Below are 72,089 nucleotides of genomic sequence, written 5' to 3'. Positions count from 1 at the left end.
CCGTTGTTTCACGGGCAGCCAGTGGAGGTCATGGAGGACGGGTGTGATGTGGTCTCTGGAGCGGGTGCTGGTGAGTAGACGGGCGGCAGAATTTTGGACATGGCGAGACGGGCGATGTTGCGGAGGGGAAAAATGCAATTTTGGTTACGTTATTGACGTGGGGGAGGAATGACAAGCTGGGGTCAAAGATGACTCCTAGGTTGCGGATGTGGGTGGAGGTTTTGACTGAGGTGCCGTCGATGTTGAGTGAAAAGTCCTGGGTGGAGCGGGTGAGGGTGTCGGGGCCGATGATGATTATTTCTGATTTGTTGCAGTTGAGTTTTAGGAAGTTCTTTTGCATCCAGTTTTTAATGTCTGTGAGGCAGTTGGTGAGGGTGGAATGGGTGGCTGCGGAGATGGTTTTGGTGGAGAGGTAGAGTTGGGTATCATCAGCGTAGCAGTGAAATTGAAGGCCGTGGTGGTGGAGGATTTGTCCGAGGGGTAGTATGTAAATTGTGAAGAGCAGGGGGCCGAGCACTGAGCCTTGGGGGACACCGTGGGTGACTGGAGCAGTGGAGGAGGTGCAGTTATTGATGGATATGTATTGGTGGCGGTCGGAGAGGTAGGACTTCATCCAGGAAAGTGCTGAGCCGGATAAACCAAGGGAGGAGTGGAGGCGTGATATGAGGATGGAATGGTGGATGGTGTCAAAAGCTGCACTGAGATCGAGGAGGATGAGGATGGAGAGGTGACCAGTGTCTGCGGAGCGGAGGATGTCGTTGGTGACCTTGAGTAGTGCTGTTTCTGTACTGTGGTGTGAACGGAAGCCGGATTGGAAGGTTTCGTAGAGGTTGTTGGTGTCTAGGTGGGCTTTTATTTGTGAGGCGACTGTGCGTTCCAGTATTTTTGAAAGGAAGGGAAGGTTGGAGATGGGGCGGTAGTTGTTGGGGGTGTTGGGGTCAAGGCCGGGTTTCTTGAGGATGGGGGTGATGGCAGCCAGTTTGAGAGCAGGGGGGACATATCCAGTGGACAGGGAGGAGTTAATTATATTGGTTATCAATGGTGTGAGTGAGGGGAGGCATGCAATGACGAGGGAGGACGGGATGGGATCAAGGGTGCAGGTGGAAGGTTTCATTCCGGAGGTTATGGAGGATAGGTCGGATGTGGTGATCTCAGCAAAGGCAGTGAGTGGGTGGTTGCTAAGTAGAGGGGGGTCCTGTTCGGGGGGAGGGGGGGTGGTAGGAGAGGAGGTGGCCAGTTCAGCGTGGATGGTGTCGATTTTAGATTGGAAAAATGAGAGAAATGATTCGCATTTGCTGGTGGTGAATGAGGTGGTGGTGTTTTCCATGGGTTTGAGAAGTTTGTTTATTGTAGTGAAGAGTGTCTTGGGATTATTGCTGCCGGATTGTATGACAGAGGAGTAGTGGGCGGTGCGTGCATTGCTGAGTGCATCTCTGTATAGCTGTTGGTGAGATTTGTGGATGTCCGAGTGAATGGTGAGTCCGGTTCTCTTTGCTAGCCGTTCAAGCTGCCGGCCCTTGGCTTTAAGTTGGCGGAGATGGTCAGTGTACCAGGGGGCAGAGTGAGTATAGGAGACGGATTTGGTTATTGTGGGGGCGAGCTGATTAAGGCAGGAGGAGAGTGTGCAGTTGTAGCTGTTTACCAGGTCTGTGGGGGAGAGGTTTTTCAGTAAGGTGGAGAGAGAGGAGGGGTGGATGGATTTAATATTCCGAAACGTTATGGAGCGCTGTTGCTTGATGAGGGGGGAGGGGATATCGATGTCCAGAGTGAGGGCCAGGTGGTCGGAGATGTCATTGAGTTTGATGCTGGTGAGATTGCTGATGGTGATGCCGGTGGTGCAAATTAAGTCCAGGGTATGTCCTTTTTTATGGGTAGGGAAATCTATGTGTTGAGTGATGTTGAATGATGTCAGAATGTCCAGGAAGTCTATGGCAGTTTTGCAGGAAGGGGAGTCCACGTGAATATTAAAGTCTCCCAGCAGTAGTACAGATGGTGATATGGCACAGAGTTGAGTGAGAAATACAGAGAGGTCGGAAAGGAATGCAGGGTTGGGTTTGGGGGGGCGGTAAATAACTGCAGTAAGGGGTTTGGGGCCAGATAGTTTAAATGACTGGTGCTCGAATGAGGAGGGGGTTGGAATGGTGACAGGAATGGTTTGAGGTGTTGTCTGTATATTGTGGTTATACCACCAGCATGGCCAGCACGTGGTTTGTCCATGTAGGTGTATCCGGGGGTGTAGCTTTATTGAGGAGAATGAATTCTTGGGGTTTTTGCCAGGTTTCAGTAATACAGAAAAAGTCAATGTTATTTTCCGTTATAAATTCACTGAGTGTTGCAGTTTTTTTGTTAAGTGATCGAGTGTTGAACAGAGCAAATTTGAGAGATGGTTGGAATTGGATGGGAGGGGGGGCTTTTGTGAGTGGACGCAGATAGGCAGAGCGCACGTGTGGTTTATTGTTGTGATGACGTGTTTATTGTTGTGATGACGAGCCTGCGTGCGTACGCGCGTGTTGTTGTTGATGTTAGCTTTAGCTTAAGCCGCTAGCTGCTTAGCTAACCTAGCTAGCTATCTATGCTGCCTGGACCGAGCCAGCTGCGGGGGTGGCGATCCCAGTCAACGAGGACTAATCGGGACAGTTGATGGACTGTCCGGGAGATACCTCACACACAGAGGCAACGAGGTGAAGCAGAAGCACCGGTCGGATAGATCCTGGTGTTGTGGTCCTATGGACGGCACTGCTGAGGCAGGTTGCCAGCTAGCCCTAAGGCCGCCAGCTAACTAGCCCAGTGTGCCGTGATGGCACTGCCAGCAAGGGACTGTGGATGGTTGCCAGCTAGCTCTGAAGCCGCCAGCTAACCACCACAAAGAGCCAAACGGGATGGTCCGGGTGTTGTGGCCCCTGCTAGCAGTCTGGTAGCCGGCCAGCCCTGAGGCCGCCAGTCAACCAGAGATGGTCTTCGCCAGGAGGGCTAACCGCGCCAGGACAGATGGAAGGGTTCCAGGTAGATCCGACCGGTGGAGGGTTGACAGTCCGGAGGAGGAAGGCTCACAGCGGCAGTGGGGTAGCCGGGTGGATCAGTGGAGCCAGAGGGTGAGTGAAACAAACTTCTTCAACTTGCGGGGTAGTTAGATGAAGACGGTAGAAAAAAAAAAGCTGACTCGGAAAACTAGAACAATAAAAGACTAAAACTGATCAATACAAAAGTTGCTAAATCACCTAGAAAAACTGAAAACTAGACTAAAAACTAAGCTAAATCTTCGGAAGGAGAAGCGGCGAACAGACGTGACGCCAGCGTCCTCTCACAACCTCTCACAACCTCTCACAACCCTTGACTTGACTTCACAGTCTATAAAGTATATAGACTATACTATAGTTGGCACATCTGCTGTGGTATTGCACTATTACACTATTAAACTTATTGCGCTATTACACTATAACACTTATTATACTATTAAATATATTGCACCATTACACTGTAACACTTATTACACTTTTACACTTATTGCACCATTACACCATTACACTATTACACTATTATACTATTACTTGTAGGGCTATTACACTGTTAAACATATTGCACTATTACACTTAATATATTATTACACTTATTGTGCTATTCCACTATTCCACTATTACACTTTTACACTTATTATGCTATTACAGCTATTGCAGCTATTACACTATTACACCTATTATGCTATTACACTATTACACTTATTGCGCTATTACACTTTTACACTATTACATTCATTGTGCTATTACACTTATTAGTGGCCAAGGCCACGAAGTGGCAAAAGGCCACTCATTGTTATTGGACTTCATCATTACTATTATTATTAGTGGCCAAGGCCACGAAGTGGCAAAAGGCCACTCATTGTTATTGGACTTCATCATTACTATTATTATTATTATTATTATTATTCCGCCACTTTTGCTCTAGCGGCTAGACCGTGCAGTCGCTTTTTACAAAACTCGGCAGTATGGCAGAGGACTATGCCAAACGGCTAAAATGCGAAGCTCGCAACAATCGGCCAAAGGGTGGCGCTGTAGGAAGCCTTTGAAAAATGCCAACTTTGAACTGGTGTAGCTCATGCCCTGTTTCAGGTACAGCAATGAAACCTGTATACACTTATGCGTCTCCTCATGCCGAACAACTTTTACACTCTGACTTTTGACCTCTGACCTTTACTTCTCCCACAATTTTGAATTATATGAAAAACAGTCAAAATCTATCTCCTCCTGGGATTTTCGCGTAACGTGCGCGAAACTTTTTTTACATGAACTTTGGACCAATGCGGTCAGATCTGTCTCGGCAGATTTCTTTTAAAGCGAAACATAATTTTTTAATAATTCACTCAATGTTGCAGTTTTATGCAAATTATTCTTCTGCCTCTAAATCATACATGCAAAGTGACACGTTCATGGCATTTGGCAAATATGTAGAGGGTTAGTCCAAATATCACTGAAAGCAATCTTACTCCAATTGGCCAAAGGGGGGCACTATACGAAGCGTTTGAAAACTCAAACTTTAAAGGGGCATAAGTCATGCCTCGTTTCGTTTGAAGACATGCAACTTGCTTACACGCGTGCCTTGACTCAAGCGGAAGACATCTGTGTCTTTGTTAAGTAAGCTCCGCCCTTAGATTTTCCGCAATGTTGAGCAGTTTGTAAAACACTTAAACCCGCTTTTATTCCGGAACTTTCGCGTCACGTGCACGGAACTTTTTTTACATGAACCTTGGACCAATATCTAAAGATATGTCAGATCGGATTTTTATAAAATTGAAACATGCTTTTTTAATAATTCAATTCATATTGCGGTTTTATGCAAATTATTCTTCTGCCTCTAAAACAAACATTCAAAGTAATATTTTCTCACTGTGCAGAGCTGTGCATAGTTCACATGGTAAGGCCTTTGTCTATCATTCCAGAAGTCTCCTGTTCAAGCCTTACCTAAAATACATTTTACAACATTTTGCCGTGAAAACCCTGGTATTGCAACTAAACATGGCAACCCGACCAAACATGGCAACCTTCTTAAGCAAGAGTATAAATAGTGGTTGAGTTGAAGCCACTCCCCCCCTCTCAGATTGTTTGGAAGCTGCATGGTGCTGCTGGTTGCTGCTACTCACTGCTACATTATGCAGCAGCTGCAGGTCTGTACACTGTTCATTATTCCAACAACTATTCCAATTTCTAACAGTTTTATTCATTATACTTACCCATACTATAATTTGGCTTTTAGATTTACCTCACCTGACCATACCTACCCGATCCACTCGATACACTGGCTGTGTGTGATGGAGGAACAATGTGACTTGGTAAGCTAACCATGTGCTCTGAAATGTTATGTTGTTTTTGGTTTTGGGATCTAAATGTTAAACGATTTCTTTTGGAATGTAATGCTTGTATGTTAGCTGCAACGTTGATTATTGAATTGATGTATTTTGAGTTTAATGCCAATGCCTAGTTGGGCAGATTAATGGAATTATTTTGTTTCAAGCCTGTAGTGCAGCAGATTATTTGAATTTTTGTTTTTCTATTCATTTGGCCTTTTTCTTTGATCCAGGCCAGGTTTATTGCCTAGAACTGAATCTGAAAGATGGCGAGCCTGCAGAAAGACTGACACAATCCTGTCTGACCTATGGTTATGGGTAGGAAAAAGCAGCCGCAGTGACACTTATTCCTAGTTTCATTTTATTTTTAAATGGAATGTTTTCTTCATTTCCACATGCAATGTTTTGGTCCCGGTCAGGGGCGTCACACCAAATTCTGGGCCCTGGGTACAAGGATTCACAGCGGGCCCCCCATGAATGTTAACTATTGAAAAATAGCAGATATACAAGCTCACAGCGCGGCACCGAGTGCCACGCTGCGAGCTTGTAGATCTGCTATTTTTGAAAAAAATGTGAAAATGTGTGCAAGAAACATATGTTTCCATGTCAGTGAAGCTCAAACTTTTTCATGTGAAGGACCCCCAAAATTATATGTATTTAGCCACGGACCCCCATCTCAAAATATTTAGTTCCAGGGACACCCCAGAAGCAAAATTTGAGTTACAAATGTTCGCTTAAAAAAACACATATATTCAAAGATTTGCACACATTTTCACGACTTTTCAAAAATAGCAGATCTACAAGCTCGCAGCGCGGCACCGACGCGCTGTTAGCTTGTATATCTGCTATTTTTCAATAGCTAAAGTTACTAGGGCCCCTCCAACTTGGGCCCTAGTAAACCAGTCCCACTTTCCTACCCCTTGTGACGCCCCTGGTCCCGGTCCCCAAGTCACAATCAGTCACACAGCTGCGCAGCAATTGACAATCATCACCACACCCAGTATAAAACCGTCAGTCTGCAGTTTGCTCAGTGAGGTGCACATCACTGGAGCTGCTGCAGATCTGTACTTTTCATTATTTCAACAACTATTCCTATTTCTAACAGTTTTAATTCATTCATTCAGTTTAATTCATTCACCTCAGCTCACCTCACCTGGCTGGAAGATAAATTGGTAAGTGAACATGTGGCTCAGAAATGTTTGTTTCTGGTTTTGGGATTGGAATGTAAAAAGATTCATTTCGGGAATGTAATTATTGCTTGTAGATAAGCTGCTAAGTTGATTATTGATGTGTTTTGAGTTCAATGGCAAGCTTGTAGATCAGCAGATTTGTCGACTTTATTTTGTTTTAAGCTTGTAGATCGGCTGATTAGTTTTTTTTTATTAGTTTATATTGTCAGGAGTGTTTAGTTGTGGATGATTGCCTGTGTCCACTATTGTTTGGGGTGTGGCCTCATCTCTTTCTTTAATGTAAGCATTTAACTAAAGAGATGTGAGTATTATTGCGACTGTTGGGTCGCAGTTACTATCGAAACCTCCACCGGCTGTCACTCTGTCCGTGTGACATCATACTTTTGCCCTATTCATATCTCCGCTACCATTGCCCCTATCCATGCCAAACTTTGCACACCCTCCTTGGCTGCCTGATTTCTCATATGGCCCTCCAGCGCCACCATGAGGCCGATTCTTGCAAAACATTTTTCAACACTGCTCCTACAGATTTTGGCCTAAAATCACGCAAATTGGATGGCAAATCACAACCTCCAAATCAGCAGATCTGTTGACTTTATTTTGTTTTAACCTTGTAGATCGGCTGATTAGTTGATATCTTTTTTTTATCCAGGCCCTGTTTTTTGCATGTGAACTGAATCTAACTGATGGCTTTGTTTGGTTTTCAGAAAAACTACATTTCCCAGAATGCAGCAGCTAAGATGGCTGCTTGTTGCAATCAGTTTGATTTGTCAGCACCTGGCCGCAACACAGCTTCTCCGAGTCAGGCAATCCAAATGTTTTTGCTCTTAACCACCGAGCTCTGCTTCACTGTGTAGCTGGCTCTCGAAGGGACTCTTCCAGCGAGCAGTAAGCAAAACTCCACTATGTTCATTTGCTCTGTATTTTGCCACATTGCTAATGGTGGTTCTATCTGTTCCCATTGTAGGCAAATTAGGAGCTGCATCTGAATCTTGGAAGAGAAATGGCATGTGTTAATGGAAGCAACGGCATACTGTGAAACATGTGTTTCGAATGTAACCCCTGTTTGTTAAGTTCTGGAAAGAAGCATATTTTGAGTTAAAAGCCCCGGTTTTGGGAAGAACTTTATTTCATGTTTTAGGGGAACGCCCCATTGAATAAAACAACGCTTATTGCGTTTTCACCTTGAGAACTGTTTCCGTGTGCTGGTTTGGGTTCAGACTTCACAATACTTAATGTTTAAAAACTTTATTTGAAGACGTGTTAAAAGCCCCGGTTTTGGGAAGAACTTTATTTCATGTTTTAGGGGAACGCCCCATTGAATAAAACAACGCTTATTGCGTTTTCACCTTGAGAACTGTTTCCGTGTGCTGGTTTGGGTTCAGACTTCACAATACTTAATGTTTAAAAACTTTATTTGAAGACGTTTACTACTTGAATTATTTGAAAACATTGTGATTTAAAAGACATGCCTGAAAATGGCTAGGTTGTTAACCCTCTGTTTTGAAGGTTTACAACCTGATGACCAACTCTTCAACAAAGACAACTAATGAAAAAGTTGGAAAATAAAGATATTGAGTTAAAACCTTGAGTTCTTTGGAACTATTTTATGTCTGTTGCATATAGTCTTTTGCATACATGTTGTGTAGAGGTCAATTTGTGCTTTCACCAATAACTATGCCGATTAGTGTAAAATCGGCAGAGTCTGTCATTTATAGCGCCACCAGAAGGCCGAAAACGCATTCTTCGATATTACTCCTTCAGATTTTATCCGATAATCACACAAATCGGCACACAGTATCTCTACAGTGATGTAATCATGATGGATTTGTCCAATATCATATTCTATCTAATTGGCTAACATTGAATTCCAAGGTTTGCAGGATTGCTCCTTTTTGAACAAAATGTCTCAAACGCAGCCTGCTATTTGTGTGAGATTTTGCACGCACATTCCCACTAGGCCAAGGAACAGATGCCACCCTTCTCACATTGGCCTGTTATAGCGCCACCAGCGGGTCAATTTTTGCAAAACCCATTTTTGGAACAAAATGCCTCAAATCCCGCATGCAGCGTCCGATTGCCGTGAAAGGCCAAAGAACACGTGGTACCCTTTTGACTTTGGCCTATTATAGTCACCACTAGGCCAAAAAAAAACACCTGACCTGCCGGAGACCTGTTCGGAAGAACACTGCTTCCAGTTTTTCTTTGATTTCTTCTTTGCTTTCCCTTGATGCTTTTTTGCTTTCCTACTTTTTCTACCTTGGCCACTTTATCGCTGCTTGCAGCTATATTTATTATTATTATTATTCCGCCACTTTCAGTGATGTTAATAGGTTTTTAATGTAATGAGTCCCGGGACCCAAGGAGGGTCTTTCGGATGAGTCCCAGGGATATTTTATGGGTCCCACAAAAATTCAACGCGTCATGTCATTTTTGACAAAGTGCAGCATTTAACCCTTAAGTTCTGTTCGGGTCATTTTGACCCGTTTTACATTTTCATTTGAAAAAAAAAGGTAGAAGTTTAAAATTTTTCCACCTGAAACTCACTGGCCTTAAAGATTCCTCTGAGATGAATGTGTAAAAAAAATATTTTTGCACTACACCCATGCTACACCCCCCTCATATTTTTTGAACCTTAAGTGCTGTTCGGGTCATTTTGACCCGGAAGCACATAATTATGCACAGAAATAGACAGCATTGTGCCAAAACACAGACACACAGCCCCCCCCCCCTTCTAACACCCCCTTCCGAAGCCCCCCTGTCTGATTTTCATTTTTTCCTATAAGCATGAGCAATATTGCCCAGTATTAAATAAAGTTGTTTTTTTACATGAATTCCAGCTAAATCAGTAAAAACGCCTAGCTCGTTCAGTGTTTAATGTGATATAGCAAAGCAGAAATGCAAACATTTACCATATATATCATATGAATTGTTTGGTATTGAGTCAAAGTCAATGTATCATGATGATTTGTTAAGTTAAAATTGATATTAGTGTTGTTTTTTTTAAACCAAATATCCCCCGGGTCAAAATGACCCGAACAGAACGAAGGTGTAGTGAATCTGAACAGAACTTAAGGGTTAACTTGAATTGGTTATTATATGGTTATTTACATTGTTTATCTTACAAAATACATACAAAAACGAATGAAACAATTAAACTATAATAGTACCTTGAGATGAAGAAGCACTAGGGATGGAGCTCGTTAATTTTTATTGATAATGAGCACCTTATCGATGTTGCTTATCGAGCCGGGCTTTTATCGAGCCCACTATTGAGCTTTTTTCTGTTATTTTGTGGAAAGACATGATGAGACACTAATATATATATATGTTACAGTATGTTTGGGTAACTCAGGACGTTCATTGTAAGAGCGCTTGTTTCGTTCACCACACACTAATCACCACCAGATGGCGACGACAGCCCATAGACAGCCATTCACTAGTGCAGGCGCTGACGTCACTCGTTTGCGACTCCCTTTCTTTATTTACTAGCCTAGCTGGGCGGTGTTTAGCCATTAGCTTAGCCATTAGCTTAGCCATTAGCTTACTATGAGCGTTTATCTTGGGCTTGCCCAGGCCTTACGGCCTGGGCATAAATATAACGATTGCATTCACCACGGCTTCGTAACTCGCGCGGCGCTCCGCCGGCCGCGCGGCCCTGGCCCGCTCTTCGCGGCCACTCGCGCCTGCGGCGCTCGGGGGCGAAGAGCAGGACCAAGGTCCGCTGGCCTTCGCGCCGCTTGCAATGTCGTGGACAATCGATGGGCTCCGCCTGGAGGACGTTGTTGTGGGCGACCGCTTGTTCCGCCCCGTGCGGCACCGCGAGTGCTCCGTTTCTCGGCCGTCCTGTTTCTCTAACATCCGGTGACATATATAATTACAGTACTATTCATGAATTAATAATAATAGCCTACTGTAAAACTATACTATAAACTATAGGCTAACATTTCCATGTCTCTCCTTTTTTTGTTTTTTCTTTTTTTTTTTTTACAGTAAATGCATATCTATTTTTTCCATTAAATACATTTGACCAGGGCCTTCAAATACAGTACTTTAACAGACAGAAGGCAAGTCAACCTTTTTATTTTTGGAAAATATTTGAAGAAACTAAATGTGTACCGTCTCTTTAACAGTGTAATTTATAATGCATAGTACGACGGTGTCACGCAACAAAAAAATACCCAATCAACAAGCTCAAACCGTGTCTGCTCGCACCGCGTTGTGATCTTGTACATCTGCTATTTTCGGTAGACTCAGAAGTCGCGCTGGCAACGCTACGGATTCATTCGCACGGAGCGATACATTATAACTCTATGGCAGTGATTTTGAGTGTCCCAAACGGATTATTATCGATGGAATCATTCATATTTTCAAGCACCACATACTGTGGGTGGAAGAGAACGGGTGTCGCGCTGCTTCAACAGCCCGCGTTGGAGTTGTTTCAACTCGTCTCAGACACTAACGCTATGGACCAGAGCTAGTCGCAGACGTGCAAAGTTATTGATTGCACTTGGGTCTTATGTGATGCACTATGGACAAGTGCTTGGCTCCGTCTGCATTGTCGAAGTGTTCCCTCCCGAGCATGATGTAACAACCGTGCTGCATATAGCCCATTGTATTTAGCTCTCCCCTTGTCTTTTCCAAAAGGTAACCAAACTTTTTAGTGTTTCACGCGTTCCACCGTTGTTCCGCGGCACGCATGCACTTCCAAAGCACACAACTATCGATGACACATTGTACCTCCCGGCCCCCGGCCGCTATAGCAGCCCATGACGTGACGCTTACCCGATAACAGGCTCGACAAGCCAAACCCACGTTCGGTGGGGGAACCCTTCTTGGTGTATCACCTAACACGCTGTGCCACTATGGTCAGAGAGCAGCCCGGTGCTACGCTAAAACTAAGGCACCCATTGAATTCTGTGACCATGCATGGAGCACACAATAGCGTCGGTGTATTCCAAACACACACTGACGTTAGTTCTATCGTCTGTTTTAAGACTTTCTACGCGGATTTCATTTGTGTTAACGTAGGGTACAGTAGCATGCCTTCACCCATGAACAATGGTGGCGTCTGTGGACTTTTTAAAATATATTTTTTTTCGCGACGTGGTAAATTATTTTCATGTGGACTCCAATGGAGGCGATGCGTCCGTGGGACCCCAGAACACTGACGTGAATGCGTCTCTAGGCAACGTGAATGCGTCAGAGACGCGGGATGCGCACGTAATGACGTCACTGCACTTTTGCTCTAGCGGCTAGACCGTGCAGTCGCTTTTTACGAAACTCGGCAGTATGGCAGAGGACTATGCCAAACGGCTAAAATGCGAAGCTCGCAACAATCGGCCAAAGGGTGGCGCTGTAGGAAGCCTTTGAAAAATGCCAACTTTGAACTGGTGTAGCTCATGCCCTGTTGCAGGTACAGCAATGAAACCTGTATACACTTATGCGTCTCCTCATGCCGAACAACTTTTACGCTCTGACTTTTGACCTCTGACCTTTACTTCTCCCACAATTTTGAATTATATGAAAAACAGTCAAAATCTATCTCCTCCTGGGATTTTCGCGTAACGTGCGCGAAACTTTTTTTACATGAACTTTGGACCAATGCGGTCAGATCTGTCTCGGCAGATTTCTTTTAAAGCGAAACATTATTTTTTAATAATTCACTCAATGTTGCAGTTTTATGCAAATTATTCTTCTGCCTCTAAATCATACATGCAAAGTGACACGTTCATGGCATTTGGCAAATATGTAGAGGGTTAGTCCAAATATCACTGAAAGCAATCTTACTCCAATTGGCCAAAGGGGGGCGCTATACGAAGCGTTTGAAAACTCAAACTTTAAAGGGGCATAAGTCATGCCTCGTTTCGTTTGAAGACATGCAACTTGCTTACACGCGTGCCTTGACTCAAGCGGAAGACATCTGTGTCTTTGTTAAGTAAGCTCCGCCCTTAGATTTTCCGCAATGTTGAGCAGTTTGTAAAACACTTAAACCCGCTTTTATTCCGGAACTTTCGCGTCACGTGCACGGATCTTTTTTTACATGAACCTTGGACCAATATCTAAAGATAGTCAGATCGGATTTTTTAAATTTGAAACATGCTTTTTTAATAATTCAATTCATATTGCGGTTTTATGCAAATTATTCTTCTGCCTCTAAAACAAACATTCAAAGTAATATTTTCTCACTGTGCAGAGCTGTGCATAGTTCACATGGTAAGGCCTTTGTCTATCATTCCAGAAGTCTCCTGTTCAAGCCTTACCTCATGCATTTAAAATACATTTTACAACATTTTGCCGTGAAAACCCTGGTATTGCAACTAAACATGGCAACCCGACCAAACATGGCAACCTTCTTAAGCAAGAGTATAAATAGTGGTTGAGTTGAAGCCACTCCCCCCCTCTCAGATTGTTTGGAAGCTGCATGGTGCTGCTGGTTGCTGCTACTCACTGCTACATTATGCAGCAGGTCTGTACACTGTTCATTATTCCAACAACTATTACAATTTCTAACAGTTTTATTCATTATACTTACCCATACTATAATTTGGCTTTTAGATTTACCTCACCTGACCATACCTACCCGATCCACTCGATACACTGGCTGTGTGTGATGGAGGAACAATGTGACTTGGTAAGCTAACCATGTGCTCTGAAATGTTATGTTGTTTTTGGTTTTGGGATCTAAATGTTAAACGATTTCTTTTGGAATGTAATGCTTGTATGTTAGCTGCAACGTTGATTATTGAATTGATGTATTTTGAGTTTAATGCCAATGCCTAGTTGGGCAGATTAATGGAATTATTTTGTTTCAAGCCTGTAGTGCAGCAGATTATTTGAATTTTTGTTTTTCTATTCATTTGGCCTTTTTCTTTGATCCAGGCCAGGTTTATTGCCTAGAACTGAATCTGAAAGATGGCGAGCCTGCAGAAAGACTGACACAATCCTGTCTGACCTATGGTTATGGGTAGGAAAAAGCAGCCGCAGTGACACTTATTCCTAGTTTCATTTTATTTTTAAATGGAATGTTTTCTTCATTTCCACATGCAATGTTTTGGTCCCGGTCAGGGGCGTCACACCAAATTCTGGGCCCTGGGTACAAGGATTCACAGCGGGCCCCCCATGAATGTTAACTATTGAAAAATAGCAGATATACAAGCTCACAGCGCGGCACCGAGTGCCACGCTGCGAGCTTGTAGATCTGCTATTTTTGAAAAAAATGTGAAAATGTGTGCAAGAAACATATGTTTCCATGTCAGTGATGCTCAAACTTTTTCATGTGAAGGACCCCCAAAATTATATGTATTTAGCCACGGACCCCCATCTCAAAATATTTAGTTCCGGGGACACCCCAGAAGCAAAATTTGAGTTACAAATGTTCGCTTAAAAAAACACATATATTCAAAGATTTGCACACATTTTCACGACTTTTCAAAAATAGCAGATCTACAAGCTCGCAGCGCGGCACCGACGCGCTGTTAGCTTGTATATCTGCTATTTTTCAATAGCTAAAGTTACTAGGGCCCCTCCAACTTGGGCCCTAGTAACTCAGTCCCACTTTCCTACCCCTTGTGACGCCCCTGGTCCCGGTCCCCAAGTCACAATCAGTCACACAGCTGCGCAGCAATTGACAATCATCACCACACCCAGTATAAAACCGTCAGTCTGCAGTTTGCTCAGTGAGGTCCACATCACTGGAGCTGCTGCAGATCTGTACTGTTCATTATTTCAACAACTATTCCTATTTCTAACAGTTTTAATTCATTCATTCAGTTTAATTCATTCACCTCAGCTCACCTCACCTGGCTGGAAGATAAATTGGTAAGTGAACATGTGGCTCAGAAATGTTTGTTTCTGGTTTTGGGATTGGAATGTAAAAAGATTCATTTCGGGAATGTAATTATTGCTTGTAGATAAGCTGCTAAGTTGATTATTGATGTGTTTTGAGTTCAATGGCAAGCTTGTAGATCAGCAGATTTGTCGACTTTATTTTGTTTTAAGCTTGTAGATCGGCTGATTAGTTTTTTTTTTATTAGTTTATATTGTCAGGAGTGTTTAGTTGTGGATGATTGCCTGTGTCCACTATTGTTTGGGGTGTGGCCTCATCTCTTTCTTTAATGTAAGCATTTAACTAAAGAGATGTGAGTATTATTGCGACTGTTAGGTCGCAGTTACTATCGAAACCTCCACCGGCTGTCACTCTGTCCGTGTGACATCATACTTTTGCCCTATTCATATCTCCGCTACCATTGCCCCTATCCATGCCAAACTTTGCACACACTCCTTGGCTGCCTGATTTCTCATATGGCCCTCCAGCGCCACCATGAGGCCGATTCTTGCAAAACATTTTTCAACACTGCTCCTACAGATTTTGGACTAAAATCACGCAAATTGGATGGCAAATCACAACCTCCAAATCAGCAGATCTGTTGACTTTATTTTGTTTTAACCTTGTAGATCGGCTGATTAGTTGATATCTTTTTTTTATCCAGGCCCTGTTTTTTGCATGTGAACTGAATCTAACTGATGGCTTTGTTTGGTTTTCAGAAAAACTACATTTCCCAGAATGCAGCAGCTAAGATGGCTGCTTGTTGCAATCAGTTTGATTTGTCAGCACCTGGCCGCAACACAGCTTCTCCGAGTCAGGCAATCCAAATGTTTTTGCTCTTAACCACCGAGCTCTGCTTCACTGTGTAGCTGGCTCTCGAAGGGACTCTTCCAGCGAGCAGTAAGCAAAACTCCACTCCATGTTCATTTGCTCTGTATTTTGCCACATTGCTAATGGTGGTTCTATCTGTTCCCATTGTAGGCAAATTAGGAGCTGCATCTGAATCTTGGAAGAGAAATGGCATGTGTTAATGGAAGCAACGGCATACTGTGAAACATGTGTTTCGAATGTAACCCCTGTTTGTTAAGTTCTGGAAAGAAGCATATTTTGAGTTAAAAGCCCCGGTTTTGGGAAGAACTTTATTTCATGTTTTAGGGGAACGCCCCATTGAATAAAACAACGCTTATTGCGTTTTCACCTTGAGAACTGTTTCCGTGTGCTGGTTTGGGTTCAGACTTCACAATACTTAATGTTTAAAAACTTTATTTGAAGACATGTTAAAAGCCCCGGTTTTGGGAAGAACTTTATTTCATGTTTTAGGGGAACGCCCCATTGAATAAAACAACGCTTATTGCGTTTTCACCTTGAGAACTGTTTCCGTGTGCTGGTTTGGGTTCAGACTTCACAATACTTAATGTTTAAAAACTTTATTTGAAGACGTTTACTACTTGAATTATTTGAAAACATTGTGATTTAAAAGACATGCCTGAAAATGGCTAGGTTGTTAACCCTCTGTTTTGAAGGTTTACAACCTGATGACCAACTCTTCAACAAAGACAACTAATGAAAAAGTTGGAAAATAAAGATATTGAGTTAAAACCTTGAGTTCTTTGGAACTATTTTATGTCTGTTGCATATAGTCTTTTGCATACATGTGTAGAGGTCAATTTGTGCTTTCACCAATAACTATGCCGATTAGTGTAAAATCGGCAGAGTCTGTCATTTATAGCGCCACCAGAAGGCCGAAAACGCATTCTTCGATATTACTCCTTCAGATTTTATCCGATAATCACACAAATGGGCACACAGTATCTCTACAGTGATGTAATCATGATGGATTTGTCCAATATCATATTCTATCTAATTGGCTAACATTGAATTCCAAGGTTTGCAGGATTGCTCCTTTTTGAACAAAATGTCTCAAACGCAGCCTGCTATTTGTGTGAGATTTTGCACGCACATTCCCACTAGGCCAAGGAACAGATGCCACCCTTCTCACATTGGCCTGTTATAGCGCCACCAGCGGGTCAATTTTTGCAAAACCCATTTTTGGAACAAAGTGCCTCAAATCCCGCATGCAGCGTCCGATTGCCGTGAAAGGCCAAAGAACACGTGGTACCCTTTTGACTTTGGGCTATTATAGTCACCACTAGGCCAAAAAAAAACACCTGACCTGCCGGAGACCTGTTCGGAAGAACACTGCTTCCAGTTTTTCTTTGATTTCTTCTTTGCTTTCCCTTGATGCTTTTTTGCTTTCCTACTTTTTCTACCTTGGCCACTTTATCGCTGCTTGCAGCTATATTTACACTTATTATACTATAACACCTATTACACTATTGCACCTATTACAAACCATTGAACAGATATAGCAAACAGGAACTATCAAATATCAAGCAATCAGAGGAGGGGACGGGGCTTAGTTACACCAATGAAGGATAAAGACTCAGCCAAGTCCAATGACACCTCCCACTAGTGACAAGCAGTGGAAAAGATATAGCAAATAAAAGGAACTATCAACTATCGACCAATCATAAGAGGGGCGGGGCTAAGCTAAATCAATTAAAGACAAGCACTCTAAACCAAATCAAATGACACCAACTACAAGTTTGTACGACAAACCGTTGATGAGTTATAAGAGAAAATAGGAACAATCAAGTATCGACCAATCAGAAGAGGGGGCGGGGCTAAGTTACACCAATTAAGGACAAGGACTCTGAAATAAGCCAAATGACAGCTCCCACAAGTTACTACAACAAACGATTTATGAGTTATAGCCAAAAAATGGAACAATCAAGTATCGACCAATCAGAAGAGGGGGCACTTTCTGTTTGGCGATCAAAGTTTGACGCTTCGCCACGGTTATGCCGTTTAATGACTTGAAAAGTTAACTCAAAATAGGAAAAAAATAGCTGAGGTCGCTACTCAACCTCAGGGACTGTGTAGTGAGCAAGACACCCAATCCCTAATTGCTTACCCCTCCTCTATTTTTTTCTGGAATCCTTTTGAAAAAATGAAAAACAAAAATTTAAAAAACAAAACATAAAGGAGCAATGCATTTACTCACAACCCCTAGAAATTGGTCCACGACCCGAATAATATGGGTCCCGACCCAGGGACCTCAAACTGCAGATCCCTCTGCACAGCCCTGGTCAGGCTCCAACTCTATGGTCAGGCTGTGCGCACTACAAAACTACAAAGCATGTTCATGTAAGATGAATCCTCTCATTTGACTACTTGACGATCTTGTCAGCATCATAGCCTAGTGTAAGTAAATGATATTTGCTCTGGTCAAACCACGTTCAGAAATAAATTAATTCTGCAGCAGTTTACTTTTAGTGGCCTTGTAAAATGCAGCAAGCAGAATAAATAATGCTACATTCTGTCTTACTGTTAGTAGTTGAGTTGCTGCTAATAATTCCATACATTAATTGCATACATAGCAACACAACCACAGAAAATGTTTTCATATCGTCTGCCTGTTTTTATAGTGTGTGCCACTATGCACGTTCCATGTGTGTTGTGCACACACACGTGAGCGCATGCACGTAGCGTCCCCCCACTTCTAAAAGTACCACTACTTATACTGTGTGTGTGTGTGTGTAACCACTTTCTCAGTTTGACTGCACAGGAAGTGAGAGCCGTTGCAAACAGGAAGTGGGAGTGTGGGAGAGTTTGCTCCACTACAAATCTCTCTCTCTCTCTTTGCCTCTTTGCCTTTAACATAAAAGGTCGAAGTGCCTGTCAGCAGCTCTGTGTGTGTGTGTGTGTGTGTGTGTGTGTGTGTGTGTGTGTGTGTGTGTGTGTGTGTGTGTGTGTGTGTGTGTGTGTGTGTGTGTGCGACGTGCGTGTGTGTAACCACTTTCTCAGGTTGACTGCACAGGAAGTGAGAGCCGTTGCAAACAGTAAGAGTGTGGGAGAGTTTGCTCCACTACACTTCTCTCTCTCTGAACACATGTTTAATAACTGTTTAATTAATTAAACATATTCTCAAACAACACCATAACTCTGAAGGGGACCACATACTGGACGCAGGCAGCGGCGCATTGCGGTATCGACGCGCGTGAAGTGCTGCATGGTAACCCCAACTGGATGCGGCACACTGCCACACAGCACATCCATTTCCCCCGGTGGGGAGAACCATGGGAGAACATGTTCACCGCGTGGCAACGCTGGAAAAATAGAACAGCAGTATATTGGCACGGCAGGCGAGGTGGCTGACGCCGCCGGTGTGGGTTAGTTCATTGAAAATAATGGGGCTGTATGTTTTGACGCGCCACTTCCGTGCCGCCTCCGCGCCGCCTCCGCGTCCGGTGTGTGTTCCCCTTGAGAGTGTATAAATGGAATCAAACGGTTACATGTCAATCACTTCATTACTGATTTAATAGGGTAATAATAATAATAATAATAAGGGTAATAATAATAATAATAATAATATAGAAAACTAATAAAATGCTGTTACTTGTATCATTTATTTTTGCACATGCCCCCAGCCCCCCCTTCTGTCACAGATTTATGGGTTGCGACCCAAAAAATAAAGTGCTGTGACTTGTATTTAAAATATATAAACATAATTAACTAAACATAGTAAGAAAATGCATGCATGCATTTAAGGCAGTGTAAAGAAGGTGATTATTAAGGCAACTGGCCACTTGCTGTGAGCCAGTTATGTATGGGTTGAGGCCATGGCTACACGGAGCTGGATATTTCATATATCCTGGTTTTTCAGATATCCACATAGAAAAATATCTAGGTCTACACGGAGCTGGATATTTCAAATATCCCGGTTTTTCAGATATCCACATAGAAAAATATCTAGGTCCACACGACAAAGATATCTAGGTCTAACAAGCACACACACAGTAAAGTCTTCAGAAATATCCGGGTATCATGACTACACGGATCCAGTGAAGCGGATATTTTTCAGTGTCTCCACTTATTTATCCGGATTGAAAAATATCCAGATTCACTGCCAAAATATCCAGCTTTGTGTGGCTACAAGCCCCAACAGCACCAAAAAATGTATAGATTCACAAATATCCAGCTCCGTGTAGCCTTGGCCTGAGACTTGGGAGTGGTGGGACTGAGACCCACAGTTTTTAAACCTTTGCCTTAGATCAGCTGGCAGTGCATCAATTCACTGGTCTCTGCAACCTTGTCTATAATGCCATCGATGTCAAGGTCCCAGAGTGTCTCCTTTTCGGTTGACATCAACAAAAATGCCTCTAGGCGGATTCAGGCTCACGGAGCTTCTCGGTCTGTTCTTCACACATTTCTGTGAAAAAGGACCATTCACAGGCCACTTGGGTAACAGACAGGGTCAGCAAATACTTTTGTCCTTGACCATTGATATTGTATGTATTGCTTAGCCGTTTATAGTGGGACAGGATCACATAGCAGCTTAATATGGGGCAGTTTTTACATGAGGCACAGTTGGTCTCCAACTCCAGGCCTTCCTCAGGTTCAGAACCCTCAGTGTGCCCAGTCTCCTCTAATTCAGCAGTGCTTTTATCCTCCTCATCCAGCTCTTTCCTGATTCTATAGCCTCTCAAAGGGTGGATCTTCAGTCTCTCCCACTGGTTTGCAAGGTACTTTAATTCAAGGTTGCAACAGTAGCATGCTCATTCAATTTCAGTAAGCATCCACTGAACTCCTCCAGTGCTGTTTTCTGCAGACCTTTCCTTATTGCAGGGAAGTTCTTTGGATCCAAGCATGCAAAATCTGAACAGAGCTCTGCATTCACTGCAAATCGGTGGTGGATGCTCTCTTTGATCGTGTCAAGGATCATAATATGGACCTTGATTTTAAAGTCTGTCTCAGCATCTGGAAGAGGCTCATCTTGCTCATATTATGCCAGTTCAACTGGCATGGCTTTCTTTTTTCGAATCCGTTCTCTGGGAGGGCAGACTGAACCTCAAGACCTCTCTCATCATCATGTTCTTCTAGAAGTGGAAGCCTTTCTCAGTTTGTCTTCAGTTGTCGCCACAAAGCCCTGAGCAGTTAGTATGTCCATACCACTGGTCTGCAGGTACTTGTTAAGAGGAGTTGTCTCCTGAAATATTCTGAGAAAGGTCTGAGCTGTGAGTATATAGTGAGTATATAATGAATATATAATGAATGGTAGGTTCCGAGGTGACTCGTACGGTAGATTTACACACAGCTCCTCTAAAGGTAACAGTACAGCAGATTACTTCATCACTGACGTGAAAAACATATGCCACTGATAAAATCTCATTCTGCATCTTGCTCTTTTGAATGCAGTCACTGACGTGTTCTTGAAGGCAGACATCATACTTGCTTATCAGCAATACCATATCCAAGAAATGTCTATGGTCCAAGGCCATGTTCTCAAGACTATATGCGGCTTCATGCTTATCACCTCTGTAGCTGAGGTCACGTTTACCAATGACCCTGATGACATTGATCACCTGTCTTTTTTTTTCTCACTTGCCCTCGGTGGATTGACACTTGTTTCTCGGTCAGTAGGCTGACATCAGCGCTACTGGCCTTGAGGAAATAGGCATCTGCACTTTTTCGATGGGTCTCACTTCTTCTTTCATGTTCCTCAATTCTTTGGTGACAATGCTTCCATGCCTGCATGCCTCCTTTTCTCACAAAAGCATTCTCATCAGTAGGCTTGGCAAAGATGAAACCACATTCTCTTTGTGTTTGTCCCTTCCCTCGTGTAGAAAACATTGGGAATGGTTTTCTTGGGACTTTGTTGTGAGTAGGGATGGGTATCGTTCACCTTTTAATCGATACAATACCTTTTTCGATACCTGGGAACCGATTTCGATACTTTTTATTTATTATTATTATTATAATTATTATTTGCCTTTTTCTATGGGCTATTTTATAGACGTTGGATCATTATCATAATAATAAACATTATAGGCTATTCTCGGCTATTTTCACAGTAACGAGTGTAGCCTACTAAAGCAGTCATTAAACTCTCAGTAGCCCAAATGTTACAGATGCGACCGGCAAGGGGTGCATTCAAAAGTATCGAAACAAGGTATCGTTCATTTTTACGTGAACCGATACCGATAGTATCGACGTCATTGAATCGATACCATTAAAAGTATCGCCGACGATACCCAAACCTAGTTGTGAGTGGTAGCGGGGGAAAAAATAAAAAAAATGCTTGTTCTTAATAAGAACAAGCAAAATCATTGCATTATTTATTATTAATTTATCAACACCTACACATGATAAAGAAGCATAACTTGTTTTGTCATCAAATTGCTTATGTTGTTGTTCAGCTGTGTCATACTCATAGCCTAATCTATAACATGTCACATATCATAATACCAATAACTTGTTTTCCTACGTTGCATTGGTTCATATGTACCTGTGGCTGTCATTTCCTCTGGCCCTGAGCTATCACTGAGTAGCAGAGTGGCCTCTGCCTGCATCTCTCCCCCAGAATCATCACGACTTGCTGGTAGTGTTATGGGACTCCTATTCAGTTAGGAAGACATTGTAAACCATTTGAAATATTATGATTTCAAATAATATTATTGTCATCAAAGGTTTGTATTCAATTGTTTCATGTATAGCCTATTGCAAATCTCACACATACAATACTCAAGCTTATACAATTCAATGACTTGTCCTACTGTAGTCTCTAACCATAACCCTAACCCTCCTCTGAGCTAGCACTGGGCTGTCCCACTGAAGCCCCAGCACTGGTATTATGTCCACCTTTGCATAGGAAACATGGCCAAAAACGTATTCCATTGTACAATGTCTACAGGGATGGCCACACACACACACACACACACACACACACACACACACACACACACACACACACACACACACACACACACACACACACACACACACACACACACACAGGGGGAGAAAAAAACAACTACAAAGACAACAGCACTGCAATATACACACATATATATATATATAGTGTGTGTGTGTTATTGGAAAGCAGTGGTGCAATGTAGAAAAAACTGTTACTTCGTCTGTATTTCAAAATGTAGAGTGTACTGATAGTAAAATATGTTATTGTAGACAGGGTAGCAGAATAACATCTACTTTGTCCCAATTTAATTGTTAGGTAGTTATAAATATTTGCCAATGCAACGATATAGTTGTCTTGCCTGTTTTCAGAGTTGTATTCAGACGGAGATTCCAATGTCCTACTTTTTCAAAACTCCTCCTCCACGAGCTCGTATGGGCTCAGAGCAACATCACGTGATCCCATTGAAAGGAATGGGAAACATGCCTTGGGAATTACAGTATTTTACACTCTTTCTAATAAAGTGAACTCATAACTTTCTTAATTGACATGCACAACAACGTGAATGCTATACACTTGCAATTTTTAATAAAGAATCAATAAGCCGTTTTTTCCGTATCCATTATATAGTGCATGCACCTATTTACTAGCCTGGGGGCGTGTCTCTTCGCGACCCGGTTCTCTTGCAAGGCACTGTGAAACAGCAAGCCCACATGAGCGCTCGTTTCAGCCAAATGCTGGAGTTGCCTCTGTGTTTGACTGTGGATGTTTTTTTTTTGTTTTGTTTTGTTTTTTTCTCTCTCCTCCCGTTTTTCCTCCTGCCTCTCCATTCATGTGTTCTCTACATCTGGACCAAACAATGACACGACATTGGATTAACTCACCCAAAAGAAGGTAGACAAATGTATTCCACTGGAATTAGTTATTAAGGTCCTTCACAAACGCGAGTGACGGGGCAGTGGGCAGTGCGAGCCGCAATGGACTGGAAAAGATACTCATATTTTACTCAAGTAAAAGTACTCATATCATTCTCGCACGCGCATGCAGTCGTCTAGGACGCGACACGCAGTGTGGCCAATGCAGATCGGCTAGTTTCAAACAGCCAAGGTATAAAATAGGGCTAAAGTAGTTATTATAAGGTCCTTCACAAACGCGAGTGACGGGGCCGTCCGAGCTCGCAATGGTGGAAAAGATACTCATATGTTACTTAAGTAAAAGCACTCTCATATCATTCTTGCATGGACAGGACGCGCAGCGGCCAATCTACAAGCTCACAATTGTGAGCTTGCAGATCGGCTACTTTCAAACAGCCACGGTATAAAATACGTAGTTAATGTATGTTTTATAATATTATAATGTATTTATGTAGTAACTAAAGCTTTCAAATTATTTTAATGGTGTAACTACAGTATTTGCCTCAGAGATAGATGTAGTGTAGTAGAAGTGAAAGTATTGGAACTATCCAAGTACAAATACCTCAACATTGTACTTGAGTACAGTACTTGAGTAAATATACTTATAGTTACTTTACACATCATCATGCAGTGATGCGGAGCGGACATGTCCGGGCATGCGGCGAGCCGCGAGCACAAACAGTCACGCAATCAATCAGTCTGCAATGTGTCTCTGCTACTACTGAAGTAGGCTAAAGTACACACAATCAGAACATTAAACAATTATTTCACTAATCGTTCACTCTCAGTGCAGACTGGAGAGAGTCCTGCAGAAACAGGCAGAAGGGAGGGGGGTGACTGTCTGTCTGTCTGCCTGTCTCACTGACTGAAACGAGCCGAGGCACTGTAGTAGCTGTGACGGAACGTCACGTCACGGAAGAGGCGTGGTCCCGAAGTCGAAGGAAGTACAGGGTGTAGAGGGAGACACTGATTATAACTTCAAATGTGCCTATGTCTTTTGTGTATTTATTTATTTTAAATTTATTTGGACATCCTTAGGGGATCTTTGAGAGATATGCATCATTATTTAGATAAAGAAAGATTCCTGCTCCCCTCCTTTAAAGTATCAAAAGTAAAAGTACAAAATGTTTGAAAATAGCATATCTACAAGCTCACCCACAACACCCCCAAAATTGTACTTAAGTACTGTACTTGAGTAAATCTACTTAGTTACTTTACACCACTGTTGGAAAGGTCTAACTCTGAGAGGGTACAACATGGAACAAAGTGTTCTACTGTGGTCATCAATCCACATCATGTATGTAGAGCTGTGCTACTCAACCCGCGGCCCGCGGGCCGCAGGCCTTTCTGCATGTCTGTGCGGCCCGTCATGATCGTACAAATAAAAATAAGATTTTTCTAAGCCTGTCAAAGTTTACGTGCGATTAACGCGGTGATGTTTGAGCCTCGGTGCACTCTGTAGGTTAGGGATACGAGTCATGATGCGAATGCAGTCAGTCAACAGCAGTACGAGATGCGGCTACACTAGAGCTAGTATGATGAGACAGTCAGACAGACAAATCTGTGGAGATTTTGCAGCAGACAACCACTGACAGTCGGGCTCACTGGAGACTGGACGCATGACGGTCGTGCGATATCATGTTTCAGGTTAATGAAGACGTAGGCACGTAGCCCTTGTCTGTGCTTGTCTCTGCTCGCAGCAGCCAGGGAATTATGCTTATTTGTACCACAAATCTCCTCCAACGAGCTGTTGTGCTTTACAAGGCTCAAAGCATCAAACTGTTACAGTGCAACTGAGGCAGAGTTGAACTGTGCTTTAGTTATTTTTCCATACAACTCTCGTCACCAAAAATAGCCGATCTACAAGCTCACAACGCATCTTGTGGTGCGCATCTTGTGGTGAGCTTGTAGATCGGCTATTTTTGGTTAATGTCCCCCAAGAATAGGGATGCTGGGGTTTGAGTAATAGAATAATTGTATAAACGTCTATTTACAGGTCTGGATCAATGTCAGGCCATGGCTACAGCTTAGATGAATTTAGATGATGTAATTTTCTCTCCAAAACCCCTACGAGACTTTTTGTCTTGTTTTAAAACCAGATTTTGTATTTTATTTTATAATTTATTTTATTTGTTACAAAGAAGAAAGATTTAATTTCATTTCTAGGATATCATTTGAGTCATTGATCTGAATTGTTGCACTCTGACTGTTCAAATCAATTCAAAGGAGCGTTATTGGCATGAGAAAACATACATTTACATTGCCAAAGTTCACTAGCCTTGCATACCCAGACACTGTTGTGGATATTAGTCTGGCCCTTCTCAGTGTTATTTATTTCCAAGGGGCGGTTACAAAAAGAATGAACCAGATCTGTTCATTTTACTTCACATTATGTGAATAAGGCCTAATTTGATCAAATTTGATCATTTCATCATTCCATCCATGACAATCTTTTGGTTCAATGCGGTTTGGCCTGGCTTATATAGAGGGAAATGTGGCTGTTTTCTGTGCGTTTCCTTAATTATTAGACTTGTCATGAAGTGTTACAAAATCATTGTAAACGTCCAAAATAGGACCGTAATTTTCTGCTTGCAGCCCTTTGACTTTTGGTATTTTGCTGAGTGGCCCCTGAGCCATCTTAAGTTGAGTAGCCCTGTAGAGAAACTCGAGTTGAGAACCAGCAGTGTTTATAAACAACAACTTACTTGTTGTTTCTGCGGTAGCATCGTCATTATTCTTAGAAGACACAGTGGGGGCATTGAACATGTCGGTCAGTTTATGACATTTCGACCCTTCCTCCTCAAGGGCCTTTTTTTTCTTTATCTCTCCCTTGCAGCTCCACCCTTTCTCTTTCTCTTTGTGGGTATTTGTTGGTCTATGATAACGTTTAGTAGCTAGCTTGGGGGAGTAGCTGTTACTACATTTCATCTTTTCGACACCGACTCTAACCCTCACCCTAACCTTAACCTCCGTGGAGTGAGTCGCTAACCCTCCAGTCGAAATGATGGGCGTTCGCAAAAGTGAGATTTCCCCGCTAGCTTGTATTTATCTTCTCTCGAGTCAATAGTTACATCCATCCATCTCTCTCCTCCACTCACTGGCCAAAAAGAAACCATCTCTTGCACTCTAGCTCAGACTCTAGAAAGATTTTTCCAACCAAAAATACCCCCAAAATACCCTAAAACACTCTACTTTTGAACTGTGATTGTGGAAAAAACGCGTTGCTAGGCAAAAGTATGCCAGAGTAATGTGGCGCCAAAGTCTCCTTTTTTTCTGCCTTCCCCCATTCAAAGTCAATGGGGTTTTTGGGCGTAGTTTTTTGCGAATTACATCGCAATGGTAACATGGATCGGAAAGAAAAGTAATAGCACCCCATTCCCGGCCGAGCCGCACGTTTTGATGTATATTGCAGGGGTGGCGTAAATTGTACAGCAGTTATTACGTGCCGAAATTTGCGGGAAGAAGATTTAAGTATGGCGGATTGCGGATTACAAGTGTTTTGCCATTGCATGGCAGGCACACTTAAATGAAAATCCTCAAGTTAAGTAAAGGTAGGCCTACCTAAAGTACCATTATCTTACCCATTCATTTTATGCAGATGCATACCCTCTATTATGGTATTGATAATTGTACTATTATATAAAAAGCAGGCAGAGAACAGCTGAGTGAGTGAGAGTCATTTCTGTCTGCCTTTACCATAAAAGGTCGAAGCGCCTATCAGCAGCTGTGTGTGTGTGTGTGTGTGTGTGTGTGTGTGTGTGTGTGTGTGTGTGTGTGTGTGTGTGTGTGTGTGTGTAACCATTTTCTCAGGTTGACTGCACAGGAAGTGAGAGCCGTTGCAAACAGTACGTGGGAGTGTGGGAGAGTTTGCTCCACTACACCTCTCTCTCTCTCTCTCTCTCTCTCTCTCTCTCTCTCTCTCTCTCTCTGTCTGAACACATGTTTAATAACTGTTTAATTAATTAAACATATTCTCAAACAACACCATAACTCTGAGAGTGTACAAATGGAACCAAATGGTTACATGTCAATCACTTGATTACTGATTGAATAGCAATATCATATCATTGGATCAACAAAAGTTAATTTAACAGTTTAAATAGCATTAGTATCCCCCTCTCTCCCTGTCTCGCTCTCTCACTAAAGAGAGAGAGGGGTAGAGCGAGGGGAAGAGATGTCACTGGCACGCGCGCGTGTGTGTGTGTACAACAATATGCTCTCTAGTATGTGGTCTTCAGCAGTGTTTCTCAAACTTTCACATTTCAACGTCTCCCCTTAACTCTGACAGTGTACAAATGGAACAAAATGGACCCTTAGGGTTAATTTGGTTCCATTTGTACACTGTCAGAGTTACAGACTTGGATCAGTCCATTTAGAACCTTCGGACTAATGAACCTTCGGACCAATCCCATGGCACCAGAGTCCCTGGAATCCACTATGAGAACCAATGGTCTACAGTATAGTATACAGGCTGACTTGATTTTATTACATTTGTAAAATTATGTAGTATATTGTCAGATCAGTGCTTACTTTTATTATGGTCTACAGAGTTAGTCTTTGAAAAGAAACAAAAGTCCAGATTTTATTACATTTGTATGTAGTATATTGTCAGATCAGTGCTTACCTTTATTATGGTCTACGGAGTTAGTCTTTGAAAAGAAACAAAAGTCTAGACTCTATTAACTAACCACACTGCTGCTCTAAAGAAAAACGTAAGAAACGAACTGCACTGCTGCTCTGAAGAAGAACGTCAGAATGCTTGGTGTATGAAAGTGAAAAGTGAGTCTAGAGCCAGCCTTCTTCCTCCCTCCCACCCTAGTCTGACTGCAAATGACCAACAAGTGTGGAGAGAAGCTGAGTTGGAAAAGTGGCATTTGACATGTGCCAGACATGTGCTGTTCCGAAATAGCATATGCCATTCGAAAACTGCCATTTTTCTTGTGCCATGTCATGTGCCGTTCCGAAATGGCATAAGCCGTTTCCAAAACGACATATGCCGTTTCGAAAAGTGGCATCAAAAAATGACATTTGGCATGTGCCAGGAATGTGCCGTTCCGAAATGGCATATCGATGGCCAAAACTCAAAACCTCCTATCTGAAAATGTCATGATTTTTGGATTTCACTTGAAATGAGGACAACAGGCTATGCTGCACATGGTCAGTCTGTCTGCAAGATCATTCTGCCCCTCATTTTGCCAAACATGTCATGTAACTAGAACATGACATTTGACAGGTTTGCAAAAGTGGCAAAATGATGACTGTTAGATTTTGGTTCATCTTTGTCTCCTTGTTTCTGGTTGGTTACAGAGCCGTTTATTTGCTGACAGGCTGCTAAGGGGACCTGTTCATTACTCAGCATTTGGCAGTAGAGGTCGTTGTGGCTCCCCTTCATGTGTTTAAGGAGGAAGGTGAAGGCACGGGCATATGGACAGTCAGAAAAGGAGACCCTTCTTGTCTCTATCTTTGTCTCAATCAGGAAATTCCCTTAGGAAAAATGTCTAGCACTGGGATGAAGTGAGTCTAAATAAAAAATTCACACCTTACGTAGGCTGACCAGGAGCTGAGGTCTGACATCACATCACACCTTACACGTTGCAGTGCAAGCCTAGAATTGCAGATTTGGGCAGACCTGCCATCCATTTTTGAACGATTTGGCGACACTATGACATCATAAATATGACATAATCAATATGCCATCATCACCATGACGGCAGAGATCCACATGGAAGCCATGCGGTTGCATCTGTCTGTCCATCTCTGAACAGACAATTGGACTGATCGGCGTGAAACCTTGCACACACACTTCCATTAGTCCAAGGAAGAACCTCTGTCCCAATTACATTTTGGCGGTGCTTCCCCAGCAAACATTTTAAGGTATATTATACGTCTAATATACGTCTAAACTTATACTAGACGTCTAAGTTTATACGTATAAAAATGGTCTACCAGAGGTATAGATATGCAAGTTTTTTAGACGTCTAAACTTAGACTAGACGTCTAATAGACGTCTAAGTTTATACCTGGGTCTAAATTTAAACTTCTAATAGACGTCCGGCCGTTAAGGTCTAAATATAGACGTCTATTAGACGTCTAAATTTAGACCCAGGTATAAACTTAGACGTCTATTAGACGTATATTAGACGTCTAGTCTAAGTTTAGACGTCTAAAAAACTTGCATATCTATACCTCTGGTAGACCATTTTTTATACGTATAAACTTAGACAGACTTCTAGTTCAAATTGTTTAGTGGGTCTGGAAGGAGCTAAGCTCCAACGTCTGGCTTTGTCCGGTTACCAAAAAACCTATGGTGCCCAAAACATGTCCAGGCTCTGAGGTGTGGCCTACATCTGGCCTAGATATGGCCTAGATCTTGGCACAAATGTCTCAAAGTTTGTTGTATGTCCAGGTTCCCATTGGCAAAGCTTTGCAGGGCGTTTGGCCAGCGGGACAATTAATGAAATTAACTAATAAATAGCACTGCTCACTTCACACTAGTGTGATTTTTTAACCAAACCTGGGGGTCTATTAGAGTAATGTTAACTCCACAGACAAAACAGAGAAAGTAAAATACTATGAAACCTCCTCTTTAAATCAGACCCAGCGCTCCATACTGTTTTTCCAAACCCTCCTAGAGTGATGAAGAGGACTTATTAGCCTTCAATGACAAAACAAAACAAAAGGCAAAGCGATAACATCAGCATTTGCAGTACAAGTACTGGCAGGAAGAATAAGTGGCCGATGATGAGTCGGACCTGTTGAGTACAGCGGTTGCCAGATTTGGAGAGGGGAACTGGGCCAAAATCTTGTCATGCTACAACTTTCAGGATAGAACAAATGTCCACCTCAAGGACATATGGAGGAGCATGAAGAAGCTCAAACTTGATTTTCAAGAGACTCCTTTGCGCATTCTGATCTCCCTCCTCCAGTTAACTCAGTTAGCGCCGGGCGACTTTACGAGCGACTAGTTCACTATGGCGTTTGGTGCCGAGCGACTCGGAGCGACTTTTATATAAAAGCATTGTTTAAGCTTTTAATATGTGTTTATAGACGGAGCGAAATGGTTAGCTTACCTCAGCTAATGTCCACACGTAAACCGTGAAAAAAAAGGATACGATTATGACGTCACCTTTAAACCAGGGCTTCCTGTTGACAACAGGCCTCTGCTAGCGTTAGCCTCAATGCAACCATCCGACCCTCACGTAGCTTCACTAGGTCGGATTTTGATTCTGAAACTTTCTGTGTGGCATCTATATACGTCCCGATGCCCATACCAATGGTGGTTTGAGACGATCAAGCACGAATTGAACAGTATTGAGCTGAAATGGTGACCGGCGGCCCGTCCATGTTAAGTCAATGAGGACCAAGTCAGCGTCTCATCCTGTTATGTGGATTTAAACAGGCTTAACATGGGACCATGTCAGTGTATGGTGTATGGTGGTCTCTAGTGGTCATCTGGTGGTATGGTATGGTGAACGTGCATTCGTTAAGGTGGTCTGGTTAAGGTGGTCTGGGGGGATACAAAATAGCTATTTCCTGGCGTTATAAGCGCACATTCATATTCATATTTTGGAAATCTGGCCCTGTATGAGTTAAGAGCCTGCATCGCACCCTGAGTCAAATCCCAGAATTTTAAATGTGGCACTTGTGCGCAATTTAATGGCACCTTTAAATGCACTGCTTTCCAGAATCCCTATTCATGCAAAAGGATTCCCATTAAGGGTATTATCTCCTGCAACACAAAGGGTGTTGTTTATGTAAAGTTTTATGTGGGAAAGACCGCTCTCAAGACGTGTATATAGCGGACCACCACAGTTCCATCAGATGCAAACAAATATTTCCTGTTGCAGAGCACTCTCTTGAGGCTGATCATCCTATCGCTGCTCTCACCTACATGGGTACAAGTGCGCCTCCCTCATCTTCTCCAGCTCAATGCCCCCCACCCCCCATTCAAACCCACCCATTACTTTTACAGATTTGGAACTGTCATACAGAACCACACACATCTGTACAGTTGGCACATTGATTGAGGACAATCTGGTCAATATGTTAGAGGAAAAAAAGGTTTGTGTGATTTTTAAAGAAGGTGCCACCCGTAGCAAATGATTAGTAAAAAATCCAGCCATGATTGATGGCCTTCTACAAGCTTGCAGGGAGAGAGTGTATTTAGGTCAAAGTGATATTCAGCACCTAACCTTTTGAGTTCATGTATTACACTTTTAATTGCAATGGGAGAAACCCTTCTTGAGAAAAAGCAGCAGAACCAGGATGACCATGTCAGAATAAGCTCTTGAAAGTACTATCAATGGACATGCTTGCGGACTGCACAGTGCACATATGAAGCAAAGATAGATCATGACAATAAATCACACATTCGCTCCTTGTGTTAATGCAGTTATTCCTCGCCATTCAAAATACCCTCAAAGACGATGATGTTACACTTGACATGAGTCAGGTGAGTGATGCTTACTTGTTAATCCTGAAAAGATATCACATGGATGTGGATGAGAATACAAACCATAGCAAGTATCTTAAAAAGATCATTGGTGAACAACTTCCAGATGTCCAGTTTGTCAGATCATTGCGACGAAATGAGCCAGACAAGCTTGTCCAATCAAGTGTAGCTGTGGGAAGAAATTATGCAAGCACACAGCTGGACCTTTGATAATTTTGAGAACCCCGCTTTTCTCAATTTCTTCCTAAGCCAACTCCTCTTTGGCAGTCATGTTGACAAAGCGTCCGGAATGAAGAAGTAGACAAAACTGTTGATGTTGCATGTCAAACAAGACTTCACTCACAACTGGGCACTCATAAACCACCTTGCAACTGATGATAATAGGGTTGAAACCTCAACTGAAACTCAGTTGGCAAGCAAACAGACCCAGAACAGTGCAGAGCAGAGAAGTCATACAGAATCTTCAAAAGACAGGAATCAAGATGACTACAATTCTGTCAATCAAGGAACAAGAGCATAAAACAGGGAAATTGGCAAAGGAAGATGTGATGACAACACTGAATCTCACAGTCCTCTAACAGTTACACACATACAGTACAATCACAGGGGTGATTTCTCCACTGTTTAAGACCTCTGTCCGGCCTGCACCGACTCCTTCCAAAAATAAAAATGCCAGTACTTCAAATTCACAATTTCACATACACTTCTTAGAGGTTTTGCGCAATAATTATAGAAACCCCCCCCCCCTCCAAAAAAGCATTCTTTTGACCACATTCCCCAGAATACAACTCACCTCCACCTGACCTGCTGCCACAGTAAGTGACGTAATGTGGGGGCACTTCCTACATGATGCAGACGTGCCAGTGATCACAAGTCAGGAGAAAACAATGATTGAATATGACCAGCACGAAAAGTCGACAAGGAAAACCGTCAGTTCAGACCAGAATGGACTGATAAGTTCTGTTTCGTTTTGCCGGGTCGTGCCGGGTGTTGCTGTCTGTAAAAGCGAGAATCTAAACGACTCTTCAACCAATGCCATGGCGAGTTCGATGCCACGTGTCCTACTACAACAGCAAAAAGAAAAGAGGAAATAGAACGGCTGTTAAAATAATACAGAAAGGCTGTGTCTACTCTCAGCTAATTTACTTCTGCACAAGGGTGCAACAGCCGCATCTCTGCGTGTTTAGTAATTCAAACGTGTGCTATTGACATGGTTGACAAAGTTTTAAATAACGTTGACAAAACCAAGAAAACTGTTGTGGAGCTACAAAAACAGGCGCCATAACTAAAGAAAAGCGGAGGTTTTCCTTGTTTTTATTTGATTTTTTTAACTTTTGTGTACACATAACAAGGACATACTTTGGAAAAACGGATACACATACCAAGACATACATAGACAAAATAAACAACAAGCCAGCATCCAACATTGTTTCAGTATTTACAGTTAGGACTGGGACTCCATATCTGAAAACGTTCAGGGCCCCAAACTATACAAGTGTACCAAATGTCACGCTTTTATGAAAAAGTGAACGATTCACCTAAAATCTGGTCTCAATCCTCTATAGGCCTACAACAAATATCAATCAATTGTTCAATGTCATGCAGGTGTTCTCTGAATAGCACCAGTGATGCTGGTACTAGTACTGGGGCTGTTTCGGCTAGTAGGCCTACTAGTGATGCTGCAAATCTATTGCTGCTTTCAGCGACAGTGAACAATCTTCTTTGAAGGTACCCCCTGTTTGTTAAATCCGCCCCTGCTCCTCCCCAGTTTACAGTTTGCAGTTTAGGCATTTACCAGACACTTTTAATCCAAAGATACTTACAATAAGCAGATAAAACATCACAATAATAAACAAGATAATATGTCAGTACATCAACAGCAATATAACAAATGCAAATGAATATCTATCTAGAAAAAAACACAATATAATCAGTAAAGAAAAAAAAAGGTTTCTAAAAAAAATAAAAAATATCAATAAAAACAAATGCTAAATATAGCTGCAAGCAGCGATAAAGTGGCCAAGGCATAAAAAGCAGGAAAGCAAAAAGGCATCAAGGGAAAGCAAAGAAGACATCAAAGAAAAACTAGAAGCAGTGTTCTTCCAAACAGGACTCCGGCAGGTCAGGTAGGTTTTTTTTTGGCCTACTATAATAGGCCAAAGTGAAAGGGGTGCCACGTGTTCTTGGGCCTTTCACAGCAATCGGACGCTGCATGCGGGATTTGAAGCATTTTGCTAGTATGTCACTCCCAATCCAACCCTTGATGCTGAGTTTCAAGCAGGGAGGCACTGGGTCCCATTTTTTAGAATCTTTGGTATGACGCAACCCAGGTTTGAACCCGGATCTCCCAGTCTTAGGGCCGACACTCAAACCACTAGGCCACTGAGCTGGTACATGATATCATTGCAATCCTTGGAAATCACAACATAGGTGTAGACATGACAGTTTGTATTATAATGCTTGTTTCAGGATTTATGATGCATAATACATTATTTAGTAATGGCGGATATTCAAATACGCATCAAGGGGGGTTGGGGGACATTTTTAGGAAGGCTCCATATCAGACATTGTTCAAGGAACCAAATTGTAAAGTCTACCAAATGTCATGGTTTTATGCTTTTATAAACCCCAGGTGGGATTCGATCCAACGACCTTCTGCATGAAAGGAATATGCCCTGACCACTACACTTGGCAGCCACAGTATCTATTAACCATGTTTGTTTAAAAAAAAAAGTCTATGTAGGCTGAGTGCCTTGATTTTATTGATTTCTTTTTTATATTTTGGAGGCTTGGGGTGAAATCAATCTGAGTAAATGTAATCGGAGTATTTCTGACATTTTCGAGTGATCATATTTTCTTTTACTCAGAACAGAAAAAAAACGGACGGTAGAGAAGGGCTCATTTTAAACATGAACGTGATCTGGAGTTAGATCAGACGTGTCAACATTAAAGAGTTTGACATAATGCACATGCCATGGGCATCCAGGATGTTAACATCAACTCAACCCGACGGGGGGTTTGAACTGCCAACCATCCGTATACCAGGCACAGGCACTGACCACTACACTACTGCAGTCACACATAATGGCATGTCATTTTTTTTTTTAAAGAAAAGAAAAAAGAAAAAGTTCCATGTAATGTACTTGACGCCTTCTTTCAAAATGATATAACGCCCCCCTTTGGCCAATTGGGGTAAGATTGGTTTCAGTGATATTTGGACTAGCCCTCTACAGTAGTTGTGGGGCTCATTTTAAACATGAACGTTGTGGGGCTCATTTTAAACATGAACGTGATCTGGAGTTAGATCAGACGTGTCAACATTAAAGAGTTTGACATATGCACATGCCATGGGCATCCAGGATGTTAACATCAACTCAACCCGATGTGGGGTTTGAACTGACAACCATCCGTGTACCAGGCACAGGCACTGACCACTACACTACGGCAGTCACACATAATGGACCTGTCATTTAAAAAAAAAAGAAAAAAGAAAAAGTTTCATGTAATGTACTTGACGCCTTCTTTCAAAATGATATAGCGCCCCCCTTTGGCCAATTGGGGTAAGATTGGTTTCAGTGATATTTGGACTAACCCTCTACAGTAGTTCATCATGAAAATGTTACTTTGCATGTATGTTTTAGAGGCAGAAGAATAATTTGCATAAAACTTGCAATATTCATTGAATTATTAAAAAAGCATGTTTAAATTTAAAAAAAATCCGATCTGACAGATCTTTAGATATTGGTCCAAAGTTCATGTAAAAAAAGTTCTGTGCACGTGACGCGAAAGTTCCGGAATAAAAGCGGGTTTAAGTGTTTTACAAACTGCTCAAAATGGCAGAAAATCTAAGGACGGAGCGTACTTAACAAAGACACGGATTGCTTCCGCTTGAGTCAAGGCACGCGTGTAACCAAGTTGCATGTCTTTAAACGAAATGAGGCATGACTTATGCCCCTTTAAAGTTTGAGTTTTCAAACGCTTCGTATAGCGCCCCCCTTTGGCCAATTGGAGTAAGATTGCTTTCAGTGATATTTGGACTAACCCTCTACATATTTGCCAAATGCCATGAACGTGTCACTTTGCAAGTATGATTTAGAGGCAGAAGAATAATTTGCATAAAACTGCAATATAGAGTGAATTATTAAAAAATAATGTTTCGCTTTAAAAGAAATCCGGCCGCTGTGCGATGACCGCATTGGTCCAAAGTTCATGTAAAAAAAGTTTCACGCACGTTACGTGAAAATCCCAGGAGGAGATAGATTTTGACTGTTTTTCATATAATTCAAAATTGTGGGAGAAGTAAAGGTCAGAGGTCAAAAGTGAGAGCGTAAAAGTTGTTCGGCATGAGGAGACGCATAAGTGTATACAGGTTTCATTGCTCTACCTGAAACAGGGCATGAGCTACACCAGTTCAAAGTTGGCATTTTTCAAAGGCTTCCTACAGCGCCACCCTTTGGCCGATTGTTGCGAGCTTCGCGTTTTAGCCGTTTGGCATAGTCCTCTGCCATACTGCCGAGTTTCGTAAAAAGCGACTGCACAGTCTAGCCGCTAGAGCAAAAGTGGCGGAATAATAATAATAAAGATAGATTTTGACTTTTTTTCATATAATTCAAAATTGTGGGAGAAGTAAAGGTCAGAGGTCAAAAGTCAGAGCGTAAAAGTTGTTCGGCATGAGGAGACGCATAAGTGTATACAGGTTTCATTGCTGTACCTCAAACACAGAATGAGCTATATCTGTTCAAAGTTTGCACTTTCGAAGGCTTCCTACAGCGCCACCCTTTGGCCGATTGTTGCGAGCTTCGCGTTTTAGCCGTTTGGCATAGTCCTCTGCCATACTGCCGAGTTTCGTAAAAAGCGACTGCACGGTCTAGCCGCTAGAGCAAAAGTGGCGGAAGAATAATAATAATAATAGTAATGATGAAGTCCAATAACAATGAGTGGCCAAGGCATTGCCACTTCGTGGCCTTGGCCACTAACTAGCTTCATGTATGGTCATTGATTTTTTCAGTAGTGCTAAGGGTTTAGGTGGAGTCTGAAAAGGTGAGTCTTCAGTCCACGGCGAAAGCTAGCGAGTGAGTCCGTTGTTCTAAGTGCGACAGGGAGTTTATTCCACAAATTGGGGACCAGAAGGGCAAACTGTCTCGGACGAGTGGATGTTTGCCCTGGGGTCTTTAGCGAGGGTTCTGTCAGCATCCCTGTGTTGGCTGATCTAAGTGAACGGGTGGGGGTGTAGGGGTTGATCAGGTTTTGGAGGTATGGAGGAGCCATACCTTTGGCTGCTTTGAAGGTCAGCATCAGTGTTTTGTATTCAGTGCGGGCCACAACCGGGAGCCAGTGGAGGCTGCGGAGAAGGGGAGAGACATGTGAAAACGTAGGCTGGTTGAAGACCAGTCGTGCCGAAGACCAAGTCGACCAGTCGTGCTGAAGACCAATTCAAACTAGCAAGAGTAACCCCCCTGCATAAAAAAGGTAGCAAACTAGACCCTGGAAACTACCGCCCCGTTTCCATTCTTAGCTCCATATCCAAAGTCATGGAGAAAATAGTCCACGAACAGATTGCAAGATATCTCGATGAGAATAATCTGATTTACGAGTTCCAATCTGGATTCAGAAAATCTCATTCCACTGACACACGCCTTCTCTATTTGATTGACCAAATCAAATGCGAAGCGGATGACGGCAAATATAGCAGCATGGTCATGATGGACCTCCAGAAGGCATTTGACACTGTAAATCACTCTATTCTGATTGAGAAACTAATAGCCGGGGAGCCACAGGCCCAAAAGCTCAAAGAATAGGGTTTTACCTGTGACGTCATGACATACTTTTTATTTTTGTTTTTTCTATTCATTTGGTCATTAAGGTACACAGAATGAGAGGCCTGCTCTGCCGGAAACTCTGCGAAAAAAAAATGTGTATATTCACTCCATCGACTTCAATATACAGGAAAGAAACACACCAAAAAAATATGCTTTAAGTAGCATGTGAGAGGTCAAACTAGGGGTTCTTGATGATTCTGAATCCATTGCAAGCATTTGTTTTGCATGAAAAACATTCCTTGGGCTAGAAAACGGACCAAAATAACAGTGAAAAGTGATGACTCATCACTTTTCACAGGTTTGAGAGGCTGAAATCTAGCCCAAGGAATGTTTTTCATGCAAAACAAATGCTTGCAATGGATTCAGAATCATAAGAACCCTTAGTTTGACCCCTCACATGCTACTTTCTTTGGTGTGTTTTTTTTTCCAGTATAGTGAAGTCAATGGGAAACTTTTTTTTCGCTGTGTTTCCGGCAGAGCAGGCCTCTCATTCGGTGTACCTTATTGACCAAATTAATAGGAAAAACTAAAATTTGGAGTATGTCATGACATCACAGGTCTTCTCTCAATTTGGCACAGTGGCTCCCCGGCTATAAAAGTCATCGGTCTTGACAGCGCAGCAGTGAGTTGGATGCAATCTTACCTGGTGGGGAGGGAACAGGTAGTGGAGATTAACGGTACCCTGTCCCCCCCCCCCCCTCCCAGTAAGCTGTGCTCAAGGTAGCATACTGGGACCTCTGTTGTTCCTAATATACGTGAACGACATGGCATCTGCTTGCAACTGCAACCTGTTCCTGTTATCAATTCACCTGGGAAAAACTGAGTCCATCCTCTTTGGATCAGATCATAACCTCAAAAAAGTCGATAACTTCACAATCAAAGTGGATGACAAGGTCATAACACGAAAAAACGAAATCTCTTACTTAGGATGTATCCTTGAAGCTAAGTAAAGCTTCGAAAGTAAATAAAATCAACCAACGAACTATTTTCCTACAGAGGATCGCCCCAATGGTCAATTTCAACACACTGAAGACCATAGCTGGTGCAATAATCCAGCCCCTCTTTGACTACGGAGTCCACGTATGGTATCGTGACGCCCCACAAGCCCTAAAAACTAAACTCCAAACAGCCCAAAATAAACGAATTAGGGACCTGCTTAACCTTACCTATCAGACTCACCTCACCGCTACTCACCAGTTAAGAGTGGGGTGGCTCAGAGTAGATGACAGAGTACAGCAACTTGCAATGGGCCTGGTGTACAAGATACACTACACCACTATGATACCCAAGTACCTGTCTAAATACTTTATAAACGTTAAAGGTGATACACCATGCATTTAAAAAGTATTTATGTCTATTGTTTATGTCCCAAAAACGTTTTTCAAAAGGTTTGAGGCTAAATTACCACTCCTGAATAGAGAGCCTCTCATTTTTCTTTTTTTGGTTCTTTCATTTTATTTTATTTACATATCTACTGCATAGTACTGTGTTCTATTCGTCTGTCATTCAATGTTATATGAGATACTTTAATGGTTTCCTGTGGAAATAAGCTTAGTCTTTTTCTAGGATCTCCTTTTAGTAGACCTTGTACCAGTGAACTGTACCGTCATGAAACTGTACCTTTTCCTATGCAAACTTCTAATAAAGTCTTCAATCAATCAATGCCGCAGCATTTTGGATCAGTTGGAGAGGTTTAAGTGCACATGCCGGGAGACCAGTGAGGAGAGAGTTACAATAGTCAAGTTTTGATATGACAGATGTCTGGATGAGGAGCTGGGCTGCCTCCTGGTTGAGGAAAGGTCTGATTTTACGGATGTTGTAGAGTGTGAACCTCGGCCATGGCGTTGCCCTCCTGCTGGCTGATGGGCGCCAGGCTCCATTCCTTTAGTCTCTTCACCGTCTTGGCGTCTCCCCGCAGGTCCATCTTGATGCCCACCAGCAGGATGGGCACGCCGGGGCAGTGCTGGGTCACCTCTGGGTGCCACTTGTCCCGGACCCGGCGGAGGGACGAGGGGGTGACGATGCAGAAGCAGATCATGAAGACGTCGGTCATGGGGTAGGAGAGCGCGCGCAGGCGGTCGTAGTCCTCCTGGCCTGCCGTGTCCCACAGGCCGAGGGTGACCGGGTGACCGTCCACGCTCACCTGGATGCTGTGGTTGTCGAACACAGTGGGAATGTACTCCGCTGGGAATTTGTTGTTCACATAGGAGTAGATCAGGCAGGTCTTACCCACCGCACCCTCGCCCACCAACACAATCTTTATGGTCTGCATCTCGCCTTCAGCCACTATGGGCTGCAGCACCTAGGAAAACAACAAAGAACAATGGGCCTCATTCACCAACAGTTCTTACGAAGACATTTCTTCTTAGACCCTGTTAAGACGTTTTTAAGAAGATTTTGGCATACACCAATGTTTTCTTAGCTATGATTTGTTCTTATGTTAGGAAGAAATCTACGCACACTGGAGAGCACTCTTAGGTCATTGTATACTGGCGAATTAGCGCTTCGCCAGTATACAAGCGCTTTTTTCTATACACACCAACTGCGACGCGAATATGCGTATAAAATCCACCAATGCAAAGGGATAGTCCCTTGACCATGCTTGATAGTTAGCTTTCTTTAATACAGAGAGAGAGAGAGAGAGAGAGAGAGAGTTCGCCAGTGAAAGTTCGACACAAAAGCGAATAAATAAATAGACGCTTTTCCTGCTCTGTGGAGATTTGTGGTCTGTGTGGAAGCTTGCATTGACTTCATTGTGGTTTTTAAATGTGCTTTAGTCTCCCAAAGAGTTCCATCAGCCTTCTTTTCCCCCTTTCTCAGTTGTATGATGGAGTCTGTAAACACTCCAGTCCCTCAGTAGCTTGGTATAACCATTTATTGTTATTGATGATATCCTATGCAAAGTACAGTGATCTATCCGGGAACGTGTCGCTATTTCTACAAGTCATCTTTTTGACAACCAACCCTAACCCTAACCCTAACCTCCGTGGGGTGAGTAGCGATACCTGCCAATGCTCCGTTGTCGAAATGATGTGCGTTCGAAAAAGCGAGATTTCCCCATCTATCCGTCTATCTTTCAATGTTATATGAGATACATGAAGTGGTTCCTGTGTAAATACACTGAAAAGCTTACTAGGATCTCCTTTTAGTTGACCGTGTACCAGTGATTTGTACCGTTGTGAAACTGTACTTTTTCCTTCTAATAAATTCTTCAATCAATCAATCAATCAATCAATCAATCAATCAGTCTCAGGGGTGAAATGGCCCAGCTCAAAAAGGAAACACACCTCTTCTCTCTCCATCTCTCTCTGCTTCTCTTCTTCTTTCTGCCTCTCCATCTCTCTCTGCTTCTCTTCTTCTTTCTGCCTCTCCATCTCTCTCTGTCGTTCAAGCCTCCCCTCCTCTTCCGCGTTCCCTCTCTCCGGGCTGGCTTTGAAAGTATCAGCAAACAACACTGGAGTCATAGAGAAGACATCAAACACTGGTTTAACGTTGTAGACAAATAATATTCGTCGACTATCATTTTTCACTGACGAGAACTAAATAACTAAATAAAAATTAAGCCTTGATGGGTAAACTAAGACTAAATATGTGACAGTGGCTTTATTTTATTTTTTTCCTTTTTTTTATTTTTTATTAATGGACAATTTTTTTATATGGCTTTTGAGATGGAACTCAGAATAGAGATGGGGATCTCAGAATAGAGATAGGACAGTAGTTGCCCGGGTCTAATTTCCAACATTGTCTGTGCTTTAAAGAGGGAACTAACTAAGAAACCAAGGGTTATTCTATTTCTCCTCACTTCTCTGCTCCTTTCAGTACCTATTTAACAGGTGTGTCTCGTAATGAACCTGATGGTAGCAGCAATAAGGGACAAACTTTCAAGTATTTACAAAGAGGATTATTGGAAATGATCACAGACCTGGTGGCTGATTGATGTCCATCATTGATACACACCCTGTAATGTCATCTTCCAGTTGGTCCTATAGAAAGATTGAAGTGGAAATCAAAAGGAAGCACATACGATCAATCGATCGATCGATCGATCGATAGATAGATAGATAGATAGATAGATAGTCAATAGTGCATGTTCTTAAGGGAATAATCTATTATTATGGATATAAATAAGTGAACACTGTTATTCTCTATAGCAAATACATGGACATTATAATTCAACACATATGGACAAACCTGCACCTTGACATGAACACAGAGATTAAACACATTTATTGATAGACCAAGACCAGCTACATGGAATGGAAATGTAATTAACCCCCTCTTTTTCATTTTCCTTCTTAAAATTGCTAAATATAAGGCACAAATACTTAGTTTCCATACAATCAATTATTTGCATTGCAAAACGATTCGATACGATATACAAAGCCAAACGGTACGATATTTGCTTTTGCATATCGATATGGTAGATCATTGCAAATTAAAATCGATTTTTCGATTTAGTTACTATATCATTACACCCCTAATACATAATAAGGGAGGGTGTCATGATACGCCTGATCCACGATCCGATTCGACTTTCGATTTTAACCTCACAAATCAATTTGGTATTTGAATCGAATGTAAATTCTTTGAATGAGAATATTGCTGTTTTCCTCCACTGTTTTTTTCATGTTCATTGTCATTGGCTACAAGCTAGTTCTCATATGCCCCCTTACCCACAATGCACCTCAAGTAGTCTATTTAAGCAGCTCCTTGTTCTATGTTCATAGGTGTTTAGCTGTACTATTGTCCTCCTCTGTGTGAAATGTAGTTACTCATGTTAATATGTATTGTTTACAGATTGTTCTGTGTTCTATGGATTATGATATGTGATATCTTAAATCATGCAACTGAAGGTTACATTTTATGGGCATGTAATCTATCATGCTTTGCTCTGGGGGGTTTGTGATTATGGCTCATCTTCGAGCAGATAATAGGCTATTTAAGCTTAGTACGGCGACGGCAGATGACAACGGCAACCGGAAATGTTCAGCGCTCGATAGATCAACCTGCCGCCGTAGCGGCCGTCCGTACTACGCCAGAAGGTCCCTTTCCACGTTGTGCCTACAACGCCTGCTGTATAGACGCGTCGCCATGGGAACCAAATCGTTCAGTGAAAGAGGTGGGACCCAGTCGCCGACGGCTCTTTGCTTAACAATTTGGACCGCAACGGCGATTGCGTCATAGCAGCCATAGTCCCGCCTCAAGTTGCCGTAGTAGAAACGCGCCCCTTAAATTCCCCAAACTCTATGATCACAGCAGAGGTTCAACACCAAACTAAATGCAATAGCATTGCATAAATGGTAATCATTGCAATAAATGTTACTGTAAATCTAAATTGGTGTGGTTATTCTGAGCTGAAATAAATAAAAGAATTATGAATTATTCTCATCTTCAGTGTGGAGAAGAAATATTCAGAATTTGCCCTAGGAACATTTGTTTTTCAGCCTCTTAAAAATCCGCCAACCTGCTTCCCGATTTGTTGTCCTTACTGCACACCAGAGAGACAGACAGAATTACAAGTGAAACATGTATCTTGTAGTATTGTTTTAAAGTGAGTGTTGACTGAGTGCATTCATTACCAGCTCTGTTACCACTTGGTGGACGGCATCCTTCATCCCAGACTCGTGCTTCTCATACAGGACTTCTGTCACAGCAGTGCATTCTGGGAACAGTAGATTCAGGTTGTCAGACAGACTGTAGTTGATATCTAGATCCTTAGCTACTGTTCTATTCCACCGTTCTCTTCCACTCTCATCTCTGTTCTGTTATTATTATCCGCCAGGCCAAGGCGAGACCGAGATTAACTGTGTACACCTAATCTCCGGCACCACTGGGCCGATCGGCGTGAAACATGCAAACCTCTGCCCCAAATGTTTCACAATGATCTGTTCTATCGCCACCAGGTCTTTTTTTTTTTCATGGATTCCTTGGATCATGACGCAATTTATCTGCCTTGTTTGTGCCAGATTACACTTTCTGACATAGTGTTTTATTTTTTTCTTCTACTCCTACAGCCTTTGTCCAAAACTCACACAACTTGGTATACATTATCTCTGGGGTCATGTGATCAAGCTATGAGTTAGAGGTATTTTAAATCTTTATTGCCATTTAAAAACAAATGAATTGCAGGCTTCTATACATTATCTGAGACTTTTATACAATTTAAAATATTTATAATGAAAATAATCTATGGAGAACATTTTGAAAACATGTTTATCTTTCAACTTTTTGCAGTCCTACTACTTCAACATGCTCAACCTCACAGGCTTAAAAAATCACACAATGGTTGTTGCATGGCAGCCTTCTCACCTGGAAAAAGAGGTCTTTCCTCTGGTTCTTGGTGCCAGCACCTCTTCATGAGTTTGACCAGGTCCTCCAGGCCAGTGGCCTGCTCTGGGTCAACCTCTTCCAGGGACGGCCTTTGTCCCCTAGGGATCAGAAGCTCTATGATGGCGGGGTCGGTTTCTGTGAGAAGTGGAGGATAGATCATGGGAGGGGATGGAAGAAGAGAATAGATTCCTTAGTAATCTATAGAAGAATATACAGTCAAATAATGTGTTTATTGCTATTGTTGAATTAACATTAAGCCAAAGAGTCTGTGAGTCAGAGGCAATGCGTGATTTAAAGAAGAGATTGATGGAGCTATAACTGAAAATGAAAACAAAGGACAAAGCAAGCACACATAAAGAGAACATTACTTGCCATATGGTTCTTTCCCCTTCACAATGGAACACAAAAGCATCCCATAGCTAAAATATATTTAAAAAAAGAGAGATGTCACAATGTCATCAATTACCTTACACAAAGCATACGGTACGTATATAACCTACCAAATGAGAACACACAAAAAAAGTAAAAAATAAATAGCAACTCAATACAATGTTGTTATTGTTGGGTTACCGGTATTTGTCACTGTACACATAGGCCTACATGAACTTAGTTTAGTTTGCACACAAGCAGCTACATGTATTGACTTTTTTGTTAAACAAAACTAATAAAAGGTCAACTTGACCACAAGACAATATGAACTTTCACAGACAATCCCACAGAACATTATGAAAACCTGTAGACATCAAAGGCGGGGGTGGATTTGTATGCCAAAGAGATTAAGGCCTCTGGAGGCATGTAGCTGGTCGTCCCCGCACCCTTGATACGAGTGGACGTCGAACAGTTGATGAACTTGGAAAGGCCAAAGTCAGTGATCTGGGTGAATAAGAGGAGAATAGAGAGAAGTTGTTACAATCCAAGGAACGGGATGACTCTCACACAACCTGAGTCACACCACACACGCAACATTCCTTGGGCTAAAAACGGCTCACACAAAACTGTGAAAAGTGATCACTAAACCATAGTTTTTTGGGTCCTTTTTTGGGTGCAAAAACAAATGCACGTGAAAAAAATCATGAAAAAAACCCTAATGTGACCCCTCACATGCTACTTGAAGCAGAATTTTTCCTGTATAGTAGTCTGTGGGACCCCAACTTTCAGCAGCTGTCAAAGATTCCCCTTGGGATTTTGAATTTCATACTTTGCTAGATGTGTTAATAGACACATTGGTGAAGACATTTCTTGGTAAGGAATGTATTCCCAGTTTTATTATATGTCCCCCGACTACTTAAGAGTTTTTCTTAAATAACCTCAGTGCATTCTGTATTCCACGACCAGCAAAGGCACTCACATCCTGTAAAAGTAGCATATGTAGCACACAATCGCTTGGGCGACACATGGGCGATGTGTCATATGAGCATCATGAGTTGTCATGAAGTGTGTTAAAAAAATAATTGTAAACGTCCAAAATAGGACAGAATTAACTTGTGGCCCTTTGAATTTTGATATTTTGCTGAGTGGCCCCTGAGCCATCTTAAGTTGAGTAGCCCTGGGCTAGTGTTTTGTATTGTTGATGACATTATTGTTGTTAATATTGTTCTGCTGTTTTTAATTGAATACATAGGACCACAATGGAAACAATTCCCCAGGACTTTCTTTGTGTTATCCTTTTGGCCTAACTGACTGACTGTACTCATGCTGTTTTACATTTCTGATTAATAACGCATTCAATCAATCCATCAAAAACAATAACTGACTGAATATGAGCTTACAATCCCAGAGGATGGACATGCTGACCCATCATCACTGATGGTAATCATCCAAACAATTGTCTGGGGCTCACCTTGACATTTAGATCTGCGTCCAGCAGCACGTTGTCAGGCTTCAGGTCCTTGTGGACGATGGGAGGGGTCAGACTGTGAAGGTGCTCCATGCCTAGAGACACTTGGTGAGCCAGTCGAAACACCAGGGACCAGGGTAGAGGGTGGTTTAGTTTTTTCTGGTGAGGAAGAGGGTTTCAGAATCACAGTTTCAAAAACACATATACATATACAAATACAAATAAAGGCTCATTTAAAGCTACAATCCTTAAGTTATGTTCGTTGTCTCCCTCTTCCAACAGAGAGAGGTAATTGCAACAATGTCCAACACAACATTCAGAGGCACCCGCTTCGGACGTTATCATCCGATATCCTCTGTGATTATCACTTCTTATCAGCCGATATTATCGAGCTAGTAGGGCCATGCTCTGCAGACTGAGTCGGTCAGAGGGTTAGTGCACATGCACCGACGCATGTTGACTCTAATAGTTATCTCCCCTGAGTGACTTTGGTTTTCAACCAGTGGTCATTGATGGACCCTTATAGATCTTGGGGGGTCTGGGAGGTTTAATCTCATCAAATGGTGGTCCGTGGCTCAAATGCTGAATAAATAACACTCTGGAACAGGGTAGGGGGGACAGGTAGCATCCTAAAGGCAGCTGTGGACATCCCGACCTAATTCCACAGTGTTTCATCATGCATTCATTCAGTCTTACAAAGTGTGAGCTTGAGCTCCGTTGCTGACTCTCTGATCTCCGCTCTCACTACTGGCTGTGCTGACAAATGACACTGAGACAGAGCACCGAGAGAGCTACGGAAGCCTCATAAGGTACAAAAAAAGGTTAATAACGCGTCAACTTGTACAGCATTATCCAAAACACAAGCAGAAAATTGTAATTGAAAGTTCTCTGACTATAGCCAGCAATGTGTGGGTGATAACAGGTTGCATAGTCTTAAAGGCAATGGCTTCTGGAACAGTGATTGGTTTTATTATTGTAACGGCCAAACCATAACTATGCATAACGGGTAGTGCAGGTGTTTTAGGAATAAGGCAGGTGTCCCAAAATAGCAACCTTTGCACAGGAATTCCTCTTCCTAAATGCTAAACCCCCAAATTGAGGGTTTAGCCAACTCGAGCGAAAATAAGGCCTGTAGTGTCCAGTCTGGTGACCGTATGCTTCAAATAAGGGCAGCCACCATGCTGTTACTGTGGACCAACATGATTCCAAACATAGAGTAGGAGTAGTTTGTAAAAGTATAGATTAAGAACACAAATAGCTCGCGAGCTGCATCAAGGCTATACGTCAAAATAATCACTGAATCATCATTGAATGAATCAGTAAATCAATAAAAGGTGGAAAAAACTGACCTGCAAAGAGGCGAGAGTTCCTCTCTGCATCAGCTCCATGACCAAACCAATCTGTATGCAAGAGACAGAAGGTGGACGGCCCTTGAAGACTCCCAGGACCTGGATGACATGGAGACTCTCTGCTCGTCGCATCAGTTCACACTCACGAAGCAAGTACTTATCTGAGTTGGTCCTGAAGAATAGTAATAATAGACAAATAAAAAGTATTTAATGTGAGCAAAGTACAAAGTCCAAAGTACAAATGCAACAAATTAATCTCACTGATTATTAATCAGTGAGATTAGTGGAACCACTGTATAACCAGCAGAGCTTACAAAATAACACTCAGTTCTGTTGAGTGCTTACAGAAGTCCATTGAGTTAAGTGGATGTTTTCAATAACCTTTTTCTGTAATCCCAAAACCCCAAAGGTCCATTGAGTTCAATGGACCTTTTTTTTGGTTGTTTAAGTTGGACAAAATGTGGAATAAATATTGTTATGAATTTGTATTAATTTCAATGCTACTTATGAATTCAATGTGACCATTGGCCCTGTCTGGCCTATAAATTGCTCCTGTTTCACTTTAGCTAGGCCCTGCTTGGGTTACTTGCACTCAATGATTCCTTGAACTGCTATCCTGATGTTATTGTTCTATGTGTTTTTACGTCTTTGTGAAACATGTCTGCGTTTATGTTGTGCTGTATACCAAATCGCCCTTCAGTGACAAACAAATACATGAACTTGAACTATTTTACAATGCCTCAATTGAATTTGTAGCGCCCGAGTTTCTCTATATACTATACTATTGTTTTTGTATGTGTGCAAGTTTCCAAGAACACATGCAGTGTGAGACATTTTTTGAAATACAACATGTATCCTTTAAATCCATATCACCAGTTTGTAATTTGCACTTACCCGTCATCAAGACATAATATTTTAATAGCCACATCTGCTCTCCACTGAAGATGTCTGGCTTTATAGACTTGCCCAAATCCACCTGCACCAATCACCTTCCAGTTCTTCTTGTCCAGACTCTCCTCATCGATCACTCGATAACTGGACTCTGCCATTGTTCACTGAAGAGATGTGGAAGAGGACGACATTGTCATTCATGAATCACATACATATAGAAATAACACTAAAGTAAATAAGAGTGTTCATATTGATTGATTGATTGATTGAAGAGTTTATTAGCAGTTTAGAAAAAAAGTACAGTTTCATGACAGCACAAATCACTGGTACAAGGTCAACTAAAAGGAGATCCTAGTAAGCTTTACAGCTTATTTACACAGGAACCACTTATGTATCTCATATGACATTGAAAGACAGACGGATAGAACATAGCACTTTACACAGGATAACATCAATTACAAAAGAATAAAAATAACAGACGGGGGCTTAGTCATATAATACTAGTAGTCTAGTCATAATCAGTATGGTAGAGTATGTTAATACAATATAACGTATAGAATCTGTAGGTACCTTAGGACCTTAGTGTGATTTCACTTCCACCCATAGGGGGCGCAACACATTCTACAAATGTCACTGTTTTTGCACCAAATTAAGTAGAAAACGGTCTTCTGAGTCACGTGACAATTACCATCCAACAGGCTTTTGATATTCCATACTGTTTGCCTGTAATTAGCTTCAAAGATGTGTGGCCAGGACTAATACACTTTAGGACAGACCCTTTTCTCATACTGTATCAGTCATGTTGGGTACCAGGAGTTTGTCAAGAAGTTGCTTGATGGGGTCGCCTGCTAGCCTAGCGGTCCAGGCGCATACCACACAGATGCCTGTCAGCTCTGATGCCTGACAGCGTGTCGCGGGTCGAGTCCCGATCCCGACTACCTTTGCTGCATGTCATTCCCCATGTCTCTCCCTGTTTCCTGTCTAACTACTGTACCATCAATAAGTATAGTCAAGTCAAGTACATTTTATTTATAGAGCACTTTTAAAAAGCACCAGGGTCGACCAAAGTGCTGCACAGCACAACATACAAATAGACAGGACAAAAGCTGTAAAAACCTGATTACAGGGTGTTTGATTATTACGTACCTTTTGACATAGAATCCATTTCTGCTTGGGACATGTTTGTACTGTGCATAGTTAATGACTACCGAACTGGAGAAATGACATTAACCCTGCAAGGCCCAGTGTTGCTTTTTGGCAACATTTTTTTAATAATTTTTAAAAAAATGTTATATTAAGTTTTCCTGTTCTTTTTTCACGTTAACATCACCATTAAATCCTATTGTTTAGTATTATAATGCCATTGGCCACGATATTTGCATATAAATACCCCCCACAGAGACTGACATTCACACCTCCCAGAGAAGTTGAAATTCCAGCGTCTGGACGAACAACATTTCACTTTTTAACTGAAGCTATTCCTCACTAAAACATAAGTAATATGCCTGTAATATTTTTTTCTTGATCATTAGAATGTCTAGAACACGTGCATATGTTAATATTGTGGAAAAATATCCCCAAAATGCAAATTAGAGCATGATTTATGATTTATGATTTATGGCTATAAAACCTTACAAAAACATTATCAATTTTTTAACATTACATTTTCCTGTGATTAGGAGTCCTACAACACCATCTGATTTTTTTTTTTATTTTTTTTTTGGCCAGTAGAAATTAATTCGGGTCTTGCAGGGTTAAACTCTAATTTCTCTTTTGGGCTACTGGACCTGAAAAGTTTGGGATCCACAACATCCACTGGCACTGGTCTATGTTTTGTAGTCCTCAGGGTGGTTGTGTTCCATTCTCTAGCCTTCTTTTATCACAACAGTTGAAGTTCACACATCTTATTGCTGTGTTCACACATTTGTAGGCTATGTATGTCCCAATCTCCCAGTAGCTCACTCACTTGTAAACATTGTAAACCCTGGACAGAAAGACATGTCGTTTATAATCATCTGTATTGTTTGTTTCTCTTACCTGTTGAATCCAACTCAACGACTTAAAAAGACCTCATCTGCAGTCTTGTGTTGTAGTTGTTTTGTTTTACAGCAGCTGATGTCAAAGTAAATGTTTAAAAGTTCATACTTTGTTGTAACAATAATGCTGGACTTGCACAAAATGCATAATCATATGAACATTGAACGCATCATTGTCTACAACGCAGGGTCAAAGTACGCAGACTCCTTCTTCCTGCTAGTGCTTAATAGCCAGGGACATGCTGGGCCCCTGCTTCAGGCCGGGAAAAAAAGAGTTGTAGAGGCCCTCATTGCGCGCTATAGAGAGAGATCTCTCTCTATAGCTCTGCTGCTGCTACTTTGTCATTTCAGATCATGACAAGTGACAAGCCAGTGGGCCAATTACATGAGTTATATTTCGTCGTTGTCGGGTGGAAACCTTGTATGTCCAAAACCGTTTGTTTTGTATTTATCATTTTAAAAATGATTTAAACTAGTGAAAACAGCCGATCTACAAGCACACAACGCCTCGCACCGTGATCTGCTGTTTTCACTACTTTTGTGTGACGGCCTTGTATGATGAAGCAGGGCTTTGCCTTGCGAAAAAATGTACAAATTTGAAACTTGGAGATACAAGGTTTCTGCCCGACAGTGACAATTTACTTTGTTGGCCGTCCAGCCCCCAAAATGGAACAAAGGCCGACATTTTATTATTATTTTTTTCCTAATGGCCGGGAATGAACCGGCCGTTCGGGAGTTGTCCCGCTCTTCCCATTGGCCAGCACGTCCCTGCTAATAGCTGCTTGTTATCGACAAGCTAAACACACAGGATGGTTGAGAAGGTGGCAATAAAAGACAGATAAGCATCTGACTGCAGTTTGAACACACACACACACACACACACACACACACACACACACACACACACACACACACACACACACAGTGAGGGAATGTAAAACTCTGTAGAAACATTTCCGTCAACCCTCCCCACTAAGCACGCCGTCTAAAAGTGGTCTAATAGTGGTATAGATTTGAACGTTTTTTTGTTGTCTAAACTTAAACTAGACGACTAATAGACGTCTAATAGTCGTCTAAATGCAGACCGTCTATATTTAGACGACTATTAGACGTCTATTAGTCGTCTAGTCTAAGTTTAGACGACAAAAAAACTTTCAAATCTATACCACTATTAGACCACTTTTAGACGGCGTGCTTAGTCTTCCAACCTTTCTTTTTCTCAGGCAGAGTGACCTTGATGTACAGTAAGATATTTGAATTAATATCTCTGAAAAAACATTACATTATGTGTAGATGCTGTGAAAGCTCTTTGCTTTAGAGGTTTTACACTAAGACAGTTTTTTCTCCAAAGGTCTTCTTTCTCCTTGAGAAGTTCCTCCATCGTCTGCATAACTGCAGCTCAACTGGATAATTAGTGTGGTTGCCCTATACCAGTAATTGTACGACTTGCTTTTCCATCCATCTTCTTTAGGGGTGTGCCAAAAAATCAATTCACCAATTAATCGTGATGTTGATGCCACGATTCAATTAATCGAATCGAGTAAGGGTAAGTGAATCGTGAATATTTTTTTTTTCTTAATTGACGCTTGTTAAGCTTCTATTGAACTTCTCTGAGGTCAATCAGTGACCTGACCTCTTGATACACGTTGCTCAGAAGTAGTTTACAGTGCGACACAGACACACACAGACACAGACACACACACACACACACACACACACACACACACACACACACACACACACACACACACACACACACACACACACACACACACACACACACACACACACACTCAGGCCTGCACAAAAAAGGTTGTGTGAGAGAAGAAAGTGCTGTGGTCCTACGTATGACCACCACCTAAACATTTTACCGTACATTCAAATTATATAAAAAAGCAATGTAAATTGTGGGAAAGAATTGCAATAATCGTGTTTTGAATCGCAAATCGCAGAAAAATCTATAATCGTGATATAAATCGAATCGCCACCCGATGAATCGAAATTGAATCGAATCGGGAGGTAAGTGAATCGTCCCAGGCCTTTCTTCCTAGATAAACGTTATTTTTCCGCACTACTCCTCCCTCAGTTTTGGTGGCACGCACTCGGGCCATGTGTCAAAGCGGCTTCATCGGGACTGCTAAGACACGTTATATAGTTTAATTTCATTAATTTATTAGTGAATACATTTTCTCCATTGACTTGAAATGTGAAAATGCAACAATAAAACTTTTTCCCAAATATGGAGATAGCTGTCATAGACAACATGAGACATAGGCTATGTCCATACAGTATATGAGTATTCCAAGATATGGGCTTAATATTGATCCATATGTGGGCATAAAAGGGACAAGGTCTGACACAGAGATCTCCATTATGGCCATGCATTATTCACTGATTAACTCATATGCTGCCATTTAACAATACCTTCGTACTCTTTAACTGCCATTCGTCTCCATAGACTTCCATGTAATTCATAGTGCACGGATCATGCACACCCATGCCTAGATAATGCACCACGTGTGTCCACATTGCTCACAGCTTTCAAACAAAAAAATCCGAATAGAAATCCGTTCAGGCATTCATGAGATAGCAGCCATTATGTTTTACACTGTTGTGAGCTTGGAGGTCTGCTACCTGAGTTGTATGGGGTTGTATGGGGGTTAAACAAGCAATTTCGCGATCGCTATCATGCCTACTAACGTTTTTGGGGTCCCAAAACATTTTTTGAAAAAAAAAAAATCTTTTGAAAAAAAAAATTTTTTTTTTTTCAAAATGGCGGAAATTCTCGGGTTCCTCGGGCGTGGCAGGGAGGGACATCGCGAAATTCTCGGGTTCCTCGGGTTTGGCAGGGTTTAATAGTGAATACATTTCCCCCATTGACTTGAATGGGAAAAAGTCTCGCAACCACACTTGCAATTTCCCAGAATTGCATCTTTCTAGTTGGGCCTCGTATCGGGTCTTAAATGGTATATGGTGGATTTATCCAAGTGCTTTTATCCAAAGTGTATTTACATAGATTGTGCATTACATTCACCCATTCACACAACGATGGCAGAGGAAACCATGCAAGGCACTAGTCTCGCGAGGCCAGACTGTTGCCTCCGCAAATGCTCCCAGCATATACAGTCTGGCAAACGGAAATAGAAACGATGAGTGCGAGATAAAGCGGATGTGACGCAACCGCCCGCTTGGTGCAGTAGCATTAACATGTCCTACTGGAAGCGTTATGTCTTCTTTCGATTTTTCTGGGGGCGTTATTTCGTCTTTCTCTGGTGTTATTGGTGTTACCTCCATGATGTTTTCAAACGTTTTCTTAAACTATACACCCATAACAAGAATAGGCCGCTCGAATGACTTTTCTGAGCTATTGTGTTTCTGTTATGTTTCCAATGGGACTACAGTTCAGTACAGCAGTGGCTACTTCCGATACTCGCCGTTCGGGAGCTGCCGTTCCAGACTCTATATAGCATTCGGAGATTGTGGAATAGTTGTCTGGCTACGCGAGACTAGCAAGGCACCAACCTGCTCATCAGGAGCAACTAGGGGTTCAGAGTCTTGCTCAAGGACTCTTCAACAACTAACTCTGGGGGAGCCCGGGATCGAACCTCACGGGTTCCCATCCAGGCCGCTCTACCCTTGACCCCCACCCAGGCTAACATAGGTACAGTATGTACAGTACATTGTTCAATGTCAGCCGCGGCAGCCTCATGAGTAATGTAGCTCTGAGAGAACAGAGGAGGGACAGAGGGGAACAACAGGGAACACATGTCACCTGTTCTTGGGCTAGTTTAGATTTGGTACTCTGACTGCGTGCACGTTGTTTGTGGGTGCATAATGCGAATTTGTCGTATGTGTGTGTTGCAGGCACGTGCACACATAGACATCACAACGATATTGTAGGGGAGATGTCTCTTTATGGTTTAGTCACTCATTTGATACAGTCTGTTTCTGGTGAAAATTGTAACTAATTCGGCGACAGTAACATTAGCGTTTTCTCAACATCAGTTGATTCTTCATATCCATATGAGTAAAACCACTGAGATCATTTGTTTATGTTTGGAGCACAGTTCTTATATGACACAATATGAAGAAAAAAAAAGTCTATTGGCATTCAGAATGGGGGGGGGGGGGGGGGGGGGGAACGAGAACCAGGTAGGATGTTGAGAACCACTGAATTAAAGGATAGATTAATTGAATTGATTAATTATAGAAAGGACCAATTAACACAACAAAGAGAAACGCCATCAGCCTTAAGCAAAGTATTCTGTGCTAATACAGTGTATCTACAGCAAATCTGTTTGGCTATTTCTGCTGAATGTTCCCCCCCAGAATAGGGATGCTGGGGTTCGAGTGGTTAACTTAATATGATACACGGTTCTAAAAAGAAAAAAAGAAAAGAAAATGCATTCAGGGCCGTGGATGAAAAGGTTATTATATAGTGGTGGTAAATAAAATAATAATTTGTTATTTTCAGCTAAATAAAATAATACGATGCTATTTACAGGGGTGATGAATGAAATAACCAGTTATTTACATGGGTTAGTTATTACAGGGAACCACTGGCCTGCCCTACAGCACTTTCTGGATGGCGGAAGCACATTTCTTTAATGATGTTATGACTCCATCTAGCGGTGAAGAAGGGAACAGTTCTCCTTTGGGAAGCATTGTAGGCTACACAGTTTTATAAATGAAACTCTCCTCTACCCCCCTGAGCCACCACTATTACAATGAGCAGGGAGAAGGTGTTTCCTGTAGTTGAGTTTTAGGACAACCCTAGTTTATTTTGTGAAATTATTTGCAAATAATTATGCCTGTGTACCATGAAAAGCTTGCATAATCAAAATGACATTGGACCAGAGCCCGTGACAGTATTTCCAGCCAGATCTATCAAGGAATTTCACTCTTTGATTCAGCTAAATGACCTGCAGTGCCTGCCATGCTCTCTCTGGATAGGTTGTTTAGACTAATGCTAGGTTCTCGGTTTATCTGGGATCCTCGATTACTGCAACACTACACTGTCTCTCCACATATTCTATGCATGTGTTTATCTTGTTTACTGTAGGTTACTCTGGATAAAGAGCTAGAGTCTGCTGGGTTATGACATTATGTGATCTAATCTTTATTATTTATATTATTCCAAAAATTGCCACTCTACAAGGTCATATGTCAAGTTCCCAGTTTGATCGCGGGCTCCCCCACAGTTAGTGTCCAAGTGTCCTTGAGCGAGACACTGAACCCCTAATTGCTCCCAATGAGCAGGTTGGTGCCTTACAGGTTTCCTCTGCCATCGGTGTTGTGTGGGTGAATGTAATGTACAATCATTATTACTTCAATTAAGGCGCTATATAAATGCACCCAGGTCAGACATTTTCTCTATTTGTCCACGTCAGTTACTTCAAAACCATCAATTGTCATAAGTCAAATGAACAATTGACTTATTGTATGATTCTTAGCAATAGTCGCAAATAAAATGAATTGACTTATTGTAGGATTCTGTGTCCTGTATATCAAGCTCAGTTTAAATGCCCTACTCGCATTTCACTTTAATTAGTTATATAATTACAACACACAACAAGTACAACACACCATTGTATATAAATTACACAGCATTTATTTGTCATTGTGACTTTTTAAAGACATGATGCAAACTCATGTCATCAATACACGTTCCACCACAACCACATAATTTGAATTACCCTTGAAAGTATTGTATTGCCATCAACATATCCCATAATGTGAAATAACAGCGTCTAGAAATGCCATAAATATGTCACAGTGTGTGAAATGAAAGCATATGAAGTTTTTGTCATATTTGGATATGGGATAGAAGAATCACTGTTTACTAGATCACTAGATCACAACATGGGCTCAGAGTGTACAAATGGAACCAAATGGACCCTTACAGGTCTGTAACTCTTAGTTTACAAATGGATCCTTACAGGTGTGTAACCTCAGCTACATCGGAAATGAGGGCTTGCCCTCAACTGTAGCCTACTCCCGAGAATAAATAAAGATGATGATGATGTAACTCTGAGACTCTACAAATGAAAATACATTCTTGAGAGATAAAAGAAGACTCTTAGATGATAGTGTATTTTAGATTTGTGTATTAGGTTTTTAGATAGATAAATGCATTTTTTTTTATCATGAACACAATTCTGAACAAGTTCTGAGTTGTAATCAGAAAAAAAATATTCTGTGTATGAAATGTCTTTTTAAACCTGTGATCACGCTGAAAACCAAATAAACAAACAAAAGGACAACAAAGAGAGGAAAGAGTTATCAAATCCTTGAAGTGAATGTGTTTGAGAATGACTGAACCAGAAGGTTGATGAGGTCCACGACCCTTCAGCTCCGTCTACAGGTGTCCTGCTGGTCTTTGAGTAGTCTCGCGTAGCCAGACTGTTGACTCCCACAATTTGCAAATGCTCCCGTCATACAGTCTGGGAGACGGAAGTTCTAATAGTGAGTATACGATAAAGCGGATGTGATGCACCCATTCCCTTGGTGCCGTAGCGGTAACAAGTCCTTCTGGAAGCGTTGTCTTCTTTCAATATTTTTGGGGGCGTTATTTTGTCTTCCTTTCGTGTTGTTGGCGTTACTTCCATGATGTTTTCTCAAACTATACACGCATAACAAGAAAATTCTGCTCAAATGACTCGGTCTGTGCGAGTGTGCTTCTGTTATGTTTCCAATGGGACTACAGTTCCGTGCAGCAGTGACTACTTCAGCTTTCGGGAGGTGTAGTTCCAGACTCTATATAGCATTCAGAGATTGCGGAATAGTTATCTGGCTATGCGAGACTAGTCTTTGAGGGTCTTCTTCTCCATGGGGGTCTAGCAGTCTGAACTAGTCCTGGGGAGGAGGCTCTTTGGGGGTCTTCTGGGGGTCCCCCCGTGTCTCCAGCAGCCCCAGCAGGACCCCCTCCGCCTCCAGCAGGGTGGTGTCGGAGTTGGCCCCCAGGAACCTGGAGGTGAGCTCCAGGTCGGTGAGCCTCAGGCGGACGCGGGCTCCTCTCTGGTAGCGCTCGGGCTCGGCCGCCGGCCGCTTCACCACGCAGTGGAACTTCCCCCCGAAGTCCACGTACAGGTCGTCCTGGATGATGTGGAAGATACGACCCTGGACCACCTGGAATGAAGACATTTAACCATTTAGGCCTAGAATTATTGAATGCTTTAACCAGTGAAAAATAGCAGATATACAAGCTCACAGCGCGGCACCGAGTGCCGCGCTGCGAGCTTGTAGATCTGCTATTTTTTGAAAAAGTCGTGAAAATGTGTGCAAATCTTTGAATATGTGTATTTTCAAAGCGAACGTTTGTAACTCAAATTTTGCTTCTGGGTGGTCCCTGGAACTAGATATTTTGAGATGGCCAAATAAATATGATTTTGGGGGTCCTTCACATGAAAAGGTTTGAGAACCACTGACATAGTAGTCTCTCAAGAACAGACTAACTGAGCTCCAGTTAAGTGAAAAGCGCCTTTTCTTTGACGATGGCTGGCCAGATTGCTGACATAGAAACAGGTTTTTCAAAAAATCTTAGAATGATTCAAAAGACACTTATAGAATCGGGTCAAAATTCTAATTTTCACGATTTTTCAAAAATAGCAGATCTACAAGCTTGCAGCGCGGCACAGCTTGTATATCTGCTATTTTTCAATAGTCAAAGCATAAAATAATGATACACAATAATGTGTACCCGTTCTAAATGGGTTAAACTAGTTAATTTGGTGTTTCTTAAACTTTCACATTTCAAGGTCTCCCCTTAACTCTGACAGTGTACAAATGGAACCAACTGGACCCGTTAGGGTTCATCTGGTTCCATTTGTACACTGTCAGAGTTACATACTTGTAGGGATGGGACAATATGACAATTTCATATCACGATTATTGTGACAAAAGAAATTTACGATATTATCGCGATGATCAAAATCCTTTATCCTGGGGCGGAACATTTGCCAAAAAATTGCAGATCTACAAGTGAGCTTGTACTGTAGATCGGCTATTTTTTGGCAAAGACAGATAGAGAGTGAAAAAAAGACTGTTATCAAGTACGTATATTATAAGTACCTTTTACCAATTATAGGGGTTTAAGTGGTACCAGATATGCAGCTCGGCAAATAAAAGGTGAATTGATCCCAGTGCATGACGGAGGACGATATCACGATAAATTAAATCTCCACAATACGATTATCGTGATTGTTTTTTTATCACAATAAACGATAATATTGTGTATCGTCCCATCCCTACATACTTGTATGGGTCAATTTAGACCCCCCTAAAGGAACCCACATTATTGTTAAGGAACCCATTATTTTTTAATAATTAGGCATTTTGCGGATAGACAGAGGATAATTCAAGCTTTCTGTATAGCTGCAATGTTGAGTTTAATGTTAACACAATCAGATGTTCTGTTTCCATGTGTGGGCATCTCTAGATTCCAGATATAAAACATAGGAGTAAAATAAGAGGTGCTTTGCTTGTTATGTAGAGAACCACTGGGACACAGTAGAGGAGGGCACTAGGGACATCTGGGCACCTCGGAAATAAATGTATTTGAAAATTAGTCAATGCAAAGTATACATGATGTTTACATGCACGGTACATCATTATCAGACTTAAACTTTATTGGGGGAAAATGGCAATTTACGGTAACACAGAGGTGCCCACTCTTCCCTTGGTGCCCACCTATCCTGTTACCATCATGGCTTACATTTAAAGACAAACAATAATTCACAATATACGGTACACAACTCATCACGTACCTTGTCCTGAGCGGGGCCCATCTGGATGAGAGGAGAGCTGCGGAGCAGAGCGGAGAACGACTGGGGTCTGCTGCTGCTTCTACTGGCTCTGCTGCTGCTTCCACTGGTCTGCTTCTGCAGGTCCTGTTGGTAGGCACAATGTCACAGTTATTAAATCATCGCAATTATCAAAGATAATCACAATAGCTTTTGCACAATCGTTTGGAAACATTTTCCTTAATAGCAGAAATAGGTGATCTACAAGATCAGCTATTTCTAGGTGTCAGTAATTTCTTTGAATATTTACGTTAATTGTCATGTATCTGCCCTGTGCAATTTGTGATTATGAAGCCAAGTAAAAAAATACCAGAATGTTAAGTTGTATTCATATGTTCCAGTGTTCAATGTCCCCAAACAAACACAATTAAATCGTAAATCGCAATTAATGGTAGGACAGTTAATCCTTAATTTAAATTAGTAATCGTGAGTGACAGCAGTTGTTATTTAGCAGCAATTTGACTGCTGAACAGGAGCCTTTCGGGACCCCGTTTACCTTTTTTTTGTACAAAAGGGTTACAGAGGGTCCCGAGAGTGGCTAAATTAGGGTTGTGAGCTTGTAGATCGGCTATTTTCGGCAAAGAGCTTTGGTGTAGAGGGGAAAAAGAGCAGACTAAGTACAGAGTGAATTAAGGTCAACTTTATTGACGGTTCAAGTGGTTAAATATCTGAAAACACAAATTGACATGAATCCAAAATACACTGATGATTGTGCTATCAAACGATGAAACTATATGGAATCTATGAGAAGGTTGTGGGGGTCCCTGCTTCATCTCTCTCTCAACTAAGGGGTCCTTTGCCTGAAAACGTTGAAGACCCCTGTTTTAAAGGGACTCCATTTATGTTTTATACATATATTCATTCATGACTAATTTATTATGTACTAGTAGTCACATTAATTGTTTTAGCCTATGCAGTTTTAAGCCTTTCCTCTGTCCATCTTTTATCAATGCAATGATGAGCTGCCGCACCCATCTTAATTGTAATGTGATCAGTGATGTGACAATAATTGATTGATTGAATGATTGATTGATTCTGAGCGCATTCATTGTTATAATGGTGACAGCTATACAGTAACTAAGTATATTTACTTAAGTACTATACTTAAGTACAATTTTGAGGTATCTGTACTTTACTTTTACTCCGCTACATTTATTTGAAGATTTTAGTTACTAGTTATGTCGCAGATGTAAATCATAAATATTATAAAACATACATTTACATACAATTTAGCCCTATTTTATAGATAGGCTATTTGAAAATAGTCAATCTACAAGCTCACAATGTGTCGCATCGCGACGTGTTGTGAGCTTGTAGATCTGCTATTTTCAAATGATTTTTATACATTTGAAAACGTTAAATGGGACATTCTGTATAACGAGTATTTTTACTTTGATACTTAGGTATACTTTTGTAATTGTACTCAAGTACATTTTCAATTCAGGACCTTTCCTTGTTAATGGAGTATTTCTACATTGCGTTAATTGTACTTTTACTTTAGTAAAGAATATGAGTACTTTTTTTCCACCACTCTTTTTTCCTATGCAAACTTCGAATACATTCTTCAATCAATCAATAATAAAGCGCTATGTTAATAATGATAGATTATTTCAGTGGTTCTCAACCTGTGGGTCGGGACCCCCAGGAGGGGTCCCCAAATTAATTCGGGGGGTCCCCAGATTATTAGCTTAACTTAAAACATTGTTTTCTCTGGGAGGCTCTCTCCATTCCGACATGTCGCCACTCCGAAATGGACTTCTTATTGTCGGAGTGGCGACACTCTCTCTCTCAACAGTAAACAGACCAACATAGAGTTTAAGTGTCTAGAGGGTATCTGCACACTAAAGTGACAATTTAAGGACTTTTTAATAACTCTAAAATGACAAATTAAACATTGGCCAAATTGTCAAATATTATTAGAGGCAGACATTGTGAAAATAGCTGATCTACATGCTCACAATGCCTCGTGAGCATGTAGATCTGCTATTTTCACAATATAACCATGTTATAGAACATGCAATGCCTCAACTCTTAGTGCTCGTCAGGGTGGGGGGGTCCCCAGTTAAAATAAAATATGATTATTTTGGGGGTCCCCAGTTACAATACGATTATTTGGGGGGTCCCCTGTTACAATAATTATTTTGGGGGTCGCTGCCTGAAAAGGTTGAGAACCACTGGATTATGTGACAGCCAAATACCTGCTGGTTCTGCTGCTCAGCCTTCATGTCAGTGTGCAGGTCAAACGCCTCTGCGAAGCCGCTCCTCTGCGGTCTGTTCCCTTCCTCTCCATGTGCGCTCTTCTCCTCCTCCTCCGTCACCCCTCCGTCCTTCTGCGTGTCGCTGCTAAAACTAGCACCGTTATGGTGCAAAACGTTCTTATAACAAGCACTTTGAAGCCTGAACAGCCGCGGTGTTGTTGTTCTCACTCGGCATAGAACGTCCAGGCACAAGGAGGCTGCCATCTTGGTTTGGTCCCAAAATGCAACGCGCTGGCAGCGGAGCAGTGATGTTGTGTGAGTCTTGTCCGCTGGCGCCCTCTGGTGGCTGTACTTAAAAGTGATGGCCTGGAAATGCCTGCTTCTGGTGACTGATGTTTTCCTTCTTATGCCTGAGGGAGGCTGTATATTTTCTCAATTAAATGAAATACCCCTGAAAAATAGTACTTATAAAGAAAGGGGACTGTTTCGTGGTGTCTTAGGTTAAATTGTAAATTAGATAGCATGTTAATTAGACAGGGGGAGGGAGTGTAAACGGCTCTGATTCTGCAGTTATTGTCCTGTATCTGTGTACTGTATTTGACAGACGGAGAACTGGGGAGCGTTGAGACTGTGAGTCTCCTTTTAAACCATTGGTTAGAGCGCTCATGTCATGATGATGTGTTGGCCGATATCCATATATGGATTCCTGAGGTCAACCGTGTCCAAGTTTAGAGTCTGTGATGATGTCAGACTTAGATGTCACAGTCATCTCCATCTATGGGGTTCTGGATGGATGGTCAGTCATACCCAAATATGGTGTCTGTGATGTGGACATCACTAACACACACATTTTCAGTTGCAAACCGCATCACTGAATTGTAAAATGTAATTAGGTACACTACTTGTTGCTGCAAAAGAAGTAGAGTTAAGCCCTTTGCACACAGGCGCGTTTAACCGCACGGATAAAACGGACAATATAATTTTTTGAAAAGAAAACAATGATTCTCTATGACCTCATGCACACCGGCTCCGAATTAGCCGTGCGACGAGTGGCTGCCGCCGTGCGTTTTTTTCTCAATCGAAATCAGTTCGATTCGTGCGCCTTGTCGCATGCGGTAAAAAACTCATCACTCCTTTTATGACTCGTTTTTGGATCCGCAGCGCCGATTCCACACAGCCTTGCACACCAAATCCAATGCGTTTTATTCATGCCGCAAACGAAAAAAACGCAACTGTCCTGTGTGCAAAGGGCTTTAAAGTAGTGCATTATTTAGTAACGGGTTTACTCCCAACACTAGTATTTGTACTCACCATCACAGGTGCCACAGGCACACACACACCTGTAGAGCACATTCTACACACACACACACACACACACACACACACACACACACACACACACACACACACACACACACACACACACACACACACACACACACTGCCTTATTGTTTGTATTATTACTTGTGAGGACTTGGCTGAGAGAGAGACAAAGCAGGGACCCCCACTACATATTGTGTAAAATTATCTTAGACTTGTTTGACAGCACAATCATCACAATCCACTTTTTTTTAATTAATGACTTATCTTCTCTATTAATAGGCCTATGTTGGATTTATGCAGACATTTAACCACTTAAACCCTCATAATTCTGTGCTTGTAGATCATCTATTTTAGGCCAATGTTCCCCTCACAGTAGGGATGCTAGAGTTAAGTGGTTGATGTGAGAGAAAAAAAGGAAAGGAAAGTAAGGAAAAGAAAGACAAAAAGTCCCTATGACACAAAGATTTACATCCCCTTATAATAACTCTGAGAATCCTTTAGGGGTCCTGGACCCCCTGTTGAAGACCCCTGAGCCACAATATAAATGATACATGATAATGTTTATCATTTAAATCATTCTGAAGCTGAATAAACAACATCAACAGGAATGCAGCTTTGATTACAACGCTAGTAAACTGTACATGTTTTTCTTTCCCGGCTTGGAATGATAATGATAAAAAAATAGAAAAGAATCCATGACATTTTGACAGTGAATTATTTTAGAATATTGAAGTAGGAGGCATTAATTTCATGTTGTGACAACAACCACCTTGAACCATCTCATATAAATAGCTTATGTCTGTTGTTCTGATATAGCAAACCATTTGACACATTCCGGGTGTAAAATGGCTTAGGAGGTAAAGCGGGGCTGCGTTTCTAAGTGTCCTTGAGCAATACACTGAATCCTCAACCTGCTCCTTATGAGCAGGTTGGTGCCTTGCATGGTTTGCTCTACCGGCAGTGTGTGAACGTGTGAATGTCGTGAAATATGTTGCAAAGCCAGACAGACTGGAACTGGTGCTACAGTGCAGTAGTCCATTTTAGGCAGTGGTTCTCAGACATGTTTGTGTCAAGGACAACTTATATACACTTTTTTTTTTTTTTTTTTTTTTTTGTGCTTTGCTCTCACACATAACTCTGCCATACTTTTGCCTAGCAACGTGATTTCAACTTTAAAATGCTCACACGACTTGGGCCTTTTTTCCGCCAATAGGGAAGAGCTGTAATTGTGGAAGCCCCGCCCCCTCTGTCAACTAAACGCGTGCAGCAGCTGTCACACTTTGCTGTCACACTTTGCTCTCACACGTAACTCTGGCATGCTTTTGCGCAGCAACGTGATTTCAACTTTAAAACACTCACACGACTTGACACTTTTTCCGGCCAATAGAGACAAGCTGTAATTATTGAAGCCCCGCCCCCCTGTCTTCCTATTGGCTGGGCTTTAAACAGCCATAACTCCAGTTCGCAGCTTGGTACCGTCTCGAAACTTGGTCTCCGGACTTAGACCGCCATAGGGATGAGCTGCAATTGTTGAAGCCCCGCCCCCTCTTTCCTCCTATTGGCTGGGCTTTAAACAGCCATAACTCCAGTTTGCAGCATATGGTACCGTCTCGAAACTTGGTGTCTGGACTTAGATGGCCAATATGGACGAGCTAATTGTTGAAGCTCCGCCTCCTCTTACAAGTCTGTTGTTTTTCCGCCCGCCCTGACGGTCGCTTCTCGCCCTTAGGGCGTCTTACTGGTAATAGTAGTAGTAGTAGTAAATTAGTAATAGTAGTAATAATAGTTGCGATCATAGGTCGCAAGTTTAGTATGTGAACGGTCACAGCTTGTCCGTATGTATGTATGTACTGTATGTATCTCTGTCATGCCTGACACTGTGGTTCTATGGGTTTGTCGGGAGGGGGGTGCGGTGTTGGAAGAACATTAAACTGGAATGAACCTTATGCTGTTTAATAAAACTCGCCTCACTGCAAACATGTTATTGTTGACACTGGGTGTTGACACTTCTCCAACAGGATCTGGCAGGTCCGGGTACCTGTGCCTCCCTCGAGGCTCAAGATCAAGTTTTCCTAGGAGCCCTGGCCCCACGCCAGTGAAAACAGGACACAAATAACAGCCGTGTGTCTTCCTCCTCCTCCTCGTTCTGCAGCATCTCCCCCTCCCCGGAGGATTGGTTAACTCGATGCTTGTCCTCTTCCTCACCCTGTCTTTTGGTCTGCATCCTCCTCATCCTGTGTCACACTGTTCTCTTTGGATCTGCGTTTTTCCTCCCCCTGATAAATCGTACTTTTTCTTGGAGACATATTATATAAGAATATATTAGTTTTATATATTGAAATATAGGTTGTCCGGTCTCTATGGCAATATTATTCATATCCATCGCTAGTAATACTTGAACTCCATGCATATCGGTTATGTCTGTATTAGGATGTATTAGGCAATTTAGGCATGAAAACTTTGAAAAACGTTAGAGTATTCATCATGTACTGTAGGTTTATTGAAGGTAGCCTGTAAAGTGGCCATGCCCTGGAGATATTGTGATATCACATGAAGCATTCTCGCCCTTAGGGCATCTTACTGGTAATAAGGAGATGTTGACACAATGATATGGCAATCTGTTGATTACAGTAGGGCTGGTCCACTGCGTGTAGTATACATTGTTGTCTTTGTCCAAAAGTGTCACTGTAGATCACGCAGGGAACTGTCCAGCTGATCCAACTCTCAATCTGGATGTGAACCACATGTGGTCTATGTGTCGCGGTTCTCCACATTGGTAGCAGCCAGAGCATAGGCCTTTGTTCTGTCTATCCAGTGCCTCTTGTGATTGACCGGTAGAGACTGGGGAATGGCTCCTGTAATGACTCACTTCACATTCACCATCACTTTCCCCACACTTGGCTTGTCTGGTATAGGCATGGACAGTCAAAACAAGGATGGTAACATTCTGCTTGCTTGAGGGCATTGAGGCAATGGGGCATGGATATGCTCTCTAAAACGGCCAGGAAGGAGTCCTTGAACAAAGGCTTGTGTCACCAATTCCTCATGGAAATTATACAAATTGTGACAGCTGCATTGGATTAGACAATTTAGCTTGATGGCATATATGCTCCTATGCTCTACTTTTCTCTGCCTACTGGACAATTGCCATCCGCAAAAGCAGACTGGCCAAAGGCTCCTCTTGTCTGAGGCTTGGTCTGAGGCATAGCCTCTGTCCTAATGCCAAGGTAAAATTACCCTATTTACCAGCGGCAGTGGGTGAAAATGCCTTGGTTACAATGGAGGTGGATGAGCAGCAGAGGTTTGTATTATTAAACCTTAATTGGTGTGACGCTAAGCAAGCACTTAGTTTAAACGTCGGTTTACTCATTTAAAAGACTGAATATTAGCGTGTAGCGCCGCAAAGAGCTAAAGACAGGGGGCCGCCATCTTGTTTTCAAGGCAGTTCACATGGCAACGGACCCTGCCCAATCAGAGGAAGGTGTGGGCGTGATCAAAGGCAAGCAGGGGCGTGTCTTGCGCGATTGCCGTTACGTTTCAATATCACGCTGCTGCACGCGTTTAGTTGACAGAGGGGGCGGGGCTTCAACAATTACAGCTCATCCCAAAAAGGCAAAAGTCGTGTGAGCGTTTTAAAGTTTAAATCACGTTGCTATAGGCAAAAGTATGGCAGAGTTATGTGTGAGAGCAAAGTAGTTTATAGCAAAAACGCATTGATTTTAATTGGGGTCATTTTTGACCCCACTCATGGAAGAGTGTAGGTATTGGTAGGTCATGCATCCAAGGGTTAAAACATGTTTAATACGTTTTTGAAAATAGACGACAAGCTTGAGCTTCATGATCCATATCAAGGTATCCAAACCCAGAGTACAATTGGTCACTCAAAATCCTACATTTTCCAAAGGCCTTGCAAAGATGTGAGTTACTGTGAGCTTTTTTTTTGTTTTGTTTTTTTAGATTATGAATTACAACCATAGAAATCTTGATTACTTTCCAATATTGTACTCAGTATCATTAAAATGATAAATTACTTGCTTTGTACACATTTTCAGATGTTTATTATGATGTTACAGAACACACATTCTTCACCCTGGCGTGTATGAAGTGGGTCATAAGAACATTTAAGACCTCGTTTATGGAGCTGGTTGTATGCTTTCTCTCCCAAAACAAAATCTTTTTTGAATAGTTGAAGAATCACTAGAGGCCTGCTAAGGCAACTGTTGTTCAAATCTTTTTAAAATATATTATTTTTACTCATAATATGTTTCTCAATGTCTTTACTCAATTTACCATCCATATAGTACACTATGATGGTCCAGGGACTCTCAGCATGCTCTGATGGGGTTCTAAATGGACCCTTACAGGTCTGTAACTCTGAGATTGTTGTTTGTTCACTGTCAGAGTTAATGTAAAAAATGAGAAAACGTAGTAGGCTATACCTAAATCTTTGGTTTCTCTGATACTCTATTCATAAACCATATACTGTACCAGGCATCTTCAAACCTTTTTCAGGCCATGGACCCTTTAGCTAAGAGAGACATGAAGCAGAGACCCCGCATTGTATAAATTGTGTTGCAGATTAGTCAACTTGACCTTTCACTCTGTACTTGGTCAGCTCTTTTTTCCCCTCTACACCAAACGTCTTTGCCCGAAGATAGCCGATATACAAGCTCAGTGAGCTTGCAGATCTGCTATTTGCGGCTAATGTTCTTCTCAGATGCTAGGGTTCAATTGTTTAATGTAAAAACAACGTTCCTATCGCACTCAGACCCCTGTTTTAACTCTGAGGACCCCCTAGGGATTCTGGACCCCCTGTTGAAGACCCCTGCGTTACCACATTTCTACTGTGTTTCTACTTTTTAATTATTATTATTATTAGTTGTATTTGTTACTCCTAGCTGTATCTTTTTTTCTGTTTCATAAATGTGGTACTACTGACATGACAAATTCATTTCCCCAGAGGAATCAATATAGGTCTAGCTAGTACTGCATACTGTATATCTATCTACTGTTGTGACAATAGCAATACAAGATTTATGCACATTGATACATTTTTATTGATGTTTGTTATTGTTATTTTCTTCATTCTGTATCAAACTAGATTCATCTATCAAAGCCCATTAAGTATACAATTATTAATTTATTCTAGTAAATAAAATTGCACCAGCACCATGCCCAAATATCTCCAATAAAACAGAATACTAGAAAAGAAAATTTCTAAGAAATTTTAAGTGTGCCTGCAGCTCGCTATGTCTGTGCAACCTTGTGTAGCGGTTGGTGTTAGCATTAGCGTTACATTTTTTAACATTACCATTTTTTGCATAAGCTTTAACATTATGGTTCTTCATATGACACCACCCACATGTCTGTACGACAAACGGTTCACGAGATAAAGGGTCACTTCCTGTTTGGTGAGGGGCACTTCCTGTTTGGCGAAATAGGCCCCAATTAAGGTTAAGGACTCTTAATCAAGTCATTTGACGCAACCCGCGCGTCTGTACGACAAACGGTTCACGAGATCAAGGGTCACTTCCTGTTTGGTGAGGGGCACTTCCTGTTTGGCGAAATAGGCCCCAATTAAGGTTAAAGGGATATTCCACTTTCAAAAAAACTTTTGGTCATTGTATGGTCTAATCAGGCTTGTATGAATACCCTGAACAGATTTTAATTTGCTTCATTCAGTATTTAGATATTTGATGTAAACCATGATAGATTCATTAAAAACACCTGTTATTTTTTTCTGGTGACTCACAATACCCTCCTAATACGTGAGCAGACCGTGTTTTTTCAATAACTTTTTTCATTTATTTTCAATAAAATATTATTGTATTTAATGTTTTCCATTTTCCCAAAGAATTATTAAAAATAAATGAAAAAAGTTATTGAAAAAGCACGGTCTGCTCACGTATTAGGAGGGTAATATGAGTCACCAGAAAAAATAATGGGTGTTTTTAATGAATCTATCATGGTTAAAATGGAGTTTGAAGTTACAATGGGTGTGTATGTGGAGAGGGCCTGGGTGTGTAGGGCCTGGTAACATTTACATCAAATATGTGACTAGGTCTGGTACTTTGTTCCTTATGTCTGCATTGGTCATTTTTCTTTTTTGTACAGATTATCCAAGTACAGAATCTAAGCTTTCATATGATGTATCATTTGTTGGAATTGGAGCATATTTGAAGAAGTTATGGGCATTTTAAACTTGTTGCACCATAAAACCCAAAGTGCTTAAAAAGCCATTTCAATGCAAGGAACATTTTTACACCTCTAGGTAGCCAGAAGTGGGTGTGACAATGGGAGGGACAATAGGTACTTACCCCCCCCCCCCCAATCACTCCCCCCCAAGTCAAACCACACCCACAGTGGTATAGCTGTCAACTTCAAATTTACTATTATTCCACTACAATTATTTAAAACTACTATTTAGTAGTAGACCTGTGGTATTGTGCTATAGTGCTATAGTGTCAGAAATAGTGGCCAGTGGTCTTTTCTACCTCCTCCCCTCCTTATATGCTCATCCTGTCATTTTCTTCTTTTTGTAGTTTTTATTTTTCACTAAAATAGTGTATTACAAAAGTACCTACATTTTATAATTAAGTAAAAGTATCAATACTGCAATGTAGAATCACTCTGTTACAAGTAAAAGTCCAGAATTAAAAAATGTACTTGAGTAAAAGTACAAAAGTATTGGTATCCAAATGTACTTAAAGTACCAAAAGTAAAAGTACAAAAATGTTTGAAAATAGCAGATCTACAAGCTCACAACTCGTCGCACCGCAATGCGTTGTGAGCTTGTAGATTGGCTATTTTCAAATAGCCTTGGTATAACATAGGGCTAAAGTGGTTCATGTATGTTTTAAACTTTAGTTATTGTGATTTAGCATTATTGGGCTAAATGTAAAGACGCTACGCTGCGCCAACCGTGAATTCACTTCAACCTGGTGTGGAGCAGTTAAACCTATTTGCTACGTACGTCTACAAAAACGTTCATATTTCAAAGATAAAGTGCTTACTGAAGTCTCACAGATGTCACCATAGGGTACGCTCCAGCAGAATGTCCCGTAATGATCGTATTATTTAACGAGGAGCATTTTAATCCGATCGGTCGGCGTTTCCTTAAAAAGGTATTAATGTATCTAAGTGCAGTACACCTCGCAACCGATGGGGTCGCATGGCTGAAAAACAACAGAAAATGGCATCTGATCGGATTAAAATGCTGTTTATTAAACAATACGAAAGATACTGGTAATTCTGCTTGAGCGTACCATACTGTGACATCTGTGAGACTTCAGTAAGCACTTTATCTTTGAAATATGAACGTTTTTGTAGACGTACGTGGCAAATAGGTTTAACTGCTCCACACCAGGTTGAAGTGAATGTAATACGTGCGCAACACCGTAACTCGAGCCCTATCTAAATTGGTCGGGCTAACTGTGCCAAATGTAGCATAATCAGTGTTTGTGTAACTTCAGTCAGAACGATAATCTGATGGTTCTGACAGACTTAAACTCCTCGCGTTGTGAGCTTGTAGAAGAGCAACAATTCCAGTTGTGTTGTGTATACGATGCCTTCAGCGCTAGCTAACGTTAGCCGTTAGCCACTGCTTCTCATAATAAACAGCCAGCGTTAGCGTGAAGCTAACGCAGCTCGGCCACAAGTCTATAGTATAACATAAAGCCCCGGTTCTCGAACGCTTCTTGCCTTTTGTGAACATTATATCCAAAAAGTAAAGGTCCTATGCCGGTCTCTCATCTGTTTACTTCATAAGCGTGGAAGAAAATCGAAGCAGCTTGTTGAAATAAAGTTTATATCGCTCATTTTGTCAGCCGGTCCTTTGTCCTTGTCACTGTATGGGCGGTGCTCAAAGCGTGAAATACGAGACAATTACTTTTCAGAGCGCTCTCTCTCCTCCCCCAAAAACCACGTACAGTTTCTTCCAAAAGCAGCCTAGTTTAACAAATAAAACTAGCCATTGTCATACCTTAAAACAACTATCTTTTGACACGAAACCCTTGTTATAAATTCGAACTTGTGAGAATTTGAAAAAAACGAAAAATACAAAAAACGACTTTGACTTCATTTTCTCACTTTTCTGCCGTTTTAAAATTGGCGACATTAGGACGGTTTCACCAGCCTGGGACACATATCTAAATACTGAATGAAGCAAATTAAAAACTGTTCAGGGTGTTCATACAAGCCTGATTAGACCATACAATGACCAAAAGTTTTTTTGAAAGTGGAATATCCCTTTAAGGACTCTTAATCTTGTCATTTGACGCAACCCGCGCGTCTGTACGACAAACGGTTCACGAGATCAAGGGTCACTTCCTGTTTGGTGAGGGGCACTTCCTGTTTGGCGAAATAGGCCCCAATGAAGGTTAAGGACTCTTAATCTTGTCATTTGACGCAACCTGCGCGTCTGTACGACAAACGGTTCACGAGATCAAGGGTCACTTCCTGTTTGGTGAGGGGCACTTCCTGTTTGGCGAAATAGGCCCCAATTAAGGTTAAGGACTCTTAATCAAGTCATTTGATGCCATCCACGCGTCTGTACGACAAACGGTTCACGAGGTAAAGGGTCACTTCCTGTTTGGTGAGGGGCACTTCCTGTTTGGCGAAATAGGCCCCAATTAAGGTTAAGGACTCTTAATCAAGTCATTTGATGCCATCCACGCGTCTGTACGACAAACGGTTCACGAGGTAAAGGGTCACTTCCTGTTTGGTGAGGGGCACTTCCTGTTTGGCGAAATAGGCCCCAATTAAGGTCAAGGACTCTTAATCAAGTCATATGACGCAATCCGCGCGTCTGTACGACAAACGGTTCATGAGATGTAGAGGCACTTCCTGTTTGGCGAAGGGCACTTCCTGTTACAGAGGGGGCGGGGCTTAATCAATTACAGCTCATCCCTATTGGCCATCTAAGTACACACAGCAAGTTTCGAGACGGTACCATGCTGCAAACTGGAGATATAGCCGTTTAAAGCTCAGCCAATAGGAAGATAGGGGTGGGGCTTAACTCATACAGTGCCATCCGGCCACAAGGGGTGCTAGAGTGCCAGAAATGTCTCCATTGACCTTCTTTATAGCTTTCGTCGACCCTCTCCCAACTGGCCTGTGTTTTCACTCCGGTCAATCCTATGGGTGTCCAGAGGAGGAAGCTAGCTGACACGTAGCCAAAATGCTAACCCATTTAGAAGCCCGATCTAAAGCTATTTCAGCCGCAAAAAACTTTCTCATTGGGTCTGGGGACACAATCCGGAGAAAATCCTGTCTAAAGATGTGATTTATTATTGGAGTGGGCGGCGCGATTCGGCCGTATATTTTATCGGAGAATATCATTTTATTAAATATCCCGGACATGTTCGGGATAGGCACCCTGGAATACGTCGCGCCGCCTACAATGAACATTTGGTGAACATTGGGGGGGGTCTAAACTTTATTTTAAACCATTTTCAATGGAATAAATCGTCGGAGCATCTAGCGTCTCTTGTTGGTGAGCGCTGGGCGAGCCGGGACCACCCACGTTGCTCCAAGCAGCTCGGGGTAAGTAAAATAGCAAATAAAAAATTGTTTTTGATCCCGAATATCCCAAACTAGTTCGGGATAGGCACTAAAAGGGTTAATAGGGGTGGGGCTTAAGTAATACGTCCCTATTGGCCGTTTAAGTCCAGACACCAAGTTTCAAGACAGTACCATGCTGTGAACTGGAGTATTGTCTGTTTAAGCCCAGCCAATAGGAATACAGAGGGGGCGGGGCTTAATCAATTACAGCTCATCCCTATTGGTCGGAAAAAGACCAAAGTTGTGTGAGCATTTTACATTTTAAATGACGTTGCTAGGCAAAAGTATGGCAGAGTTATGTGGCGCCAAAGTTTCTGGGTTTTTTTCAGAGTCCCCCATTCAAAGTCAATGGGGTTTTTGGGCGTAGTTTTTTGCGAATTACGTCACCATGGTAACATGGATCGGAAAGAAAAGTAATAGCACACCATTCCCGGCCGAGCCGCACATTTTGATGTATATATTGCGGGG

At 41.8% G+C, this 72,089-nt stretch overlaps 2 protein-coding genes across 2 annotated transcripts; both read right to left on the bottom strand.

Annotated features, from left to right (window-relative positions):
* Positions 1 to 39,101: 39,101 nt before the first annotated feature.
* On the bottom strand, positions 39,102 to 39,569 carry LOC308297472 (ras-related C3 botulinum toxin substrate 3-like; the record flags this gene model as incomplete). The annotated part of the gene is made up of 1 exon (XM_080740877.1): positions 39,102 to 39,569. The coding sequence occupies exon 1, from the start codon at positions 39,564 to 39,566 to the stop codon at positions 39,102 to 39,104; it is 465 nt and encodes a 154-aa protein (XP_080597003.1). The 5' UTR covers positions 39,567 to 39,569.
* A 16,323-nt stretch (positions 39,570 to 55,892) lies between these two features.
* mrps28 (mitochondrial ribosomal protein S28) lies at positions 55,893 to 61,000 on the bottom strand (the record flags this gene model as incomplete). The annotated part of the gene is made up of 3 exons (XM_080740876.1): positions 55,893 to 56,865; positions 58,503 to 58,625; positions 60,737 to 61,000. The coding sequence occupies 3 exons, from the start codon at positions 60,998 to 61,000 to the stop codon at positions 56,587 to 56,589; spliced, it is 666 nt and encodes a 221-aa protein (XP_080597002.1). The 3' UTR covers positions 55,893 to 56,586.
* Positions 61,001 to 72,089: the final 11,089 nt, after the last annotated feature.

The sequence above is a fragment of the Nannobrachium achirus genome, assembly GCF_963921795.1.
Source record: "Nannobrachium achirus genome assembly, chromosome: 13".
Lineage (NCBI taxonomy): Eukaryota > Metazoa > Chordata > Actinopteri > Myctophiformes > Myctophidae > Nannobrachium > Nannobrachium achirus.
This window is presented reverse-complemented; position numbering and strand designations above follow the sequence as displayed.